General features: G+C 39.6%; 4 protein-coding genes across 7 annotated transcripts; 2 read left to right on the forward strand and 2 right to left on the reverse strand.

The window, feature by feature from the left end:
- Positions 1-3,646: 3,646 nt before the first annotated feature.
- On the forward strand, positions 3,647-8,484 carry agt (angiotensinogen). 4 transcript variants are annotated; one of them, XM_062431097.1, is made up of 8 exons: positions 3,677-3,800; positions 5,001-5,117; positions 5,192-5,643; positions 5,776-6,142; positions 6,507-6,631; positions 6,803-6,951; positions 7,531-7,687; positions 7,769-8,484. In XM_062431097.1, the coding sequence occupies exons 3-8, from the start codon at positions 5,230-5,232 to the stop codon at positions 7,955-7,957; spliced, it is 1,401 nt and encodes a 466-aa protein (XP_062287081.1). In that variant the 5' UTR covers positions 3,677-3,800; positions 5,001-5,117; positions 5,192-5,229; the 3' UTR covers positions 7,958-8,484. The 4 variants fall into 4 exon arrangements, with proteins under 4 accessions (XP_062287083.1, XP_062287081.1, XP_062287084.1 ...); XM_062431098.1 differs by lacking the exon at positions 3,677-3,800 and adding an exon at positions 3,835-4,335; XM_062431099.1 differs by lacking the exon at positions 5,001-5,117 and having other exon boundaries at positions 3,647-3,800.
- Positions 8,485-9,452: 968 nt separating this feature from the next.
- cog2 (component of oligomeric golgi complex 2) lies at positions 9,453-18,557 on the reverse strand. Its single transcript, XM_062431101.1, has 18 exons — positions 18,431-18,557; positions 17,730-17,891; positions 17,121-17,186; positions 16,960-17,040; positions 16,607-16,710; positions 16,159-16,267; positions 15,647-15,826; positions 15,397-15,521; positions 14,829-14,955; positions 14,568-14,707; positions 13,600-13,661; positions 13,361-13,512; positions 13,035-13,220; positions 12,790-12,862; positions 12,204-12,346; positions 10,963-11,102; positions 10,459-10,642; positions 9,453-10,132 (listed from the first exon to the last, which is right to left on the reverse strand). Exons 1-18 carry the CDS (start codon positions 18,485-18,487, stop codon positions 10,034-10,036), a joined length of 2,190 nt encoding a protein of 729 aa, XP_062287085.1. The 5' UTR covers positions 18,488-18,557; the 3' UTR covers positions 9,453-10,033.
- A 1,325-nt stretch (positions 18,558-19,882) lies between these two features.
- On the forward strand, positions 19,883-45,367 carry pgbd5 (piggyBac transposable element derived 5). The gene is made up of 7 exons (XM_062431103.1): positions 19,883-20,532; positions 25,679-26,109; positions 29,849-29,983; positions 33,139-33,319; positions 35,221-35,418; positions 38,517-38,622; positions 39,641-45,367. Exons 1-7 carry the CDS (start codon positions 20,148-20,150, stop codon positions 39,834-39,836), a joined length of 1,632 nt encoding a protein of 543 aa, XP_062287087.1. The 5' UTR covers positions 19,883-20,147; the 3' UTR covers positions 39,837-45,367.
- Positions 45,368-63,304: 17,937 nt separating this feature from the next.
- On the reverse strand, positions 63,305-70,790 carry LOC133991790 (Krueppel-like factor 5). Its single transcript, XM_062430341.1, is given in 7 exon segments — positions 63,305-63,483; positions 66,561-66,620; positions 68,151-69,279; positions 70,278-70,476; positions 70,555-70,682; positions 70,684-70,748; positions 70,751-70,790. Coding segments are annotated over 7 exon segments (1,800 nt in total).
- Between the last annotated feature and the right edge of the window lie 1,299 nt (positions 70,791-72,089).

The following is a 72,089-nucleotide window of genomic DNA, read 5'->3' on the forward strand; positions in this document are numbered from 1 at the left end:
CAGTCCTCTGCAAAAATGTCAGCTATGTTGGATATGGGGTATTATTATTATTGTGTTTTTGTTCTTTTAGAAAATGTGTCAATGAAGCGAAGATAATTCATCTTGGGTACTGGAGCACAACACAGATTATTTATTGCTATTACTGAGCTATACCTGCAAGTTATCCAGACCTGTGCATTTTATACACCCAGAAACACAATCAGACTGATTATGCCTTTTGTTTTTACCTGTGGTGGCCCAGTAATCATTGGTCCAGAAAGTATATCTTGCGTCTTTTTCTAGAAAAGTTAAAAAGAAGAAACTCGGGGAGTACATTTGGCACTTCAATGCAAGAAAAAACACATTCTCACTAAAATTAATACAATCATTTAAAAATAAGTTAAAATACATTTGAGGTGTCCTGATAACCAGAAATCTTTCTACCTTGAATACAATCAGTAAATGACACTTATTTAGCTGCAACTGTTGGTTAAAACTAGCTGAAAGCAACATTACATGAAGCCATTAAGATTTCACATTTAAGATGTATGTTTTTTTATTTTTTTAAGTAACTATGTACCTGGAGATTCTGATGGTGCTGCTTTAATCTCCTTAGCTGCTGGGGGCCGAGCAGCACCTGATAGGTTATGACAGAAGCAAATAAAAAATAGTACGTTTTTAGAAGTACATATTTCATATATATGCAGTACATAGTTCATAGTACATAAGCCACTTAAAGACCAATGACAGCACAAGAAAAAAAAAATCTTAAAAGTACCATCATATTGACTAAATATGCTCAAACTAATATTTGAACTGCCCTAAAAATACAAATGCAAAACAGATGTTTTGAATGAAAAAACAAAGACAATTCAATAAGAAAATAAAAGACAATACCTTGAACTCCATGTGAGGTGATCACACTGCAAAGAATCAAGAGAGTCCACATGGTGAATTCGTTCATCTTCCAACATGCTTCAGATGCTGAACATGACAGCTTATATAGCCAGTAGCCAACTTAGCACCCATAAAGTTTCTGATGTCACTGAATGTGATAGATTACTCAGTAATCATTGTGCATGAGAAACACACAGTTGGTTAACTATCATAAACAGTATGTGGTACGTGTTCACCTCCAGCTTCAGGATGTGTTTTAAGGTATTTGTTATACTGTAAAACTTAATGAGGGGTTTTGGGAGCTTGCAATTGAGCAGCTAATAAAATATGCACTATAATGATCATGCATGTGTAACTGACATCTGCTACACTAATTGTAACCAAATATTGTCATTGCATCCACCCTACTGCAAGTTGCACCATTTTACAGTAAAATGGTGTGCTAAGAAGAGCAACATTTCACTGAAGTGAACTATTTTATGTTAGAATTAATAGAATAACTATAATACAGATGCAGTTTAATGTATGTTAAAGCCTGGGAAACTTCAAATAAAATTTCACCATACAGTAACAGCCGTGCAAACATACACACATACTGTATAAGTACTTGATTATTTACTTCTTTTTTTTTTAAGTATAATTTTTGTTGAAGATTCACATATTCTGAAAAAAATTGTTTCCTGTGTTCATATTTCAGGGCAAATTATGTCATAGTTATCGGTCTAATTTTTTAGCCATGTTAGCATGTGGCTCTAACAATGTCAATAAAGGTCAGTCACTCTGTCACTCACCACTTTGGCCTTGACTGAAATATTTTAGCAGCTATTGGATGGATGGTCAATTTTCGTCCCCAAGGGATGAATCCCTCTTACTTGATGTTGACCTTTGTATTTGGATGAATTCCTGTACATTTTGGTAGAAACATCTTGTCCCCCTCAGGATGTATTAATGCTTGTCAGGTCCAAACTTTATACTTCTGTTTATAACTACACCTGAAAAATTACCAACACTCAGCCTCAGCTGTACTTTGTGTTCCAGTGCTAATAAGCAAACGTTAGCATGGTAACATACTGACCTAATAAGGGTAACCATTGTACCAGTTTATCATCAGCATGTAAGCTTTGTCAGTATGAGCTTAGCATGCATTTAGCACTGCTGTAGCCTACATAAGCCTCACAGAGCCACTAGCATGGCTGTAGACTTTTAGTCTTGCTATTTTAATTCAGTAGTGTTTAGAAGTATTAACTGAAAGTCAGTATTTTTACAGTAGTGTATGTTGGCATAATGGCATATACACTCACTGTGCACTTTATTAGAAACATCTGTGCAATCTAATGCAATCCAATACAACAGCTCTGCGGCAAATTCTAATTTTATGAAGCGTATACATTTTTTATATAGTTTGTCAGTAAAGATACAAAATACTTGAAATAAGTATATGAAATATGATGTATACAAACACACCATATACATAAAAGCATGGTGCGTTTGAAACACTCCAAACACACATCATCATACTAAGTCTCACCGAGACTCTTTACTTTCCTGTTCTGAATTTATTAACGTAACAGTGTTTAGAAAAGATAAAACCAGGGCTGTAAAACAATCGACACAATACATCATTTCTCTGTCTAATCAGAAAATCTTGCCTACCCTGCCTTGTTGAATCAGGTGTGTGTGAAGGATCTTCCCTGTTACATTCACGGATGTCCTTCTTTAATAGCAAGTTTGAACTGCACTGCATAATAACACCTATAAAGAACATTTGAAAGTTGTTTGCTCTTTTCCCAGGATATATTGAATTTCCAAATCCATCCTTTGAACAATTTGAGTTTGATAGTGACACAAGACAAAGTTGAAGCGAGGATACAAGAGACCCTGTTTTTTGGAGGGTTTTTTATACATGCATTTGCATTTATTTGACATTTCATTCTTTCTCAATTTAGAAACATGGTTTAATGATTATTACTGTAACACTATAGTCTTTAGTAAAAGCTGACTTATGACATGGAATGAATAATGTGACTAGTACAAAAAAAACTAAAATCTATGTGAGATAAAGTACCAGTCAAAAGTTTTGACACATTTTATCATTAAGTGAATGGAAAACTGTGTCCAAATATCAGAAAGTGAAACACAAAAGAAAGCTAACAGAGATGAGACAGGATAACTAAGTAACATAGGAACAATATTAAATTAAAAAAAAATCTGATTGATCAATCTGATTATTGATTAAGTTATTCATTTGTTTTAACTACTGCAGTTTTGTTTTTTCCTTACTCAAATTGAGGATCTGAGGATAGACCATGTTGTATTTCTGTACAGATTGTAAAACCTCCAGAGGTAAATTTGTGATTAGTGATATTTGGCTACACAAAATTACTAAACTTGACTTTTTGCCTCCTTTCTCATAAGAATTTATGTCATTCAGGTTGGCTGCAAGTTTGAGAATTGTTTACTTGATACTCGCTTGACCCCTTTGTTTGCGAAAAAATGACAAAGACCATGCATAATTCCCCCCATCACAAAGAAAGATCTCATCAATATGGTGAAATGTCTGTGAGTCACTCTCAAAAGACGGAAAACACAAACAAGCCTGGCTGTCCCACTGCTTCCCAATCCTGATTTGGGGAAGTTGAGCTCTCCTTTCACCCCCTTGTAGATGAGCTTGCATCATCCTCCTAAAGTCAACATGTAGAGGGACATTGGGTGGTCTCTCTCTTCTCCCTATTTATCTATAGTGGGAGCTCGTCAGTACAAAGCAGGTTGTGACTCATGGCAGAAGAACCCCTGAGTCAATGCTGTTTTGGTTAATCAGTAACTAGAGTGGGAGCACTGTGGCTGGCTGTCGGGATTAAAGTAAGGCAGCAGAGTAGCTGCGACCTCACTCAGCACCTCGCTCAGTAGCAGCAGATACACACACGGTAAGAGCAAACCTTATCTCAGTAATTGTCTTATTGTGCAGTACTAATTTGTCAGGGAAAAAAGGAAAAATGTGGTTAGAGTCCTGTAATTGTTAGGACTGATCCATTATATTCTTCATAACTATAAAATATTCCAAATTTCTAAAACTGTTGTGCAGCAAACTTTTGAACTCTTTATCAATTCTCTTGAACGTTCTCTTAGAAAATCTGAAGCTTTTTTGTTTAATTCAAGGGTTCTCTACTTCATAACAATAAATACTGCAACTTATTTCTGTTAATTGAAGAGAAGGTTATTATGAATTGGATCATGTCAAAAGTTCTGAATTCTGGAGCTTGACAGAAAACATCTGTGATCATGACTCAACCATGTCTTCTGACCTCTGTTATCAAGTCATTGGGTACATAACTAACCCACTTGATTGTGGATCCGAGCATTTGAGTGCGCAGGTTTCATTGATCAGGGACCAAGGCCATGTCCTGGGTGCATGTCCAAACAGAGGAAAATCCAGTGTTTGCTCATCTCCTCCAAGAGAAGGTGAGCAAACATGTTTCTGCACGTTCAACTCAAAGGATAAAGTCCCATTTTTGCACAAGAGTAGTTACCCAAATTATCATTCTTCAGGTTATTGTATCAAAAAAGCTCAAAGGGGAGAGGGTTAGGGTAAGTCATTGCAACTTAGAAGGAAAACTGCATTTTTTAAATCAGACTTTACTCTGCATTTGTCAGGAGCTCCTGTAAAAAAAGCTATGAATTTGTCAATATGCAAGTAAATGATTTATTTTCATTTCAATTATATACAATTTGTGTACAGTTTATATTTTGAAATGTATATGTATTTATTCAATATGTGTATTTATTTTGACAAGTCAAAAGTGGCAAAATAAGTATATTTTCTAGCTACAGTGTGCTCCAAGAGCAATTTTCAGCATGTAAATTTGTTTGTTGACTGTCTGAGCATGCTCAGATTGAGTCCAAAATCTGAGGATCCAAATAAACAATCAGCAATATCCAAATACGACGTTCATCTTCTGTTAGCGAGGAAACATGCACAGATGCACAAAGATCCTCTTCATTATTTATGCGACCTCTGTCACAGAGGGTAATGCCTGCTCTCATTCACTGACCAGCAGGAGAGAGGACACACAAAGAGCTATCAATCTGTCACTGACATGTTGCTTTATGTCCAATGTTCCTGCCAGCCAATCCTGTCAGAGACAGAAAAACCAGATTCAGCCAGAGACAGAAAAACCAGATTCAGCCAGATTCCTGGCAAAAGCCGCACTGATAGTGATATAGCATTCACAGACTCCTCAATAGTAAGTACTCTCATGCTCACCAAGACTCAAGAAGTTATTCAACTTAAACTACAAATATATGTCTCCTCCCACAGAAGGAATCGTTTTAAGGTGACTACCAACAAAAGGTAAAATGCAGCGCTTAGGGTTGCCTCTTCTAGTCCTCCTACTCTGCTGCTACCTCTCAGGAAACGAAGCCAACCGAGTCTACGTTCACCCTTTCTATCTCTTTGCCGCTGAGAACGTCAGCTGTGAGACCCTGCAGACTCAGACTGCCAAGCCTCTGCTAACAGGTCCTGTGGCACCCCTTGATATTGAAGTCCTGACACCGGATAGCAGGGATCCATTGAGTCAGGATGGGCAGAGGCAAAACATCACACAGAGAACAGCGGTTCTGGCAGGGCTGCTGAACTCTCTGGGCCTGAGGATGTACCAGGCTTTCAGCAGCAAACAGCACAGAAACATCCTCCTCTCTCCTGTCAACACCTTTGGATCCCTTGTCACCTTCTACCTGGGGGCCTCCAAGAAGACGGCAGGCGAGTTCCAGGTCTTTACTTTTGATTTGTTTTCACTGAATGAAGGGATGATTAATTCAGTCCTAACCCATCTATCTGATTATCAGGTCTTGAACCTTTGTTCAAAGACATAAACTTTTCCCAACCCACTTCTATCTTTCCAGGAGCTTCTTGGCCTGAGCAGTGGCACCGACCAAAAGGACTGTGTGTCCTTAATGGACGGGCACAAGGTTTTGAAGACCCTGCAGAACATAAACTCTCAGGTGGACGATGGACCGAAAGATGAAATCACCACCCAGGTGTGGGCCTTCACTCGCCAGGATGCTCAACTATCCAAAGACTTTATTCAGGGTACGCAGGACTTCTCAGACGCATCATTCATCCGCAGTGTGGACTTCTCCAAACCCCAGGAGGCCGAGCAGCTGGTGAACAGCTTTGTGGAGAAGACGTCAGACGGGAAAGTGAGGAGCATCTTCAGTGACATAAACCCCAGCTCTGACCTTCTGTTCCTTACTTCCTTCCACTTCCAAGGTCTGTCTCTTCTGTCTCTGTCTTTTCTCTAAACCTTTGCTAAGTTGTTTTTTTACAGTATAAACATTATAAAGACTTGCACCATAAGACCTTTACCACACTGCCAGGATGATAATGCTTAGTGAACTACTCACTCTTACTTTAAATACAGCTGATACATATTGTATGTGTGGCACCAAAAAAATCTGATTGCACTTCAGCCAGGGAGGGATGAAAAACGGCACCACTTATTAGATCTGATTACTTTTACTATACAGAATAAAGTACTGTCCAACATACAAGGATTTGGCGTTGTTGTTCTAATAAACTGAAATTGAACAACAATGCCACTACCTAACTTGATGTTCCGGTTGTGTCTGTTCAGGCAATTGGACGAAAGCCTTCCAGCCGGAGAAAACCTCCTTGCAGGAGTTCCATATGGATGAAAGAACCATAACAATGGTTCCAATGATGACCCACACGGGTCAGTACCACTACCTGAATGATAAGGTAAATCTGAGCTCAGGAGATCTGTCTTCATGTTGATTTGTTGGAGCTATTTGGTGTATTTCTACTTTCCACATATGTCCACCTATATGAAGTGAAATATTGTTGGAATTTGCTCGTATCTTAATGACTGCACACATTGTGTATTAATTATTTTTGTTTGGTGCCATGAAGGTGCGGCGATGCACGGTTGTGAAGATGCCTCTGAGCAAGTGGTCCTACATGTTGCTAGTCCTGCCTCATGAAGGGACCAATATCCTCGACTTAGAGCCTAAGCTGCGCACTGACGTCATGTCTGACTGGCACCAGAGCCTCCAAGAAGGGTGAGAATAGGACTTTTTCCAACTTTTAACACTAAATTCGTATTGAGTATCACCTACAAATCATGATGTATTTTTGCAAAAAATAACAAACTGATTAAGTGTTAATCAGAAGCATATCTTGTCTTGCATCCATTTTTATATTTTTATCAAAATAATGTGACATTTACTGGAGTTAAGCAACATTTTAATGGACAATAATTGTATAATTTCTCTTAAATGTCACTTTTTCTTGTTGAAGAGCTGATTCTAAAACACTGGGCCTATTGCAATTTATTGCATTATTTACCTTGTTGATTATTTGTCATAACTAATTAAACTGAAATGACTGAATTTTTTTTTAAATCACTTTTGTTTTTGACTAGAAACACAGCTCCAGGATATATAATATATTATTGGTTTCAGGTGGAAAGACCTTAGCTAGCAACTGTCAGTTTCACTGTCAGTCAGTCAATGATGTGTCATCATATCAAAGTTGAGCAAATGAAGCTAGGGATTGTGAAGAATCAGTTACAATCTCATTTCAGTTCAAATACTTTTTCATATCAAACTTTAAATGTTGTGTCCCTCTCATCCCTCCAGTCTGTTGGAGCTGTCACTGCCAAACTTCTCCATGTCCTCTGACACCAATCTGCGTACCCTATTGGCCAACATGGCTCCAGAAGTAGAGGCTAAACTGTTGGGCTCCCAAGCTGAGTTCAGCCAACTCAGCAACTCTAAACACTTCACTATAGATAAGGTGAGCAAGCTATGTGGTCAAGCTGTCAAATCATAAGAATCATGTGTGCATCATTGAATTAACCTGCCATCTCTGTCTCAGGCGGTCAGCAAGGTGTTGTTTGAGATGTCAGCAGAAGAAGTGGGGCCTCATGAAGGGGCAGAGCTTCAGGACAAGGTCCAGGAGGAAGGTATCCCTCTGAAGCTGTCCATCAACCGGCCGTTCTTATTCTCTGTCATAGAAGGAAATTCTAACGCCATCCTCATACTGGGCAAAATCACCACATTATAATAGTAGCATAGTACTTAAAACCAACAAAAACCTCTGACATGAAAATTTCTTTCCTATGTATTTCATCCCCTGCAGCTTAAGTTCCTGTAGTGGCTGATATCAATCATTCCTTTTGATCCTATCCTTGTTTTTTTAACTGAATTAAAGGTCACATACAGTAGCTATATGAGGAATGAAGCACAACCTCGTTCAAGAAGGATACACTACAGTGTTATTGTCTTTTACCACTTAGCTTATCTCAAAAACTGTTGGTAGTCATCGGGGAATCCTTTTTCAGTATTTATAAACCTGTTACTTTAAGCTGAGTTGTTTTCAAAGAGCCGATTAAAATACTAATTTGTTTCTTTTTTCTGTACAAATATTATAGCAGAGTTCTGTACAGTATTTTTCATTAGGGTAGGTACAGTAACTATGATTCTCTATGCTGAATGATTAATACATTGTATTTTGTAACTAAGAGTTTATTTTTGTTTTGTTACAATTTGTGATTCCTGAAATAATAATAATAAAAAAGATTCCTCAATGTGGTTAAAAAGTCCATTTATTTCATTGTTGTCATTAACCTTTCAAAGCGAGTCTTGCATTAAAATGCATCATCTTACCAGGTCAAAAATGAGCAGCCTACAAAACTGGACTCCAGGGAAATGTTGAACTAGATGTCATTCAACTTTGTAATTACATTTGTAGCTGATAGTATTACTAAAATATGAAGAAATCACTTTAAAACTATCCTTCTGACAATTATTCACTCTGGTAAAGATAATATTTCAATTTCTCAGATGTTAAAATACAAAGACAAAACAGTAAGCTGACTGATTTCCTTAATTCCTGCTTCTTTATCTTGTGCCAATTGGTCAGCATTAAAAGAAAAAAAAAAGAGCATTAAATACTAGAGAAACAATGTCCTGGAGAATGGCCATCCTTCTTTCTCAATCAATGTAACTTAACTTTTTTTAGGGTTTTATGATACTTTTGAATAAAAATGTGATCATTGCTTTAGATCAGTGCTTTCCAAATACTTAGATCTCACCATTACACGCCCCCTTCACACTTTATCTTTGTCATTGTATCCCACCTTAATGCTGAGCACCAGAAAAAACTTACAAACCAACAACAGTTGTAATGGTTGTGTTACTATGACAACCAGAAACCATAAGTTGTCATTAGCTGAGGTGTAATATTTTTATTACAGCGGTTTTAATAAGTGTTTTTTGATTACTTATTCTGTTTTAATATATTTGAAAACATAAGTAATGTATGAATAAATATCAAATAAAATATCAATATGACTGAAAAAAGGCAGAAGCAACCCAGGGCAAAGTTTGGCATTGAGTTCTTGTTTTCTGCTTATCATTTGTTGCTAAAATAGAGTCCTTGAGCTTTCATGGCGGTGGTCTACAGGGAAATGATGCATGTTGTGCAAACAGATGTGTCTAAAGTACTGCTGCTAGTAGCGAATGACCTTTGCTTTACAACACACAAATCAAACATTGTATTCAAAGTTCCTTATTTTATTCCCAAGTTAAGTATGTCAAACATATTATATTATACAAATTTGATTTCAACATAAAATGTACATGTCACACACTGACAGACTTCTTTATATACGATTAATCCTTCACCACGTAGCAGAAAACAAACAAATATTGTTTGACTGACATCGTCTCCTCACAACTTAGACTTGAAACTATTGTAATGCAGCATTCTGGCCCAACATAAGATCAGTACATTAGTTTGCATAGAGCAGTGCATATCACCAGCAGCCAGCATTGATTATTATGTGGACATTTCATGAACATGATACCACGAAGAAATCCCTTTTATTCACATTCCCCACAGTAGATCTAGTAATAATCCAGTCTCACAGACAGACAATACTTTCTCTGCTGTGTTTCCAACAATTTAACATTGATCAGACAGATTTCAGTAGTGTCCAAACTTGAACTTCTTTCATTGTGGTCAAATCATCATAACGCTGACTTCAGCCTGTTTTTTTCTCCTTCACACATCTTGGAGAAATGCAGGGATGAACGCAGCATGTTAATGGGTTTCAGTTACTATGGAGTCAGCCAGAGTCTACTGGTTCTGTTCAGCCAGCTCTCGGGCCTCTTTCACCAGGTCTATTAGAGTGGCGAACATAGAGATGTCAGTTGGCTGAAGACCCATCTTCTGGATCTGAGACACACAACAGTACAGAACAGAGTGAGCAGGAATAACCAAAACCGTGTAACACAGAGAAATATGCATTTGATTGCTACATATTGTGATGGCCCCTGTCAGTTATTGCGTCTGCCTTACCCTACATTATCCACATACATCCACATAAACACTACTGACATCACTGACTAACACACCTCATATCCGAGGTTACTCCACGGTTTATTTTCTTCACTACAATAAATACCTTCTTTTTCCCCCCGGTTTTGTCATGGCCTGGGTGCTGGGTTATGACGATATCTGCACACATGCATGTGTTTGTGTACCTGTCAAGCACCACCTACCTGTTCCCCGAGGTACTCCACATCGAGTGCCAGCTGGAGGCGGATCTTGCTGTCGTCTGTGGGTCCTCCGTTCGCTCCTGCTGTGGTAGTCGTGCTCGCGCCCTTCCTGGCTTGCTTCAGTCGCTTCAAACTCTCCTCCATCTTCCTCACTGAGCTCAGCACCTCAGAGATGGTCTCATAGTACCTGAACACAAAGCATGGACACATTAAGAAAGAGGGACAACTTTGTAGGGAGTTGGAAATAAATCGTGATCAAATGAAAAAAAGATACTACCACTACATCAACTGAAATAAGACCAAAAATATTGAATTGTAACTCAACCTTGGTGCATCTACTGAAATAGTTAATACGACAGGACATCTTTAAATGAAGCTGATATGCTTGCATTTCCATTTTATGGTAAACATCACAGTGAAGGCCTTGGTCAATACTTTTTAATTCTTCTAATGCTAGTATTATATTTAAGTGTATTTGTGTGTGTGTGTGTGTGTGTGTAAGCTCACCTCTGTGTGCAGTCAGAAAGTGCAACTCGCAGCCACTCTTGTGCTGTGGAGGGGGTCACCAGCCCTGTCGAGTCCGTCAACACCTGATGTAACGGACGTAAGGCGTTGTCCATGTACGCTGACGCACGCACTGGCAGATCCTGTCCAGAAAGGAAATAGACTGTTGTATGCAGGACAATCTATACACTAAAGATTAATGGTGAAAATATATACTTGATATTTGATTTGGTTCATTTTGAAAATGAGGAGAGGCTACTGAAATCCTCCAAACCTTCCTTCCTCTTTATTTAACTCTTAAAAAGAAAGAGCTTGCTGTAGGCTAAATGTTCTGCTGTTGTTAGTCATATTGAAATTACTTTACCAGATATAATGTGCATTGTGCAGCTCAATTGTGTAGGAATGTACTGCATATATAAACACAGTCTCAGTATCAGCAGGTACTTAGATGTAAAGGACTTTCACAGGATCACATTCAAGGGCAATAAAGCTACATCAGGATTAGTTTTTTCTTGATATTCTCTCTGCAATAGTGACTCCCAACAATGCTACAGAAAATGTTGATTAATAAGAAAACATAATATCATAGATGCAGCTACACACAGTTCAGCAGAAAAGCAGTGATGCAAGTGGCCATTAGGGGTCAGGCAGGCTAACCGTGAGTGGATGAATGAATGAATTAAAGGATATAATGGATGTATACGCTTGACAAAAAAAACTGTTGGCACAAGTTCAACTTAAGTCCAGTGAACAGACCTTGATTTTTTTTGTCAAACTGCCATTTTCAAGGTCAATAATGAACCTCCAAGTTCAATTAAAGCTTTCTTGAACTGATATGCTTCACACAGAGTAAATCTCTTAATAGTATGCCAATCGTGACCCTGAAACATCACTTAGTTTATTAATAGGCTCAATGTTCGAGCCAATAATAATAAAGTACTCCACTGGCATTTGTTCGAATGCCAGTGGACTACTTTATTATTATTGGCTCATCCCTCCAAGTTTCATTAAAATCTGACCGGTCAAACCATTTCAAAGGTAAAATTCTGACTTTTAAATTATAGCCTTTCCAATAAAAAAAAAGTTACATTACAACAAAGTTTCGAGTGAATCAGCCCTCAAGGTTTTGTCAAAAGCAGATGAGCGTCATGTGCTGCCAATGTTTTCTCCATGAAATGTTATATGATGGGAGAATGTTATATGATGTAACGCAGGAGAAACATACACGTTGCAGCTTCACTGACCTTATTCGTCCTGCGGTAGAGTCGTGGAACCTCAGAGGCGCTCTTCAGGAAGCGACAGCAGCGTTCAGTCAGATGCTGGGTCATCCTACTGTTGAGAGTGGGAATGCTACTTGACAGGCAAGACTTGGAGTCCTCCAGAGCATCTGACAAAGGAGAGAACACTAGTAAATACACAAGTATAGTACACAAACAGTCAGATTTATCACTGTGTTAAAGCCAGAGATGGCGGGGGAAATACAAAGACTCGAGGAATGGCAACATTTTCTGACCGCGATTTTTGTTGATGAAGATGTCATGCTAGCCCACTAGGGTATTGAATGGTTACATTCTTTTAAAGTCAGTGAACACTGGCATTTATGACTGCATCCCCATGTGTCCCCTGTAGCATGCATTATATAAAATTAAGCCTACAGCAGATATAGTGCAGACAAGTAATCCAAACATAGTTAAAGACAAAAAAAAAGATTCTAATCTTTCTTCACGTTTCTTCCTCAGTTGACAAAACATGTAGAGTGAGATCAAGCAAGCACAGCAAGTGAAGTGAAAAGATAAAATTATTTCCACGTGCACTGTAGGGTTCACACACCTTCCACAGCGCCAAAGTTTTTGAATCCGATGGCTTCTAACCGCTGTCTGACCATCTCTGACAACTGTGGTATCTAAGAAACAGACAAACCAACGTCATGGAATCACTTCAGAATTTTCCAAAAGTGACGATTTGTCACCTATACGATATTTAAGCAAAGTTCAATCAGCTTGTCTAAACATGTGAAACAGCTGTGCTCTACATGTTAAGTCAATTGAAAAAAATAATTATTTTGGTGGGTGCACCTGCTCCTGTAATTTTTGGATGTCCGCTGCAATGTAGACCAGCTGTTTGGTGGACAGGAAGGTGGGACTCCCGCTCTCGCTGCCGGCCTCATCCATTGACGTTCGACTGGAGGTGGATGAGGCTGAGCTCGGTAGAGGCCTGCTGGGCTCTTTGGTCACCTCAGGGGCTGGAGTTTTAGTTAACACCTGTCAAGACACCACTCAACATGAGGAACAAGAACAAACAGCACCAACATGTCTATTAAGTTTGATACTGCTTGGACTTCTTTCTCTTAATAATGATTTTTAAATCATTACAATCCTCTGTCTGTTTTATTGATGTTTACCTCATCAAGAAACTTGGCATATCGTGAGTAGAGCTGCAGTGTGAGCTTCCAGAAGCGATGAGCCAGAGGTGATAGGTAGACTTTATCTGACCAACACTTCACTAGGCAGGACCACAACACCACAGACACCTGCAGGTGATACGCACTGCCAGCTGGTTGTGAAAAACAAACAGACAAAGTGTTACTGTGGGTGAAGTAGAGGTGCACATTGGTGTTGATGAGAGAGAAGTAATTACTACCTGGTGCTGCCTCTAATCCGTCACTTATGGCGTTCTCCAGACTTCCGGCTATTTCCTTGTACCTGAAAAACGAAGAGAGACATTCAGAGAAGGGAGGGAAAACAATCAATGTGTAATCAGCTTATTTCTTGCATCAGCTCTGATATCCACATGATCCTGACATGAAACAACACTGTGTCCTGGAAATTATGGACTTTCCAGAAAGGTTGAACTGTGCAGGTTTGTACTGGGAAATGGGGACACAGGCTCTAATCTTTGTCTTGACGTGAAACGGTGAATCTGTCCATTGTGTACTTTACAGTGTGTGTGTGTGTGTTTTTGAGGGCAGCCGGAGGTTGACAAACAGTAGATGACACTGTGTCAGACTTCGCAACGGTTTCACACAGATCAATGGTTATTCCGTCAAGGTCCAATGTCATGTTTATGGGCTATGTTTAGTAATACGCTGAAACATTCTCAATTAACATTTTGCCTCTTTTCATCGTTCAGCATTAAACTCACACCAATAAGCAGTTTTCAAGATTCCTGTAAAAATGGGCTTTGTTCAACTTCTGAACATCTGCCAACTTGTCCTTTTTCGCTAATAAAGGCCAACAGGCTGGGTGCATTTTTAATTAAAACTCATCTCTTGAGTCCTTAAAGGCAGACCTATCAGTTATTCAAAATACCAGCTGCGCAGAAAATTCCACTTTCACCACTGTCGGACCATATTCATTTAAGCTGAGGGATCCAAATTCAAATGAGTAAAATATGTATCCATTGAATGGATAAAAAAATGATGATTGAAATGAGAACTTTTTCTATTTGTTAAAAACTAAGTAAGTACATTATCTAACTTTTAAGGCCATATAACATGATTATTGGTGACCTGTAGTTTATTATATATATCCACTTTGCTCTGGAAAATGATGGTGTGTGTGTATATGATGTGACATAGAGGTTTTAGATTGTATTGAGGAAATATGCACCGTAGTTGAAAGTAGACAGGCAGGTTCCATTTGTTGTGGAAGCTGGTGTATGAAGGATGCACTCTCAGCCTCTTTACGCTGGCCTGCGAGCTGCACTGCCGCTCAAACCTTCTCACAAAATCCATACTCAAGCTGTAACGCTGGAAAAGAAGACGCCCAGGTGAGACCACAAAATCTAACATGAGTTACTTGACAGCACATGACACGCAAAACCTGTAAGAAGTGAATGTTTCAACACTCACTGTGTTACTGTGGACGTACCTCATAGAATATATCGGGGTTTCCAGGGTTGAAGAGGTAAGGCAACCTCTCCTCTATTCCTTTGATTGTCTCCGGCCACACAGAATTCACCAGGAAATCATAGCCCGGCACTATGTCAGCTTTGTCACTGAGGAGAGAGGAACAGCAGCACGTTTTAGACATGTTATAACACTGTCTGCTGTACATTGGGTGCTACTTCAGTCAGCGATTCTTAAAACTGAGAACATGATCAAAGAGGACAAGTTAAGAGGCCAGTAGACAGAAACTGCCTCGAAGTTGGCTCTCTCTATGAAAGGAAAAAAATTCAAATCTGTCTGTAAATGATGCAAGATAATTATAATAATATATAATGCATAAAACTAAATAAATAAATATCAAAGTGTGTTAAAAAGAGATCACACAGCTTGGTCAATGCGCAATGGCTCAAGAGATGAAAGCAGACAATTGCAGCAAAAGGATTTCAAAACACAAAGAACTCATTGATTTATGAATTAGGGATGACTGATATTAACCTGCATCCCTACTGTGAATGCTTTGAATAAATTTGCCTCTGTGATCATATCAATACCTGGATATCGCTCCTCCAGTCACCTCTCTGAGGAGTCTACAGTGATGAGGAACAAACTCCAACAGTCGAGAATACATCAGCTGGAGACCGTTTGGATTGGACTTCACCACCTCTTCCACTATCACCTAAGAGGATCAGAGGAGATTTTCATGATGCATACAGCACATAAAAGCTATCACGTTCCAACATTTAGTTGAGGAAGCTTAGTATTCAGGTAGTAAGTTCTCTTGTTGTAAGCCTAATTTTTTACCTGGTCCATGTATGGCTTGACCAGCACCTGTCCTACCAGGGCCTCAGCATCTCGAGTCTTGTCAATGGTGGCGTACGTCCTCAGGCAGTGACGCACCATGACCACGTTGGATGTCTGCAGCCCCTCGATCAGGAGACCCTCCAGTGACTGCTGCAGCATGGAGGTTATACCTGCGATACGCTGGCAGAGTACAAAACGTCATCACATATACAGTTAAATAAGAGATTACATTCCAGTAAAAAACACAGCGACTGAACAATGAATCAAAATGAAACATGGGATAAATTATTTTAGAGATCATTCCCATTGAAAAAAAAAAAAAAACACTTCTATATTTTCTGCGTATTTAATGACTTTAGCACTTAACAGAAGGACTGTACAGAAGCTGATCATCCTACTCAGATAATTATGGGACTTATGGATTAGCAGAAGAGCAGGCAGATGTACTGACTGACTAACAGAGAGGCTATTGATTTATATGTTGTCTGACTGATCACCCCATTAACACTTACAGGTCTGACTTTGTCCAGAAGGGGCATGCCTTTGCTCTGTACAGCATGGAACTGCAGCTGGTTGAATTCAGTAGCTATCCTCTCCAGGATCTGACCTGCTAACAAGGGGCTGTACACAGACAGGCAAGACGATAGAAAATAACTGTTCTCAAGTACTTTTATCCCTGTACAGCTCTTCATATCATCAGTTTAGACATTTGCCAGAGAATGGTATGAAGTTCACAAAATTACAAAACAGACATATACCTTTGGACACTGCGGCTTGAAAAAAATAGAAATGCATAATTACTTTCTAAGACATGTACCATCTAATTACATTTTCTATCAATGGGCATTGTGCATGTAATGGCTGGCAGAGTAAAATATTAAAATGCATCCATCTGCCTACATTCAGCTGAAACTGTTATCTACCAAGCGATGCCAGCAGGTTTACTGGCCTGTTTCCCACCTGCTGATTTCCAGAGAGTTGGATTCCTTGGAGTTCTGTGAGTGGAGGATTTTCTCAATCTTCTCCACTGAGCGCACCACTTGGATCAGCCTCAATACACATACCTGACAGACGGGATGATGAAAAGATGATGAGAATTTATGAGATCATTCAACAGAGTAGAACACTAGTCCTACATAGCTATTTATATCTACTATTGCAACAATATTGCTGCATATTGTCAGCTACATAAAAAATTGGAAAACCACAGTTGCTATAAAATCATTTAAACAGGTTAATCTTCTGTGTGGAACCAAATATAATTCACTGAAGCAACATTAAGTTTAGTCAGACAGCTAAACAAGGAGCCAAACCTTTTTTTTTTGCAAATCCTCCTGTTTGGACAACTGGTTGTCTATGGACTGAATCACCTCACTCACGCAGGACCGCAGGCTCTGCAACAGATAACATGAACACTCAGTGGCAGGAATTAATACAGTAGCATAAAACCAGTACATTTAATCAGAAAACATACCATAACCTCCTCTCGTAACTGTCCCAGCGGCACAGAGAGCTGATTGAGGGCTTTGTCCATCCCCACCTGAGACAAGAGAAGAGGTCTGAGATGTCTCACACTCACAGTTTCACACTCTATATGATATACTTTTAAAAAGTAACAATGTATATATACATGCAGACACTGATCTGACTGTGATGTTATAGTTCGGGCTCTACAGCATTAACAAAATATTCTCATTATAATTATCATTATAATAAACTGGCTTGAGCTTCATCAAGCCAGTTTATGATAAAGCTTTTCTTTTATGAGATAATACAGTATATCTGCCCTCCCCTGTATCCTGTGCAATACTATCCATATCCATATCCACTCCTGCTACAGGCAACAACGAAGGGTAGGTGCTATAAGCAAATGCCTCAGCCTACACCTTTTTGGTCAAACTGCTTTCTTTGTTTATTTGTTTCTTTCTTTATACTTTTGCTTTCTTCCCTTTTGGCTTGTTAATAGATATGGTGGAGATGAAGGACACAGAACAGGGAATTATGATTGTTTGCTTTGTTTGTACATGTGTGTTTTAAGTTCATGTGACTGAAAAAACAAAACAAAACAATAACAACGACTGACCAGGTTGGTGGAGAGGTTAACGAAGTCTGCATAGTCCTTGTTGATGAGCTCCACCATGGCTGTTTTCAGCAGCTTGTAGTAAAGCTCCAGGTCCTCTCTCATCTCCTCAAGCTGGACCTGTTTCCGACACTCCGCCACAAACTGGTCAACGTCAAAGTCCTCCTACAGACAGACAGATAGACGAGAGAGAGGGAGAAAGAGAGAGAGACAGAAACATTAGACAGACAGAGAGAAACATTCAATGAAATAAGGAACATTTACTGTAACAGGTTCAACTTTCTAATTTCAGATTTCAAAGAGTTGAAATGACCTCTCAAAATTAAAAAAAACAAAACTACTTGAAGAACGAGACAGGGTATGTAAACTGAGGGACAGTGAATGACCTACACACACACACACACACACACACACACACACACACACACACACACACACTGTATATGAGTGTGTACACACACACACACACATAGGATATACTTTATACGAGTGTGTATACACACATGGATACATAGACATACTATCTAAAATTAATATATGTCCATATTAATTTGTGTTGATGCTGTTCTGTTTCATTGACGTTTTACTCTCTGACAAAGAAGAAATGTTTAAGAAACAGGATGAATAATCCCTACACGTCAACTAGCTAATGCTAACTACTTTAACAGCTTTACGTCGACACTTTCCTTTTATCGGACTCTCACCTTCATAAAAACATCTTTGTCGAAGCACAGGGAGTCCGGTCCCTTTGGTAAATTCATGTTTATTTTTTTAGACGTGGCTACAACATCCACAGCGATAAATGGAACAAGCCACCTCCAGCTAGCTGAGTGGTCGTCACTGAGCTTCCGCAAACATGGCAAGAAGCCGGACACCAAGGATTAAAACCACAGCGATTCCTACAGGCCGCCAGAGGTAACTGCACTGTGACTATCTTTACTGCCTTTTACATCGATTTGGTCTTTTATTTTATTTTATTATTATTTTTTATTTGTTTATTTATTTTATTTCATTTTGGACAGAAAATGATTTCGTGAAAGAGCAGCAAAGCTATTTGGAGGGTTGACAGGAGTAATTAATAGCCCCAGCAATACTGTGAGGAACCTACTTCATTTAAAATGCTGATTCAGAGGCTTTTCCATTCTCTGAAAAAACAATGAATACATATTGTGGTCATACTTAAACCATTTATATACTGAACATTGTGCAAAATGTTGTCAATCAGCAGCTTCTGTGCAAAAAAATCTGTAAGAAACCCTAATATTGACCTAATATTGTTGAATTTTCACTCATTTTTCTTTTGAAATCCATTTTGTTAATCTGTTTTGTAAATAGATGGTTTATTATAGTAAAATTATAATATATATTATATAATACACATTATTTATGTTTTATGCAGTGGCTGTACTGGTCCGGCCTATTTGAGATTCAATTTGGCTGTATGGTACCCCTGAACTTAAATGAGTTTTTAAACGCCTGTTGGACATGCTATTTTTGAAATATGAAGAAAGGAAGATAGTGACTAAAAGAAAGACAAATCAGTGCCTTTTGTGGCGTATAGATGACTCATTCCATCTGGACACTGACCATGTGATGGTTTGAACATTCAGATGTCACAAAATTGCCAACATTATGTAATAACATAATAATAATAATAATAACAGGGCCAGGAGACTCCATAATGCCCACCAGTTTATCCTAGATCACCACATTTGTGGTTTTTGTTGATCATCTGCTCTGTTTTATTTTATTTTTGGACAGGAAAGCTATTTGGGGGTTTGGCAGGAGTTACTCATCATACTTACTATTATGAGTCATCAGGATACCCTACATTTCATTTTCATCAGTTCTTTCCATTAATCATAAAAATGTGTGTTTCATCCTAATATTAACCTTCTATTGATATTAACTTTGATTTTTTGTACTCTTATTTCACTGATCAGCCGTTCCTCTCTGATTTTGGATGATTAAAAGCATCTCATTGGATGGCAGGGCAGGGCTGTTGTGTCAGGTGATGCAGCAGCAGCCACTACTCTCTCCGTGCTCCCAGTGTGGTGAAATCTCTGGTCTCAACCCGGATGCTGTGCCATAACTATTGATCATTTTTTCGCCCAGTGCGCAGCGCTGTAGGCAGAGCAGGGGGCGGATATATTTCAGTACCCTTGAAGCGGACAGCTCTCCCCGGATCCACACGCTGCTCACCGCCGGGCTCCGCATCCCGAGCCTGGAGGGCAGGAGGAGATCATAATTAATCTATCCGACATAGGGGGGAAAGTGTAGCCGCTACGTTAAAGGCAAACACTTCCTCCTTCCTCTAAGATCGTGACCACTTGCACGCCGCTGAAGCCGTAGCGGAAGGGTGAGAAAGAGGGAGGAAAAAAGAGGGGAGTAGCAGCATCATCACCACCACTACAGAGAGAGATGGCGGAGTGCGGGCGGAAGGCGCTGTCTCTCCTGGAAGCGGCCCGCTCCCGGTACGAGAGCCTGCAGATATCCGACGACGTGTTCGGCGAGTCCGGGGATGACAGCAGCGACAATCCCTTCTACAGCACCTCCGGAGACTCTGACTCAGACAACTGCATAGCCGAAGTAGGCGAGGAGGAGCACCATCACCACCTCCATCACCACCACCACCAACATCACCAACAAAAACGGGGCGATAAGGAGAGCGGGCACAGCGGGGGAGCTGGAGGTGGCAGCACCGGAGCCGGTCCTCCGGGCTCTCTGTCCCGTAGCCAGGCGGGGGAGGAGGGCTGGACGGAGACCCTGCAGGATGTCACGGTGCCGCCTTACAAAGAGACATACGGTGAGACGTGATGCATGACAGGATGAATAAGGTCATTTTTGTGTGATGAGGTGATTGGATGCAAACTGACAGGAAATAGTGCAGTTCACGTTCATGGTTTTCAGGTCAGGCAGGCCATCTCTGTGGTTCTGCATCCGGAGCCACACCAGAAAAACAAAAGGCTATTGCTGTGGTACAACTGGATGTTTGTTTGACTATACATGCATTTCCCTTGTGTGTGTGTGTGTGTGTGTGTGTGTGTGTGTGTGTGTGTGTGTGTGTGTGTGTGTGTTTGGGGGGGGGCAAGGAGAAGCATGACACTGCATCGTTAATTGCTGTATTAAGTTAATGGAAAACGCTTACCCCTTTGATACTGTGGCACACATGGTGTCTTGTGTGTGTGTGTGTGTGTGTGTGTGTGTGTGTGTGTGTGTGTGTGTGTGTGTGTGTGTGTGTTTGTGTGCGTGCTCATGTTTCAGGGCAATGCAGAGACATGCTGTTTAATTTACAGAAACAGCATGTCTCTTGCATGCCTATACACACACACACACACACACACACACACACACACACACACACACACACACACACACACACACACACACACACACACTACACAATACATATAGTGAATGCATGTAGAATACATGCACTCGTAGCCTTTTGTACTCCTGCACCAAGTTAATTAACTGAACTGTATTGGCATGAGACATAAGGTCAAGATCATGATTTTAGTCTCACATTTTATGTTAAAATATATGTGTGTGTGCCAAGCAGAGACATGTATGTGTGTGAATTGCGACAGTTAAACATCACCCACACTGCTCTTTCTCTTTCAGTCTTTCTTTTTCCCACATGATAAATGCCCAAAGCCACCATCCCACAAATTGTTCTCTCAGTGTTTAAACCACCCTGCTTGCCAACTTGTACCAAGCTGGCACTGTTTTCTAAGCAAATTTTATCCATTTATCTACCAGTAAGTACAGTATGCATCAGGGAACTGGTGAGGAGGAGGAGGAGGAGGAGGGGTTGGTTTGGTAGTGCTGCTCCTCTCTCCTTCTGTCAGGCTTCATTTGGATCTGTTCTCCTCTCTTCAGCTGAAGCCAAAGCATTTTTTGGGAAAGCCATGCTGTATCGCTGCGTCTGCTGTGGCATGTTGCACTGTTGCACCCTTGGAGGTGAACCAGCATATGGCTGTAGCAGATATGGACCGAGCCCCAGTCTGCTCACACACACAGGAGCCTTCTATACATGTGTGAATAAAAGCACAAACCCAAGAAAACTGTGTTGACTATATGCTGTTCTTATAACGCTAGCTAAATGTACTGCTTAAGAATTTAAAAGAAGATCATGAGATGTAAGTTTTTAACGATTTTTAACAACTACTGTAGAGGCTGTATGGTGCCTAAAATAAAATCTGTGGCAGCAGAGTCCTGTCTCACAATGAAGGATTACTGAGTAAACAGGACACCAAACAAAAACTGGAACATCTCTGTTTACTTCTGTTCTTGCTCCAGATTTGAATGTTTTCCAGGTTTTACTCCGCCCACTTATCCAGCTAACTTTGTGTAATCCTGCTTTGTGAGATAGGGACAAAATATTGAGCGGTGCCTCTTTGACTTATTCAAAATAAGCTTAACCAATCTACTCTGATTTAGGGTACCATGAGAGGAGAGAAAAAAAGGTTACAGGATGTTCTGCGCTTCCACATCTCGCTTTGTCCTGCTCTGTTTGACTGTGTTGACTCTGTTTACTTAAACTAAGGAAGCAGCAGGTGTGTCTGTCTGCTTTGTCTAGTCTGGCACAGCATGTTCGTTAAAATATAGCTAGTGTCTGTTTGCACAAGCGCAGCCAGCGTGAGTGTGGCCCAGCCATCCTGCATCAGGGTTAGGATGAGTAGGAGCTGCCTGGTTGGATAGATGCAGGACTGCCAGAGAACATAATCACACTTCAGACCTCAAGTAGCCAAGACCGTACTCTGATTTTATCAGCCTGAACATTAAAGACTGACTGCATCCTGTGTCTTATAAGCATGTTTCTCCAAAGATTCAGTGGTAGCTTAAGCTAGATGAGGTTTCCACTAAGTCTGCCTGTGGTGGACTCAGTGGAAATATAGTCAGTGATATTTTTTATCAGTATTCAGGTGTCTGGATCTGTCTGTCTGTCCATCTGCCTGGTTGTCTCTTTGTCACCTGCCTGACTCCCAGCACATTTGACTGTCTGTGTGTCTGACTGTCTGGCTTTGACAGTGCTGACACAGACACAGCGTTGATATGACAGCTTCATTCCTCAGAGACTCTGCACCCTCTACATAAATAATCAGCCACCGTCAGAAAACATTGAGTCAACATGTCATGCAAACTCTCAAAGATGCCTACCAGTTTGTGTTTGGGGCTTGTTGACAGTTACTGTACTCCCTCTTGGTTTTTGAACCAGAAGTTGTGAAACCACGCTGGGTTTTTGGCTTGCATAAAAAGGTGGTTTATCCAAGGTCGGCTTTATAGGTGATATGTCATCTTCATGTCAGCGTGAGATTGTTTCTCGTGCAAGGTGAGGGGGGTTGGCAAAGGGCCACGCCGATGATTATGAAGCATATAGCCACATCTCAGATTATATAACCACCTTATCGTGACGTTGAAAGGAATTAAAGAGCTATTTATTAATTTATTTTGCGTAGTGCCTCTGACGGATTACTGCTACTCTCCATATGTCAGTTTATCTGCATGTCTGACCCTGTATCTCTGACTGTCAATGTCGTCTTTTTCTCTATACCTCAAATATATCACATCATACCATCACAGAGCTCTGTGGAAAAAACACACAGACACACACAAAGTGAACCATATATGAATCATAACATACTCATCCTTTTTATTTGGTTTGTTTGGCTTACAAGACACCACACAATCATAGAAGGCTTATCCAGAATGCAGCATTTACAATTTCAAACAATATTACAAAAGTAACAAAAAGGCTATTTTTACAACCAAATTTTCAGACCTCCATGTCTACAACAAAGTTCATAAATCACTGCTAATTTAGCTACTGTTAACAATCCATCCTGCTTTCTTTTCCAGGCTTTTGGGACCAAGTTAGCAAAAAAAAAAATTATGATCATCTTTACAACAGAATATTAAATATTAAATCAGCCCAGTACTGTTAAGAAAATGGGACTGATATTGAAAAAATATCCCTTCAAAAGGTCATTAAAAACAAACAATATGAGTCATTTCATGTTTTTGTTCTACATAAGATTTCATATGCATCCTTAATATATACTGACATCAGAAAATCATTCATATTCATATTGTGATTGTAATTTCAGTCATAGATCCTTTCAGTCAAAACAGTCACAAATCAAACTCTGAGTCTGTAATTTCCATTGAAAACCAAGCTGAGAGTTTATCCACTCCAAATACACAGTAATCTCTCATTCTTATAGTAAATCCCCGGCTATAAAAACAGGCAGATGTTTGTCCCTCGACAATAGAAATACAACAACAGCTGATAATCATGGGGGATTATATGTCTGTCTGTATGTGCAACACAGGCGGAGCTTGGTAATGAGTGATGTGGGAAATTCATTTTTTTAAAGCCTACGAACGAATATCAGATTATATTAACAGCCTGCGGTTATGTAAATGTTTGATTTAGTTCTAGCAGAATGATATAGGCTGGACTGAAAATCAGCTGGCAGGGATGTATTTTTTTTTAAATGGACGAGTGGCATATTTGCTCAGCAGTAGATGAAACAGTGTTATTATCTGTAAAAATGTGTGTCCTTTCTCAGGTTGTATTTTTTGTCATACTCCTGAGGTGAGCTGAGGTGGGTCATTTTGGACCTTCCATCTGAACGTCTGATGTTTTTAGGGAGGAGTGGCTCTCTCCAAGGAAGTCACGCTGAATTTTTCATTCAGCTTTCAAGTCTAATGGAATGCAAATGAGTGGATTTTGAGGCAAACGCTGGCCACTTCTTGCTGCCTTGGCCACAAGCATCAGCTGTGTGGGCGCGTTTATGCTGCGCCATCTTTTTTTCCTTCCTGTCATGTCCCTGCCCACATGTTGCTTTGACAGATCACCATCTAAGTTCCAGTGTTGTGCATGTTATCTTTGACTTAACATCAAAAGACTGAGGCTAAAGTTCTTCATTATTTTAGTTGCAGCCGGCAACTCAGGAGCAGAGACGGAATAGAGAGAGAGAGTGAAAACCTTGTTCAGAGATAATGAGATGGTGCTGTTCAATTGAGCCTCAAGTTGTTCCGCTCGACATTCACATTCCTGCTCACGTTTCCCAACAACCGCAGAGAAAATCTCTAATTACAAGAGCGATCACATCAGTCCAGTCACTGCATTATGTACTGACTGTGTGGCATCAATGCTACCTACCTATTTAGAGACAGAGAGCCTTTAAATGGGAGGTAAATGCCAGTTAACTACAGGAAGAAGTAAAGAAAAGTTTTAGTTTTAAGTTTAAGCCTTGTTGGTTGAGAAGACTGACAGATTTCATCTATTATTTGGCAAAAAAATAAAAGTTTCCCATTCAAACATTTTCATATCGGCTGATGCTTTCCTGACAGTATGGCTTTATAGGCCTTTCATTCACGGCTGACGTCTGACTCCACTCCATCAGAACACGATTTTTGGCTAATTGCCTGCCATAACGCTAAAGCAACGAGACACTGAACTTTCCGCAAGCATGGAAACGCCTCGCTGTGACAAGCATCACAGTGTGGTGGCTGTCATGTTGTGTAAACTTTGTAACTGTTGCCCTGGGCTTTTGACATTCACACCAAAAGCTGCTGTGTGTGATGAAGAAGTGCAGAGATTAAATGTGAAAGTAGTATGTTCTTAAAGTTGTGACGTTCTCTCTGTTACTGGTTCCTCTCATCAACAGTGTCTTATGTAAAGCAACAGATGTACGCTTCCTACACAGACAGTGACAGCTCCACTAATTCAGCGTCCATCCTGTCTTACAGTGTCAAAACACAAACCTTTTATTCAGCAGTCACTCAAAATGAAGGCCTGGTGCCAAAGTTAAAAAAAAAAAAACTGGTATTAAGTGACAGTTGTGTCTGTGAGTTAGGCCATATGGGACTCACTTTCTGTCAATCTGTCTATTTTCCTCCATCATAATGTTTAGCTCTTTTTCTCCCCCATCTTCATCCAGGCCCTGCTCAGAAGATGCCGGTCACCGCCACAGCTCTAGACTTCTTCCAGCTCTTCGTCCCAGACAACTGCATCCAAAACATGGTCACCCAGACTAACATGTACGCCAAGAAGTTCCAGGAGCGCTTCGGCTTGGACGAGGGCTGGCGCCCCGTCACGGCCCAGGAGATGAAGGCATTCCTGGGCTTCGTCACCTCCACCAGTGTGCACCGCTGTGAGTCGGTGCTCAGCATTTGGAGCTCAGGCTTCTTCAGCAACCGGAGCATCGCTTTGAAGATGAGCCAGGCACGCTTTGAGAAGATCCTTAAGTACTTCCACATCGTGGCTTTCCGGCCGTCACAAGGAAGCAACCAGGGCCTGTACAAGATCCAGCCCTTCCTGGACTCACTGCAGCAGTCATTTAGCTGCACCTTCAGACCTTCACAGACACAGGTGTGTGCAAGATTTCCCTACAGTCTCTTATAATGCGTGCAGACTGCTATGGGTGCTGTCTTATTCATTTATTCATCGCTATTCACCGGTTTGACAAAACTGATACAACAGCTGCAGCATCAGTTTTAAACAAGCTGACACCACAGCAAACTCTCAGCACAATTGACATTAATGTAATGCATGCATTGTATCAATTTAATATCTATAATTGGACATACAGTTTAGTTTTAACATATCAAGAAAAATGTTAAGCATGAAATAGCTGATGCATATAATTAATAGCACAGTGTAGAACTCAGAGAAATCATAACATGTCATTTGCTTCCAATTACCAGGTCAAGTTGACATAAAATTGAGTCTTAAATGTACCAGGAAAAGTGAAGTATGAAACAACTCATAGGTCTAGGACTCATGGTCTATGAACAAACTGACACAATTATGAAAAGCCTTTAAGTCAACATATTTAACACAATATTGGGTGTGTTTGTGGTAATGTATTCTTAGCTGTCTGGTTAGCAGTGTAGCTGCTGTTTGAGGAAGTTCAAAAGCATTTGACTTCTGTATATTCATTTTATAGACACATAGTTTCAATACAGTAACTAATATATTCAACTTTGTAAAATAAAAATGTAAAGCATTGTTTCTCTTAGGTATAGGGCAAACAACTGATTCCCACACAGAGGAGTCCCAGTCTGAAAAGAGTCTGCACAGCAATCACTCGGGCAAAGCACTCAGTTTTAATAGATTCAACCTCCAGAAGACTTTCTTACCCTCCAGAAGACTTTCTCACTGCAACTCGTTTTCAGTTGCTCTGTATGCATTAGATCTACATTAATGCAACTGGGGCAGTGGAGCGCCAGCTTTGCTACTCTATTTTGGGTGTGCTGGAGTTTATTCAACATTTTTTCTCTGTAGATGAATAGCTGAGCAGCAGATTTGAAAGAAGCAGTGAATAAACAACTGATTGAAGTCTATTTAAATCAAATCAGTGTGATGCTCCTATTCAATTTGATTACTGTATTATCTGTAAGTGATGGCAGGAGCAATCACTGTTTACTGTTTATTCAACCTGATTAAAATCATATATTAAACGCTTCTAATTAATAGAAGATTGTTGCAATATGCAGACCTCAAATAAAGCAATCCATATGCTCTCGACTGTCAGTTCAACTCATTTTCACTCCAGGGTTATAAAAGAGAAATGACACAGGGAAATTGTTTACATAAAAGTCAAACAAAATAATACAATTTCAGATTTGAACTGTTTTATTTAGTTCCACTTCATTAGGGCCTACATGTTCATATTCTGCAGCTGCGATTTAGCTCTCAAAAATTAATGGTTCATTTATGGGAAGTAGTTGATTAAAATGCTTTTGGTGGTTCTACAGTACATGGGCCAAAACTCTGATGTATTTGAGAATACAGGCTTGTAACAGCAACTCCAGATTTATATCACATCACTTCATTTTAGAGTATAATATGTAAATGTCGACAAACTTGTTTCCTCGTGCTTTGGTGAACTACAGTTTCACACTAAAGCTCTTTATCTACTTAAATCTAAAAATGACTAAAGTGAAACAACGAGGGCAGATCGTGTGTGTGTGTGTGTGTGCGTGCGCGCGCGTGCGTGCATGCGTGCGTGTCATTAGCAGTGACGGGGTACATGTGTATCTAGGCCACTTTGTTTTATCTGTTAGATTTCTGTGCCAGGGGCAGAGAGAGGACCCAGATAGTGAGAGTGGCACAGACTGAGACTGTTGCTCCACAGACAGCACAAAAGTAATCTACCCATTTAATAACAACTGACTCAGAGGGAAAGAAGGCAGGAAGGAAGTTGATATACCAGTCTGAGTTAGGCCTGCAACTAATCAATTCATCTTTTGATTAGTTTCTCAATCAGTTATTCAAATATTCTAATTTTGGTGCATAAAATCTTTTAAAATAGTGCAATCACAAAACCAAAAACCTTCAGTGACATATTCATATTGCTTGTTTTGTGCAGCCAGTAGTAGTCTGAAAACAAGGAAAACTAGCAAATTATATTATATATATTATATATATATATATATATATATATATATATATATATATATATATATATATATATATATATATATATATATATCATTTCTGAGAGGCTGTAATGATAAATGACAAGTTCAATTATCAAAATAGTCAACTTGATTTTTTTTTATCAGCAAATTAATTAATTGAAAAATACTTGAATATCTATTTGAATGTTTAAGAGATGAACAAAAGGACAAAAACATTAAAATATGAGATATTTCTTAACAATGAGTTTCTGTGTGTGACCTGGATTTGTCTGCCACCGAGAATCAGTCAACATGATGCTGTGTGAATATCAGCGCTAATGTGAGAATAATATCAGGGCTGAATATAAGCAGGTTAAATTCAGCTTCTACTGACAGTGATGCATCAGATTTTCAGTGTCAGTCTGGCAGTTTTGCAGTCGCTAAGACGATCTGTTGACACTGCTTTGTATTGATTTGCAAGTGTAAAATCTTTTGAGAGCATTTTGTTGCAGTCTTTACAGAGTGTCCACTGCAAGGCAGAAAGTGGATAGATGGATTTTCTCTTTTTTTTTTTTTATTTTATTTGCGTTCACAAACAAATAATGTAACCACGTATTTTTCAGCTATTAAAATGGAAAAAATATTTGGTCAATTATTCTGCACAACATGCAAAGAAGCATGCTGCAGTAGCTTTTGCTCTGTCAATGTGTGGCGACTACAGGATGAGATATTTCTTAAAAGGCCATTATGGTTTTGGGTGATGTCATCCAACCAAAGGCTAGATAGCCTCATTAATTTTTCTGCTTGTATGATCCATAGCTCCATAATTTGACTGGGAAATAGCTTGTTGCTTTTGGTCCTAGAGCAAGAGAGAGCTGTTGGTCAGCGCTCATATCTGCTTCAGTCAAATCATGATGGAGGTGGAGGAGGGGGAGGAGGAGGAGGAGGAGGAGGAGGCAGGGGAGACACCGGAGACACCAGAGGAAAGAAGAACTGAGAGAAATTTGAAATGCAAATATTTGTTATGTGGTTGAAAGCATCTCTCGAAAACCTCAGGTTTGAGGTATATCATGCCAGTGTAATTGTCTAAGAAAGAGTTTGAAAGTATTTGCTTTGTGTGTTTCTCTTAATGGTTCTTTTTAGCATTTATTTTTTTCCAATTTCATGCCATCTATGTTTCTTATATATATTTTTTTTAATTCTGTCTATATTTTGTGTAGGGGTTTGGTCTTCAGTTAGAACAGTCAAGCACAGAACATGAAATGACCGTATGCACTTCGTTCATTTGGTTTTTCTAGCTTAGTTTTTGGAAAAGAGAGAAAGAACAAATACATCTTTAGGAGATATAATAGAAATGTATTCATAAAGGACAAAACATCTACTGAAATAATGGGGAGGGTGTGAAGCTGACAACAGAGAATGCATTTTTCTGAAAGGTACAGAGTGTTTCTGCTTATAAGTGTTTTTCTCTCTCTATGATATCAAACATAAACACATACACAGCTTGTGAAGATGTTCGATTGGCTGCCTTCTCTCTATAACCCGTATCTGTAATGTTACATCATACCTAACCTTCCTCTTATCCCTCGCTTTTTCAGGTCAGCTTTATTTCCAGTAACACGTTTTGTACTTTTCTTGTGATACTATTATATAAAAATCAGCTCTGACAAACTCACATTTACAGTAACCTCGCCTGTATGTTGCAGGTTCTTCATGAACCCTTGATAGACGAAGACCCGGTCTTCATCACTACCTGTACGGAAAGAGAACTGAGGAAGAGGAAGAAACGGAAGTTCAGTCTCTGGGTCCGACAGTGCACCTCCACAGGATTCATCTGTCAGGTAGCAGCAACACTCAGCTTAGTAGGAGCTTGTGAACAGAAAGAAAGATAAAAGAAAGCAGCAATCACAATCACAATCGTCTGGTCTGATTTTTAGTGATGCAAGAAAGAGTGAAGAAAGATGGGAGCTTAAGTTTGCTTGTGAAGTTATGTAAATGTGCTGCTTTCTAATTTTATAGCAATAGTTAAATATTTTGCTTCAGAAATGCAAGAAAATCTGATGAGACTTTGATCTTCACCCTATTTCGAATGTTATTCTCAGGTTGTTAACGTTGCATCATTTTGCATTCAGCCAATTATGTGTCGACACAGCAGAGAAGAAAATCACTTTTCATAAATTAATTGCGAATATTTCATGCAGAAAAGTTTGATTTTAAGAAACAATCAAACTGAAACACCTTCTGGGCAGAAATATTGGTTGTCAGGATCTCCCTTTGATGCTGTTTCAGAGTGGAGCAGCTTCTGAGTCAGGATCGGATCTGTGTTGTCACATCTGAGGCAGACAGAGCTGCTCTGTTCACTAACAACCTTGCCCTTAACATAACCTTCCACTCCTACGCCAGTTACTTATATAACACCACTGTTTGACTCAGGCCCAGCACTGCAGGACTGTCAGACCTGGCTAACACTCACCATTATAGAGGTCATTACAGAGAAAAAAAAACAACTCCAAAACTGTAAGAGGCTGCAGTATTTATTTTGTATTCTTAAATTGGTGACAAGTGCCTGAGAAAACCTCTAAACTTGACAGAATTTTTGCTACAGGATGGCAAAACTGTAAGTGATGGCACGAAATTTGCTCCAGAATGCAGGTTGTTAACATGTTTTTTAATCAGAAAATAGATATTGTGCTGGTCTTCCATCCAGCCACCCACACACATGTGGGCACACACAAAAATGTGCACGATGGTATACTTAAAAAGACATAATACACTTACCTTCAGTGGTATCTGGACTGGCTGTGGCTCAAAGGGAGAGGGGGTCGTCCATTAATTGGTAGATCTGTGGTTCGATCTCCAGCTCCTCTAGTCCACATTGTAAACGGCCAGCATCAGAATTGCATCAGAAGAGTCCTTAGGCAAGATACTGAACCCCAAATTATTCCCATAGGCTGGTCCATCAGTGTGTGAATGTGAATGGGTGAATGTTTGCATGTAGTTTAAAGCACTGTGTGGTTGGAAATCTAGAAAGGCGCTATATGAATGCAGTCAATTTACCATTTCAGTTTAATTTGTCCAGGTTTTCAAATATCTTTCTCTGAGATTTTTATGTGAAGGGAACAGAATTCCATTTGAGTTTCTCACTAAATGTAACTGCATAAACATTTCAACACTAGCATGTCTTCCAAAAACAGTGTCCCTGTTACTCAGGATAACCCTGACACATCACTGTTTTCATATGGACTATTCCTTTGATGGAAAATGGTTAAAGCACAAAGTAAACTTGTGTTTATTACGACCCGTCAGTCATTACAATGACATGTCTAACCCCTTGTCTTCCCCCAAACTTGACCTAAACCCTACTTTAACCATAACCCTAAAATAAATAAAAGTTTTAGCCTTCAAACAGCCCTTTGAAGAAGTGAAGAAAGTCTAAAATGCCTTCATGTGTTAAAAAAATGTCCACTTTCTCTGGCTCTTTTAGTTAAATTGGTCTCCACACAATCAGAGCTACAAGAGCACGAAGACATTTTGTGTATTGTAGTGTTGCCGGGTTTTCTTGACAATGTATTAGTTGCATGGGCTGCTGTGGGCTGTAACCAATGTTAAAACAATATAATCAATTGCTGTTAGCTCTGATCGAGCCTCCCTGCTGAGACTCAGCAACCCATTTCCTCTCTGGTGCTATAAACTACCTGTATCTCACACATGTCATTGTCACAGGTAGCTGATAACTGGTAGCTGGTAACAGTGTATATAACTGGCACGGAACCAGAAACAAACTAAAGAAAGAAGGTCAGTAAAATATTTTAGCAATTTCTCAGCTTTTCTCACTGAGCAGCCCAAGGACAAACAGGCTTGTGGAGAAATGAGGTACAGCAATGCAACAATACAACACTGTAAAGAACATTGTAAAGGGCTTTTCACTGGACAGAGTCCATAAATAGATAGATCTTAAGCACAGGACTGCAGGAGGAGCGTTTCCATCTTTAGCCTGGATGTAGTCCAGAATTACATTAGTGAGAAGAGGAGCCATCAGAATTTTAATCAGAATTTGCCTATTTTCCTTCTAGTAGTTATAAGTGTTTCATATCAAATAGAAAAACAGACTAGTACAATAATTTATCAGTTAGTTAAATAATAAACTATTTATGATGCTTTGCTTTTAATCCAAAACCTCTTTTGTAAAACAAGAAATATCACAGACTCTATCATTGAAAGCCATATTCCATTAACTCATCCAAACAAATAAGCGTTAACATTCACACTGACAGTGGCTATTTCGCAGTCACTCAGTCTTTACCAGTCCGTTGTGCGCTGATGTGTGTCTGCACCGAGATCTTCTCTCTCAATGAGTTGTGTCAAGAGGAAGAAAAAAAAATCAAAGAAATAAAACGAGTTAATGGAGTGAATCAATGCGAATCCATTAGCCAAGGCAACACACACACGGATACACAGATGCATGGACTAACCACTTAGTGTAATAGCCACAGGTCTGACGTAGTTGTGGGTTAATCAAGCTAATGCTGCTCAGTTCGTGAACAACAGCAGAAAGGTTAGTGCGAGAGGGATACTGGACTTTAATAAATTGTGCATGTTTGTGTGTATTTGGTAATGGATTTCTTTGCCAGCCGAGCTCTTTTTTATATTTATATGGAGTTTTTGAGTGAGTTGAGCTGAGAGAAGAACCAGGTCAGCCTGTCTTTATCCAGAGCCGCATATCTCAGCAGCAACTGATACATCAGACCAAAATGTTGTCTTTACACACCAGATGTTTTACCATGTAATTGGCATATTGACATTTATGACATCTCATACAATAGAGTTGCAACAATAAGTGGATTGATCAATTAGTCAAACGATATTGATATATATATATATATATTGATAAATTATTAATTGTTTCAGTCATTCCTTAAGCAAATATACAAGAAAATCTCTGGTTCCAGCTTCTCAAATGTGAGAATTTGCCCCCCCCCCCCTCCCGACTCTGCAGATCTCAGTCCATCTGAAGGAGGGCCAGGGTACCGACGGTCTGGCCACTCTGAAGAACAAGCCTCAGCTTCACAGCCTCGTGGCCAAGCAGCTCTGCCAGAACATCTCTGGCAGGAACACCATCATCTTCACCGGGCCGTCCATCACCAGCCTCAGCCTCTTCACCGAGTTCAGCAAACAAGGTACACAAGCAAGCTGCGGCAGCACATATTGTATCTTTCTATCTAAGAAAAACACCTTTTCTTCCTCTTGTTCGTATTTCATCGTGTCTCTCCTGCTTCTCCGCACTCCTCCTATGTCTCTTCTCTCTGCTTTTGTATTACTGCTTGTAATCTCTCTCCTCATCTCACCACTCCCACCGCTCTCGTCAATTTTTGTTTGTTTATTTATTTCAATTATGGTGTGATGATAACATCCACAGGCTAAATAGCACAGATGAAGATTGTGATCTGTTGCATTTCACTTTTAAATGAGACTCCACAGCACTACATTGTGCGGCTAGAACGCTCCATTTACTTTCTTCATCTGTCCATACAAGTGAAGTGAAATATAACTGCATGTAAATACACTAAAGCACAAGCATGCCTCTGTAATAATCTTTACTTAATGTACATGCAGGTAGACTTTGCTTATATGTGTGTTTATGTAGTAACTTCTACCTTTCTCAGTTGTAAACTTGGATTTTTTTAAATTATATGTAATATCTTAAAGAAATAGAACTTTAAGCAGTCGTTTAGTCTTTTAGTAAAACAAATTTGCTACTAGTGTGGCATCTCATCCCTATGTACATCAATGTGTTTCAAGGAAGCTGAAGGATAACTGAGTTTACACTAAAAGCACAAACCCTGCATCATTCTGTCATGTTTCCAAATATTTCTTAAAAGAAGGAGAAACAGGACTGGAAAGAAGAAGAATAATGACACCCCTTTTTTTTCTTATGTAAGAAAACACATTTTAGAACTGACTCTCAGACTAAATGGATGGTTTTTTTGCTTACCAACCCACATCGACCATAACAGCCCCGGGATGCACTACAATAGACTGTTTATTGTCACAATAAATCATGAGAGATCCTGTAGGGAGTGTTTAGCCAGGTCACGCCTCAAAAAAATCAATGAATTTCAAGTGGGCATTTGCTCAGAAACACCATTTAACATCCAGCCACTAGAAATGAATAACTTACAAATATAACTCTTTCTGCATGTCTGATATTTTGGAGGAAATCATGATATTCTGTGCTGACCATCCACCTTTCAAGCAGCTCTGATTTTCATGCTCGTTATGCCAAAGCAATCTTCTAGTTATGAAAGCATTGTCCTATTGTGATAGGGTGAGTCACATTTGAATTCTCCTCAATGACCTCTTTCCTTTTTTTGTAATAACAGCAGATGTGGGACAATGTCACCATATCAAACAAGCTTAAAGAACGAGTGAATCAGTGAAAGCAGAGAATAAATAGTCAGTTTAACAGATTGGGCTCCTTTGATGATACCATCAGCACAACTTGGAAAAAAAAGTTTCTACATTCCCCTTATCACAAGTGCTCTTTCACTAAACAATAACAGAAGAGCAATTTTAAACTGAGTCGGGCAGAGCTGCAGAACGGCAAGAAAGGAAAAACAAGTCCGGAGATATAATCAATATTTTGTCATCCTAATTGGGTAAAGCTAACATGAGGCATTCAGCCAAGAAAAACTCTGTGCTCGTGAAGGCATTGTCCGGCATTTTTCTTTCAAATCCATCATGCCGGATTAATTAGCTGAATTAATTACCCTGCACACACACAGACACACGCACACACATGCTCTACACAGAGAGAAATCCTTCTCCAAATTGTGAACATTAATAAACCAGCAGCCAGCCAGCCAAAAGTTTCATTTTTGCTCACCCATTTAAGAAATAAAGAAAATGAAAAGGTTGGAAATATATGAATAAGAAGAAAAGACATAAACAGTCTCCATTAGTTTGTTCTGTAAGTTTTAGTTCAAACCAGAATGAACGAAAAGCAAAATGAATGTATCAAGAGTTACATCTGGGTGCAGAACAGAGAGAAAATACGTCTTTGTCCTTTGTCCCTCTGCAGATATCTTCTGCTGTGGTCTGCTGAGCACCAGGAAGAGCGACTGCACAGGTTTACCCCAGAACATGCTGGTCTGCGGCTCCACACCGGCGCAGCGTGGTCTATCACGAGTGATGATGAAGGGCAGCATGTCACTGATCAGCTGGTACAACAAGGGACACTTCAGGTTCCTCACCAATGCTTACCCCCCAACAAAACAAGGTACACGCTGCTCTGATGCGACCTGAACTTACGTAATAGAAACATTTTGACTGAAACCAGAATTGCATAACTGTCTGAAATTTGTCATAAAATTAGAAAAGTAATTCATTTGAAATCTCAGAAATCAGTGATTTTCAGTGAAAAGAAGATTAGCCACAGTCTGCATAGTAGTTACCATCAGGTGGAATTGGCACATTGTTAAGCATTCATGTCAAGGAAAAATCAGTAAGAGCTTCTAATCCATGATAATCCATTTCCTCTTACAGCATAATCAATTCTCAATTTAACAGTTTTGTTTCAGTTTTAAACTCAGTTGAGGGTCTGCAGTGTTTGTTTCTTTCTATTTATTTTATTTAACCTTTATTTATCCACGTAGTCCCTAAAGATTGAAATCTCTTTTCTGAGGGAGACCTGGCCAAGACAGCAGTTTGAGTAGGAATAAAAAAGATACACTGACTTTTAACATGGCTTCACATTTTTTCCAAAGGGACTAGATTATTAAAATGTAGAATACTCTGCAGATTATTATAAGTACAGGGGGCAAAGTAGGAGAAAGCTTTTTCCCTCAGCTCAGTGGAAACCCTTGAAACCTAGTAATGAAGCCACCTGGTGGAACAAAGCTGAAGACTGTGTCAGGAAGTTACATATATATATAAGAGGGGAGTTAACCCAACATGGCCTCATACACAAAAATATACAAATGAAGTTGCGTGCTTAGACTTAGTGATGGCCAGTCTAATAATTCAGCCAGTGAGTTTGTCGTGTAGGTCTGTAAGACTGTAGGTAGACCCTTCTCAAAATATTGGCTGTTGCCCCAGAGGCTAAATCATCATCAGACAATCAATGATAGTTCCTGTATTAATTAGGTATAATTATTAAGATGTAAAGGATCTCCACCCTTTAAAAACAGAAGCACAAAGGCTGCCTTCTATCATTTTGGGATTGAATTTGTCTGTAGACTGCAATTAAGGATGTACACTATAGGAATAGCAGTAATATCAGCTGCATCCTTTAATAGGAAGGGGTTTAGGTTGTATGGCCCATGGATATGTTTGGATCAGTAGCTTTAAGAACAGATTTCCTGTTTTGAAATGGGTCTAAAAGCAAAAGAAGCTTCTCGTGAACCAGCTCGAGGTGTCACATTGCTGAAGTTAAAGCAATGACCGGATTTTCACTCAGTGAAAATACAGCCAGCTGATACAAAATGTGTATTAAAGAGACCAACTATATAATATGTTCAGGGAAACCTGAAGAAGAGCTGGAACAGGACAGTGATTTCATTTGCTTCTAAAATACCGTTAACCTGACGTGCCAGCTGGTTTGTTACCCAGAACCATCTGAGAAGTTGTCCTTGTAAACTGTTTGGAAAAGTGCAGACAAGTGAGCCATCTGTCTTTCACTGCCTGGCCTCGTGAGGTAGCTGGATTTGCGAGTTCACGTGAGAATCCTCACAGGATGCTGACTGGTCTGAACCACAAACTTATAACTTGAATCCTGACAAGATGGATTCTCGCGTGATTTTCTTGCAAATCCAGCTGCCTCATAAACATTTAGAGGGATTATTAAGATTTTCTGACACAGTTTTCAGATAGTAATCTGATTTAGATTTTCTGGTCATGCTTGTGCATTTCTTAAAGTTCTGAAAGCAGCAGAATTTATAATCGAGCTTTGACCCACAAAACATTTCTTTCTCATCATCATTGGATCGTAAGAGCCAACTGTGGATTATTCTTGCCACTAATCCTAAATTACTTTAAAGGAGCATGCTTTTTACAAACTGCTGTGGAGGCATTGTGAAAGTATTCATAAACATCTCTATATCTAAACATTAAACACATCTTTTAAAAACCAAGAAGGTGTGTGTTTGGGTAGTTTTGAGTCTCTTATACAAGCGATAGCAGAGTGATCACTGATCACTGACTTTTATAAAGTGTCTGGCCCTGGATTCGGCTGTACGTTCCCAATAGCAGCAACAGTAGTAAAGCAATAGACTTGAAATTCCCTGTGGGCTTTTCATTACAAACACTGCCTGAAATGTATGAGGAGACTCTATATTGCACCTTAAAGTGGTCATTTAAAGCTTTCAGAGTTTGCAGGTATACAAAAGGCCCTCACTTGTGGATTAGCTGATGACTGCACGCAGCCTTGGTTGGAGAGATGTTAGAAATTCACTCACCTAGTTATGTCCATTATTGTACACTGTATTCTGCACTTCCTCAATGGTAATGTAGAAAAGGTACTATACTATACTATACTGTACTATACTATGCTACTATACTGTAAACAACATGGTATAACAGCAGCTATTGTGTCATGGCAATGTTTTTATTTAATTTGTATCCCTTACATAAACAATTGCATGATTAAAAATATAGCTGTGTTCAGCCTTGATTACATCTCACAAGTTTATATTTAACCATAAGACTCAAGAATCGATTGAGCCTGGTTACACACAAACCAATCAGCAAGCGTGTTTACATCACAGCACAAGTCTTAATCACATCCACAACTATTTAAACAAGGTGTTGCAAATGCAAAATAAAGCCTGATTCTGAAACTGCTCGGGGTATTTCCCATCCAAAATGTATTCAGGAGCTGATTTTAGCAGATAGTTATGGAGACATTTGAAGTACTGTGTTATTCCAGATTAGAAATCTGAGGCAAAGACCATTGACAGTCCAAAAGTGGAGCATTAAACTAATCAGGAAATGTTATTAGTTGTACTGTTGTGTAACTAATAACATTAATAACAGCATTATTCCATTTATGTGTGCCATTTCCAGGGTCCTGGTATAGTGCATGCTGGCATACTGTCATGGCTCACTGGGATTTAAATGGAACAGAGCCATCATTAAAGTTTCACCTGTGTGTTTCCTTACTGTGACAAGTCAAAATGTGTGTCATCGTGAAAAAGGCCCATTAAACATAGCAGCACTCCAGCGACAAAACCACAAAGAGAGCAGCTAAAGACACAAGTAATAATGTGGCACTTCTTCTCCTCTGCCATGGCCAGGTGACCACTGAGAATAGAGAAAATGAGTCTCTTCAGTGGAAAGTATAACTCACTTTCAGTGTGTGGTTTGTGTTTGTTTTGACAGGTATGATCATTAAGAGAAAAAGTGGAGAGATTCCATGTCCTCTGGCTGTCGAGGCGTTTGCGGCTCACCTCAGCTACATCTGCAAATATGACGACAAGTACAGCAAGTATGTACAAAAACACACTTGATTCAAGGCAGCGCAATTAAAACATAATGTTTAATTTGCTTTCTTGATTTGGGTTCATGGTGAATCCTGAATCAGTCACATGTTAGGGAGACATCATAACATGATGTATTCTGCCTTTAAAATGAGTATATGTCAGATTTGAAATATGAAATATGACATTTATTCTCTTACTAATGAACAGTTGAATTTCTTGTTGAATTATTAAAGACTGAAAAAGACAGAAGAGACTTTATATAAATGTTACGTAATAGCAGCAAATTTCGGTATATTTTAGCAAACTTGAGATTTAATTTAAGCAAATGTTAGATAAACATTCCTTTTTAACAGGAAATTTGTCAATTTGTTGACTTAATGACCTCTCTGTTTGAGCTACATTCAGCACGTCACTATCGGATATGGTAACACTTAATTTTAAGTCCCCTTATTTAGCATTCATAAGCAGTATACAAATAGTTAATAACAGCATACTATATTGTAGTTGTACACAGATATAAGTTAATATTTAAATAGATTTTGTTAACAACTATAACACCTCATGTGGGCACCTGTAAGTGGAAGCTGGTGTCTAAGCAGATAATAATATCTATATTATTATTATCAATAATAATTGTCAATTGCTGACAAACACTGTATATTTATAACACTTAAAAATGTCTTTATACCTTCTTACAACTAAATGATTGTGTTATAAACCACATATTAAATATTTGAAGACTGCTTATAAATGTTAAACAGGAGGACTTAAAGTTGCTCATGCTGTACCTGACCAGATGTGTTGTTGTGCTGGTGCTCCAGTTTTATTAACCCTTAGACAGGTCGCCAGAGAGTCTTGGGAAATAAAGGTAAATTCAAAGACTATAAGCCAGTTTTTAACATTTGTTTCCAGCGATGCTGCTCATAAAACTTTTATTTTTCATTTTCAGTTTTATTTATTGACTCACCAAAGTTGAAATAGCCAAAATAGTGAAAATAGTGAAAGTCTATTTTTCTCCTACAGGTACTTTATCTTCCATAAGCCCAATAAGACATGGCAGCAGGTGTTCTGGTTGAGCATCAGCATCGCCATCAACAACGCATACATCCTCTACAAGATGTCTGATGCCTACACAGTCAAACGCTACAGCCGGGCGCAGTTCGGCGAGAGACTGGTTAGAGAGCTGCTGGATCTAGACGACTGTTCCCCCACACAATGAGGAAGAGGAGGGGAAGGATGAGGAGGAGGACAGCAGGAGTGCACAACACATGCACACAAACACACATGCAGACACACACACACACAAACACAATCGTGTCACACACACACACACACACATACACACATACACACACACACACACGTTCTCACTCTTCATTACGGTTGTACAGACTCTGCAGTCTGTGTCTATGTGATAATACTGAAGCAGTGCCAAGCCTATGTCTCTCTCCCTCTAGTTGTTTTTTGTGGTACTGTAAATATTCATTAACACACGACTGCACTACAAAATAGAGAATTATGAGCCATGGGACAGTTCACATGACTCAACTGCAACTTTTAACACAGATTTACTAAGGATTTGTCAGCAGGAGCCATTCCAAATGCAGAGATGAAGGCAGCAACAATGAAAAAATTAATATGCCACTCATAAATGATGTCAGCTTCAATTTTTAACTCTTATCAAAGAGTTAAATCATTGATATGAGCCTGAATGTCATATTTGAGTGTTCAACCATGTACTCGTCAGACAAAAAAGCTACATGTAGCTCGATATTTACACTCTGCAAAAAACACCTGCGACCCTGTAACAAAAGCTTAGTAAACCAGGACTATGGTGTGTTCACACGCTGCATGCATAAAGAATCTGGATTGTGATGTTCTCTTGTGAAGATGATTTCTGCTCCAGGTGGGTTTGAAAATTTCCGTTTGTGTGTATGTATTTAGCAAGTGGAACTGCTTTTCTGCGCAACTTCGAGGCTGAGGATGTAAATGTAAGGCTATTGTGACCCAGATGTGTTGTTGTGTTGCTGCATACTGTACTTGCTAGAGGAAGACTGTCAGGTGACTCAAAGCCACAAGCAGCAGCGTGCCACCAACTCAAAAATCTAAATCAAAAATCAAAAAAAGAACAAAAAAGGACTTGGTGACAGATTTGTTAACAGAAAATAACAAAAAATGCAATTAAATCTGCAGCCAACTTTTGCACCAACAACTCTTTTATAAGCAGATAAACTCCTAATATTAATCTCTTTCATCACTTATGCAGTTAACTATACTTTGGCTTTGCAGGGAAAACGTTCAAAAACTCTTTGACTGAATGTACAGTAAGCCAGTGTTGCTAGGCAACTAGTACAATCTTGGCCAATGGATAGAGGTTTGAATAATATTGCTTAGCAAGATTTGGATCCAGGAAGTAAAAACTAAACCATTGGTGTCTTATAAAATGTCCCAGAAAACCAAATGTTGCAACAAATCTTAATGTGGTTACAAGACTTTGGAGCTGTCAGATGTGCGATGACTTTCCATCTCACACTTTGCTCTAAAACTGGTGCCCAAATCTCATCAGGTACGCCATAAGTCTGACATGACACAACTGTGAAATTAGGGCTGCAACTAATTAATATTTTCATTATTGATTGACCTGTTGATTATTTTCTGAAATTAATCAACTTGGTTGGTCTATAAAATGTCAGAAAATAATGAAAAACCCAAGATGACGTCTTGAAATGTCTTCTTTTGTCCTAATAAACAGTCAGCAATACAAACATATTTACTATCTATTTAAATGTTTACTATCACTGAGGGCTAAATAAACAAGGAAATATTCACATTCGAGAAATTGAAATCAGGAAATTTGGATGTTTTTGTCTTTAAAAAAAACCTAAAAACATTGCAACCTCTTTTACAAAAATTCATGAGAACATTTCCAAGAAATAATACCTGCTCAGAATAAACAATTAGTCAACTAACATCTTCTTCCTCAGAGATGGAAGCACAGATACTGTTAATAGCAGCCTTTTTCTTGCAGAGTAACAGACCTGCTGTCTCTCAGTCAGCCAGTGGAAGTGTGAGTGAAGAGTCGAACGTTTATCTGCAGAAAAAAAAATCACTTACCATTACCATTTGTATACCACACTGCTGTCTGTAGCTTTAATCAGACCAGTTTGCTTTGCTTAAGATGCAGTTAACATGTTACTGTCATGCTGGAATAATGTTATGAAGATATTTCAAGTGAAAGGTGTTGATGTGTGCTTGCTCCATCAGCATGGTTTGATGTGTGAATACACGTTACTGTAAGATACAGATTGAGTTGAGTGGTTCGCTGGCAGGACTCTTGCACTTTGTTTATTAGAATATCCTTTTAGTTTTGGTTTGAACCCAACGGTAGAACCCACTGCTCTCAGAAAAATACTGAAAAATATGAATAGATAAGTTCTGTAAATATAAATAGATAAATGAAATGGATTATATGAAAATATGCCAATCAAATATGATAGAAAATGAATGACTATAACCAAAACAGAAAAAGGTTTCCACAGTAGATTTAGATTATAAGGTACAGTATGTATGTGTATATTTTGTTTACAAATTACTGAGTGTATATCCATGTTCACTCTGTCACTGAGACTCAAGATTGTGATTTTTTTTTAACTTTTTCACTAATCCAAAGCATCGTTGTTGTTGTTGTCGCTGTTCATGTGTGTGTGAGTGCTGTCGTCACGTGTCTAACCCCTGTTCATCTCTAAGTAACACTGTTAACCTTTATGAAGCACTTCTGTCATATCATGTCATGTAGTTTTGCACCTCCTGTTTTTAATACAATATTTCATATCAACTAATGACGCAAATATTTATCGGCTCATCTGATCTGAAGTGAAGTACAGCTGTAGCCGTGTTAGAGACCCATCGTGCACCTCAGTCTGCACACTGTGTGTCCTGTGTTGGTAATTAAAGGAAAAATTTACACTAATTAAACACTCTTGGCACATGTTTAAAACCGCTCTTGATAATGTACCTTGCACTCTGGTAACACTTTATTTTTAAGGCAAAACTAATATGCACTAATATGTCAATATATCATTTTGACACATATAACTGCAAAGATAAGTGCTTTCTGTTTATTTTCTGAGTTCATTTTTGAAAATGAACAACTATGAACCCATATATACTGAGTGGATACTTACCAACTAAATCAATTTAAGGAAAATGTAAAATAAAGATATTTTTCTTATTCCCATAAATAACGGGTTATTCCCAGAGCAGTTTCAGTGGTAATTGATAATGAAACATGTTTAAGTTGTTGAAAGCATCAATGATTAACCAGTAAATTCTTTAAAAAGTTTTTTCCTTTAATACAAAAAGCAAAAGCCTCCATTCCCTTCCATCGACATTCAACAATCATCCAAGGAGAAATCCTCCATATGAAATGCAGAGAGGCCATATTATCTCCTCAGACTGACTTCAGAAGGCCTTAACACACAGCAGCCTCCAGGCATGTTGCAGTCTGCATCACTATGTGAAGCAAAAATAGACGAGGCAGGTTGTGGGAGAGTGACCAGAGCAGAAAAAGCAAAACCCAGCTCTTCAAAGCAAAATAGCCCCCAGACTGCATCACAAATTGATGAAGCAGGTATAACTGTGTTAAGAGCATCCTGGTGTGAATTTTTCCTTCAATTCCTTTAAAGTGTTTAAAGCATGTAGAAAATTGAAGGCTGCATTTGTAAATGGGCGTCTAATCTGCAGCTGAGGCAGGTGTGACACACACACACACCTTGCGATGCCAATGATGTGTGTGATATCCGCAGAGGTTTTCTGTAGTGCTTACATCGCTCGGCTCAGACCAGAAATTAGAAGAAATTATGCACCAGGGAATCTGCAAGGCCACCACGGTTACTTGGCAACAAATTATATACAAGTGTGTGAGAGAGAGAGAGAGAGAAAAGAGGAGCAGATAAAGAGCTACGCAGCTTCACGTCATCTCCTTTTATCATCTGTCAGAAGAGAAAGGCTGAGGATCCTCCCCTTTGATGCTTTTGTTTATTTTGTTCAGAGGAGGGTTGTATCGCTGCCCCTATAGATCAAAAGCATAATTTTAAATTCTCAGGTTGATCTCTGAAATAAAAAATCTGTACAGCCCTCTCTATTGATCAGCCAAGAATCAAATATTTATATAGTGCCTTTTTCCTCTCATTTTCTCCTCTCACTGCAGCAGTTTAGTGTTGTGTTGATGTGAATGACTAGAATAGATTTTAAACCACAGGCCCAAACACTGACTATGGTAAAATCCTGTCTTGCATGGTGTGAGTAATATAGAGTAGAGAAATAAATCTGTCACTTCTGCAGCAGAGTTTTTAGATGCTGAATATATTTTATGCAGCCCGGTGCCCTTGTCCCACTGCTGTAATGACTCGCTTCAAGTGATATTTCACCCGAGTGGTTCCACTGGGAGTCACCTCAACATCTTTTCCACTAATATGGCTTCTTAACACATCTCAAAAACATAAGTAGGTCTGGATAATATGTGTTTTGTGATGGCAGATCCCAGTGTTTTTTTCGTTTACGTGGGTAAACTACTATGTAGGAACCTTGTTTGGATGTTGAAGGAAAAAGAGGTGGGCGGTTGCATCTGAAGTCAGACAGCTTAACATCCCATCACCAACTACAGCCTTAAAACAAAATACAATCACCAATATGAAAACTTTGATGGGTCTCACGACAGCAGCGTGGATATTTTTCTCCATATTTTTCTACCACTTCTCCTCTCACAGATTTCAAAGATGTCTGAATGGCTCCAAGCTTTTACTAATTCTCATTCATTGGGGGGGAAACAGTGGCAGATGAGAGGGAGGAAAAATACTGTGCAACCACTAAGAAAGATCAGAAATAGTTGTCTTTCATCCATCCCCCGCAACATGAACTGCTTGTCAAAATCAACCTTGAATTATTACAAAAATGAATCATCCTCACATTCAGTCATTTTGTGGTACTGAAATGCAGTAGTGTATAAGGTGACGTCCATGTATGTGGTGTGCTGTGTGTTCCAGTGTGTCATCTCTGTACAGTGCGTCACTGATGTCCATGTGTGTGTATATCCAGTGAGTGAGACAGTTATCAGAAGAGCGAGTAAAGATAATTACAAGTGATTAGCTTTAGATGTGATAAAGATGTTAAAATGGCTGACCTCAGGGCTTCATAACTAACTGCTGTACAATATATTAACTTATCAAAGTAATATACCTAAATGGACTTCTATAACCTTTTCAGGTGCTACAAAACACTGTACAAGTAATAGTAGAATTAGACTTATTGTTATTGTTGCGAGCTCAGCAACTAAATAGTGAGCACCAGGGTCATATAATGTAAGAGTTGTACCACTAAACACAGTCTTTCCTGATTAAATGTATAAAATATAAACGTATCAGGCACCAAAAGTAAAATTGAACTGTCTTAGTGGTCAAACTTTTTCACTTCATATGATTCTGGTTTGTAAAGGATGTTGAATATCTGCGGACTGACATGTAGTTTCACAGATGGGCCAGAAGGGTGTGTGTATGTATGTATGTGCATGTAATGTTAACACTGGGCTGAGTAATATGTGTACAATAACTGGTGTATGCTGGACCAAATAACTTTCTTTAAAAAAAAAAAAAAAAGTGTGTAATGATGAGTTGTACAAGGTTGTCGTGTAAATGTGTCTTTCATTAAAACTTGCCACATGTGGTTGCTCCATTGAAGATTTGGAGAAGCTTATTATTCTGTAGCAAATGATTGGACATCATGTGTCAAATGGTACTTTTCATGATTTAAGTGCAGAGCCTGTCTTTACTGAGCCTCTATGATAGAAAGAAGTTTGCTGAATGTTCTTTTACAACAGATTATCTTTCCACAAGATGCTGCTTTTATGAAACATTTAAGTTTATTATTAAACATCTCATGATAGAGTGGTGACCTGGAATCAGACGCACTTCTCCTGTTCAAATTGATTGGTCAAGATTATCCAGTTGACCCCTGATTGGAGACCATAAATTGTGTGTTCGCTTCTTGAAAGCTGGCTTTAAAAGATCTTGTACGCACACAGTATGGAAAACTAATGAGCGGCCATTAAAAACAAAAAATAACACAATTTAAATGTTTCAAATATGGGTTTGTCTGTATTCTTATTGATGTTTTCCAAGCCTCTCACTGTGCTGACATGTTACCTACAGCACTCAATCAAATCTGTAAGTTGTAAGGCTTGAGTGATTGTTTGTGAGGCTATGACGGGGCCGGTCTCCATGCCATTTCTCACTTTGTTCGACCTCTCAACTGAACTGTATTATAAAGGACTGACTCTGCTGTGTAAAACTCCCTCTGTCTCTCGTGCTCCAGCTCCTACTCGTCCTGAATAAGGACTGATGTTGTTGTGACGTGTGTGCTAACCCTCTACTTCCCTGATAGCTGAAAGATAATGCTCAATGGCTCTGTCACGTCTATCACCCACCTCTAGTTAAAGCTCTGTAGATATTCGCCACCATTTTGCACATACAGTATCTAATAAATGTTCCTGGTTTGGTACACCTGCCCTGTCCGGAGACGGATTGTGTTTATGGAAGGTCTTTCATGTGTTTGTGGATTTGCATACATAGGAAAATCTATTTAATGCAAACTGGGTCACATGAGCAAGTTCATACACAAAACTCATACAGACAGGCCCCACAAATAATCCAAATGGTTTTATTTCTGCCTTTATTTTAAATGTATGGTAATAACACAAGTCTCACTGAAAGCATGACAAGTAAAAAGAATAGTGGAGGAAAAGCTGTGCGGATGAGATAACACAAAATAAAGGCAGACTGTGATAATCCAGGCCAGTCTTGGTGCCCATTCATGTAAGAAATTAAAATAATAGTGCAGAACAAAACAATAAGATTTAAACACAGCAAACAGTCAGTTTTCCATTAACAGCACTCCAGCTCCCAGAAATATTATTTTCACCCTTATGCTGTGCAAAGAAGGTTACAAAACCTGACATAGATTTATGCATAACATGCTCAGGGGAGGTTAAAGAGTAGTTTGTGCTCATAACACAACCCCCCCCCCCCCCCCCCCCCCCCTATCACACACACACACACACACACACACACACACACACACACACACACACACACACACACACACACACACACACACACACACACACACACACAGCAACATGTCAGGTTGTAAAGGATTGATTGGACCTGACAGGACAAAGTTAAGAGGCAGGTGGGAGAGGATGACAGACCAGTCCAGGGCCAGCTTTAAACCACAGACCACCCTCTGCTCACTAGCCTCAGGCCATTAGCCAGCCTCTTAAGAATGCTAAGAGGAAGAAAAAGAAACCAGCTATCACATTGCAGTTAATAATAATGATTTAAATCATCATAATAATAACTTAATATAGCATTATTAAAAAAACATGTTGCAAAGTGCTTTAAGAATTAAAAATGAAGGAATGTATAGTGTGATCAAATATAAACAAATAAGATAAGACTAAAGTGTAATTTGATAGATGAAAAAAAGCAATGCAGTGATCCAGTTTTCCTCTAGTTTGTAGTCCTGACACAGAGACCTACAAGGATACCAGACCAGACTGAGGATATGTGTAAGCAGGTCAGAAATATCATCAGCAGCCAACCACGTGCATGCCTTACAGTCACAAAGCTTTTAAAAGCATAGACACAAGCGTTTTGGTTATAAAATTCAATATAATGTTTAAATAACAACAACAACAACAATAACAATAATAATAATAATTAAAACTGCAAGCAGTGTCGAAGGGCCCTCGCACCCCCCAGCGTGCGGCAGTGGCAGGGCTGTCAAAACTGGCATGTAGATGTCTTTGCTCCTGTGCCTTTAATTGAACATTGTGTGATGCGGTTAATGTCTCCACTAGATGGCAAACTAAGACCACAAATGAGTCTGGGTGACTTCTCAGCACAAAGGAATGTGGGTGAAGGGCCAAAAAATCATCAAGATTGAGCATTTTTGTCTGGATGGCCAACTTCCTGTTGGACTTATGGTATGGGTCCAAGAGGCTTTTTAGTGCGTCTGGACATGATACATGTGTTTCATGAATTTGGTTTGTCTACGTCAATCTGAGTCGAGGGGCTTGAATTTTTAAATTTTCTAGGGGGCGCTATTAATCCATTTTTGCGTCGGCCATTTCCGCGATCCTTAGAATATCAAATTCTTCACCGGATCGGACATAATTGCAAGTTTTGGTGAGTTTTGGAGCATGTTTAGGCTGTCAAAAAGGCGTAAAACTATAATAATAATAAAAATCATCCAGATTGAACATTTTAGACTGAATGGCCGACTTCCTGTTGGACTTAGGGTATGGGTCCAAGAGGCTTTTTTGTGCGTCTGGACATGATACATAGGCCTTGTCGATTTCATTTCTGTATGTCAATGTGGAAGGCGGGGCTTAAACTTTGAAATCTTCCAGGGGGCGCTGTGGAGTCATCTTCTCACTTAAAAATACCAAACTTTGTCAGTAGTCAATATGTGTGACTGTTGACGTATGTGTACAATTTGGTGAGTGTAGGAGTTTGTGAAAATGTACAAAATGGATAAAGGCATTAGGGGGCGCTATTGAGCTGTTGTGCCACGCCCAGGGGCAGTTATGGTCTCAAATTAAAGTGCGCCTGAGTGTGAACCTATGTGGGTAATTTGGTGATTCTGTGAAGACGGGAAAGTCCTCTAAACGCAGTGGGAAAAATGGAAAATTGTCGCAGGAAATGCACAATAACCGACTTCCTGTTAGAGCGAAAATTTTGAAAAAAATAATTTGGGGGTTTACCCATGAGTGCTATGAGTCCTGTAAATTTTACTAAGATCAGACACATTTTTTGGTCACATGACCTGCTGTTAGGGGGCGCTATGGAGACCCCTTGCCACACCCACCCCCAATGATGTTGAAATTGAAACGGTGTCACCAGGTGTGACATTTCACGCACTGCATGTATAAACATCCGACAATGTATTGAGGAGTTATAAGGAGTTGTTTGTTTATACAAACAAACGATTGCCACGCCCACCTGGTATAACGTAGGTAAAAATCTGTCGTCAAGTTTACATCATCAAGGTCTGAGGATGATACAGTTGCAATCTGAAGTCTGTGGAGTCAAAACTGCAGGAGGAGTTCGTTAAAGTACGAGGCCTGGAAATGGGGAAAATGGCGGCAAAAATGCACCTGTGATCCAAGATGGCCGACTTCCTGTTGGACTTAGGGTATGGGTCCAAGAGGCTTTATTGCGCGTCTGGTCATGATATATATGAATCCTAAATTTCGTTCATGTACGTGCATGTAGAAGGCGGGGCTTCAACTTTTAATGATATAGGGGGCGCGGTAGAGTCATTTTGGCACTTAAAAGGTTGCGGTTATACCCAAAAAATAATATTCGTGAGTCTTGAGGAGTGTGTCCAATTTGGTGAGTTTTAGAGTTTGTCAGTACATCCTAAGTGGGAAAAGGCATTAGGGGGCGCTACTGAGCTGTTGGGGCAAAATATTGGGCAAATGTGGTATCAGATGAAAGAGCTCATGATTTGAAACCTACGTGGCAGGTTTCATGATTCTGTGAACATCATAAAGTCCTCAAAGTGGTGTTCGAAAAATGAAAATCGGTGCACGCCACGCCGCGTGGGAGACTTCCTGTTTGGTAAAAAAATTCCACAAAATTAATTTCCCCATGATCCGATGAGAGCTATGACATATTAAAATTTCATGCAGATCCGAGAACATTTTTGGTCACATGATCCGACGTGTGGGGGCGCTAGCGAGTCCCCTTACCACGCTTGCGTCCAATCACATTGAATTAAATAAATTTTCACCAGATGTGACGTGTGTGCAGAATTTCATGAGTTTTCATGTATGTTCAGGCCACCAAAAATGCGATTCATTTGGCGTCACTTGAATAATAATAATAAGAATCTTGGCAAAAGCAATAGGTCCCTCACTGACTGGTCAGTGCTCGGGCCCTAAAAATCCTTGCAATAACAATAGGTCCCTCACTGACTGGTCAGTGCTCGGGCCCTAATAATAAGAATCTTGGCACAAGCAATAGGTCCCTCACTGACTGGTCAGTGCTCGGGCCCTAATAAGAATCTTGGCAAAAGCAATAGGTCCCTCACTGACTTGTCAGTGCTCGGGCCCTAATAAGAATCTTGGCAAAAGCAATAGGTCCCTCACTGACTTGTCAGTGCTCGGGCCCTAATAATAATAATATATACAAGAAATGCAGCTCAAAGTGCTTTACATGAAAAGAAGTTACATGCACCCAGGGCTTCATAGGAAAAGGCCAATTAAAATAACATGAAGGGGCAATAATTAATATAAACATGGTTTATTTCTATTAGCCGTAAAGGAGTTGCAGCTGCATGAACAAATGTGTGACTTAAAAACAAATATCAGAATTGCTTTAACAGAACAGAAAGAGTTCATCTCAGTACAGAAATCAACAGAAAACATATAGTGTTATGAAGTGAAACATTACTGCAATATGATAATATAAAAGGCTACATCACTGCTTTCTCTTCTGTTTTTGACTAGAAGGAATTCTTACTTTTGAGATACACTTTTAGTGGGTAAATTCATTGTATTTTTGGTATTTTTTCAAGTACACTCTAGGATTCTTGAAGTATTTTATTTTTAATGCTTTGATTAATTTTTCAAACTTTTCTGAGCAGAAACAAGAATGTCAGTGGAAAGTCACAAAAATCCTTTGGGTAGATTTTACCATCACTCTTTATATTAAAGGGCCAAATAATGACTGTTGGGGTATCGAATATCAACAGTTAGATAAATCATTACAGAGAGAAGTTAAAATCAATAGGAAAGGCAACAATATTGAACCTGAGGGCTATGAGCTGTAAATGTAGTGAGGGGTTTACAGTAAATTTGCTTTGTCATATATTAGCAATAAATTGAAATAGATGTAATACAAGATAAAAACCAATAGAGGGCAGCAAATCACAATTCTCCTAAAGTTCCTCTGGTCATCGGCTCATAGATCATCCTCTGAGGGTAAGTGGATTGAAACTGGCCCGAGCACCAAAGGGAGACTGTGTAATTGAATTATTTTGCACCGTATTGATGACATGCTCAATAACAGACTGACTGGCTAACCTCCTAAAACTGAAGGTAACTCAAACAGCAACCTCCAGGAAGAGGCGATTTGGCAAAAACTAGCGACATGATATCCAATCTGCAGAGTTCAAGAAGCTTTTGGCTTTCAAAATATTAATTTCTGTGTGTGTGTGTGTGTGTGTGTGTGTGTGTGTGTGTGTGTGTGTGTGTGTGTATGTGTGTGTGTGTGTGTGTGTGTGTGTGTGTGTGTGTGTGTGTGTGTGTGTGTGTGTGTGTGTGTGTGTGTGTGTGTGTGTGAGAAAGAGATGTAAAAATGAAGCAGGCTTGACAAACTGAAATCTCTGTTCTCTCCCATGCCTGAAGGTAAAACTCTTAATAATTTCCACAGAAGAAAAAAGACCTGTGGAGAAGTTACACAATAGAAAAGAGATCAGCAGTGAGGCAGCTCATCTTTGGGGCTCACACAACCACCAAAAGCTCCCCATGGATGAGGAGACACAGGAGATCAGTGGAGAGACAGATACAGACACCATTCAAATGAAAGCCACACATTGGAAAAAAATGGGCAACAGTACCAATAAATATTGTAAATAACTGTTATTTTATTATCTGTAGTGAATTTATTCGTGTTTACCACATCCTCCCTGTGTACTCTCTGTATTGCCAATGAAGCAGCTGCTAAACCCCATGAAGACACATATAAACACACATATATGACACAGTATAAAGAGATAAACTGCCCAATGAATACACTTATAATAAAGTAATTCAGGATATAAAAATAGGAGGAGGAGAAGAATGAGACCCATTTTTTATTCTCTACCCAGAACCTGCAAAAATGTTTCAATGTGTGTGTGCCTACTGCTTTCAGGAAAATAAGCACACACACAAAAGCTAATCAGGTGAGATTATGTCACCTGTCTCTGGTAAATCAACAGATTTAAATGGTGAATGTGTCTATAAATATGTTGTAGTTTCATAACAGTGCAGCAATCTGTTCATCCAATCTTGTTTCAAGGTACTGACATCTCATTTCTTAGAAAAACCTTGAAACTTAAACTGAACTTCCACTCAGAAATGTGTTTGTCTTCTTGCTTCTACGGTTGGATGTTTGAGCTTCACTGTGCAGAAAGATGTTTGTGCAGATTTTGACACCTGAAGGCTGTTTTCTCTTTTGTTGGCAGTGTTCATTAAAAACACTCTTGGTCCAATATTCAGCTTAGATCAAGTGTGATGTGGAAACACTGAGGATGGCCTTTACAGTGAAGTAGAAGATGGCTTGTGTCCAGCAGTTAAACTTTTAAAATGAAATAAATTTGCATATTCATAGACTGGATTTTTTTTCAGGGAGGAGTATATGTCATTTTAAGGATGTTAAAGTGCTAATTGTACTTTTTTGTTGGAAGAACCATATCAGACAGAGTATTTTTAGGCTTAATGCATGTGTGTATTTTTATTTCTTTATTTTTGCATTATGGAATTGCTGTGCGCTGCTCTCAGTTTATTAAACCACAGAACTAAAATATAAAAAAAAACAGAAAATCTTATCTCAGGGCTTAAAAGTATTAAAGTCTGTTTAAAAATGTATTTTAAAGTCACTGTTGACCTGCAATGCTCAGTTCCTCGTCAATTCTAGTGTATGCATACTGTATATCACCCATAAATTCACTCCACCATGTTAACAACACTATTAACATTGTTTTATTGTCATTAATGACGTATGGTTTTCAGAATGAGAACATTACTCATCCAAAAAATAAAACATATAAAAGAATCACAATGGTTTGTCGTGAGAAAGGTCTTTCTCAAGTTTATAACCTCTGTCTCCACAGTGTCTGGAGTCTCCACCCATCCTATGTGTGCAAGGTTATGACACCGTCAGCCCACACACTTTCAATCAAGCTCTTAACCCTGCACACTCACGCACCTCCACTGTATGTAATTATGTTGTAATCAGTGGGTCTAAGCAACACCAAAGTCATGATTATATTTAAGGTTTTCTTTTGATATCTTGCCTTGAAAGGTCAGTGTCGTGTCACAGCGTGTCACCTCGATGAGGATGCGCCATTGTTCATGTACGTCCATTTATGGAAAGAGTGAAGTCATCTAATAACTTGACATTGTTTTTGTTTGGGCGGTTAAACTGTGCATTTGTTTGTCAAAGAAATAAGTCCATTGTTGATGTACAATTATTAACCAAACTCTATATGTTTCTTTTTACACTCTGGCTGCAGCCCTGTTGCAACACATCTACACGTGCCCCAAGAGGCATTGTTTGGAAAATGTCAGCCCCTTTTGACATGAAATATGATTTCACACACACAAGCCTTTGTGCTTGAGGAAAACCTTCTAGATAAGACTGCTGGTGGACTTTTGACACACACATGGATACCACTAATTAGTCTTTTATAATAATTGGACTCTTCTTTACACAAAGGTGTCGAAAAACTCTCTGGAGGGTGCATGTAGTCTTTTTCCAGTCAGGTGTCAGAGTGTGTGTGTGTGTGTGTGTGTGTGTGTGTGTGTGTGTGTGTGTGTGTGTGTGTGTGTGTGTGTGTGTGTGTGTGTGTGTGTGTGTAAAGGGATCTAACACCCCTCTGTCATATTTCCTGGCGGCTGCTCACCCGTGACTAACCGTCTTCTCACTGCATGAGTCAGTTTAGCTTAGCTTAGCTTAGCTTAGCATAGATAGCTAGATGGATAGATAGATTATGTAAAAGTAGTGATATAACAATGTCAAAATTCTCCTTTACTATTGAAAATCATGGATTCAATAATTAAAATCTTACAGTATGAGCACATGTACAAATATAATGTGCACTCAAAAGGCTTAATTCAACATTTTAGGAAATACGCCAAAAAGTAACATATTAAAGGCATGTAACTTCTCATCTAAATCTCAGCTAGACAGTATATTTGCATTGAGCAGCCTCTGTTAGTGTTATAAGATATCTTCAACAAGGCATTAGTGAAGAGTTAATCTGTAACAATGCATCATCACTTATGATTTGAATGTCCTTTTACATGGAAACCCTTAATCTGTTATTACATGTAAGTAACCAGTAGCTATGACTGTAAGATAAAAGTAGATAAATAAATATAAATAGATATATGATATGATATGACATCGACAAAAATTCAGATTGACCGTTGCTTTCTCATGGAGACAATGGCTCCCAGCTGTAGTGTGTCTGAGTGTGTGTGTGTTTGTGTGTGTGTGTATGTATGTGTGTGTGTGTGTGTGTGTGTGTGTGTGTGTGTGTGTGTGTGTGTGTGTGTGTGTGTGTGTGTGTGTGTGTTGCATGTGCTTTCTCCCACTCAGGTCAGCTCTAAACAACGGGACAGGGTCAAGACCGTACAGATTAAACTGTTAGCATTATGATGTTAGTAGGACTCGGGGGTGGAATCAGAACCAGCAGTTATGAATACCAGGTTTCATAGAAAATAGTTAAAATGACGCGCAGCTGCCAGAGAAGAAAGGAGAGTGAGGAGAGGAGGGGGAGGCTGAGAGGTAGGGGATGTGTGCTTCTTAGCCTCTTTACATATGTGTGTGTGTGCCTGAGACATGTGTTCAGCGACTGTGTGTAGGTGTGAGGGGATATTTGGGCTTCAGCAGGGGGATTCAGGCATGACAGAGGCCTTCATCATATAATAGGATAATGTTTTATCTCATCGGAAGAAAGGAGGAGGAAGGGGCGGGGGTGGGGGGGGGGGGGGGTAATGAGAAGGGGAAGAGAGAGGCTGATTATTTTCATACAGCAGATCTGGCATGGTTGTCCACCCACAAAACTTTATAGCTGCTTAACATGTGTCATACACACACACAGACACACACATTTTCACGTTTATATTGTATACACAGGCTAGTATCTGGTCAGACAGGTTAGGACAAGCAATAGGAACTTCTTTTCATTATGTAACGTCTATTCATGAGGAGAATTATGTGCTTATCCTGTAGCTACAAGAGACTGCATGTCTCTCTATGTGTGTGTGTGTGTGTGTGTGTGTGTGTGTTTATGAGCACATGCTGCCAGTTTGACATTTCTTTACAAAAACCTCTATGCCATAATTTTCCCACGCTTTCTTAATATGAATAAGTATAGTGTAACAAACAGCACTGAACAGCAGTTTGTCCCACTTGAGTGTCTTACTGGACAACATGGCATGTCTGCATTAGTATACTGGCCAGGTGCTGGCTGCGATCATGTGAATAAGTGCACCTCTCCCTCCCACTGCAAATACTCCTCCAGGCCAGAACTGAAAATAACAGTGTGCTCTTAGTCAACTCACCGGGCCAAGTAATGATTTTAAAAAGTTTAATGTGATGAGAAAGGTATTAATTTAAAACCACCAATGTACCTTACTTCAATCACAGGATAAACACAGGTAAGTGTAAGTGCTTTTTCCATTATATGTCTACCTTCATAGTGTTGCTTTAATTCAATTGAGCCAACCGTTTAGGGCTGTGACCCTTTAAAATGAAGCTACGTCTACTTATGACCCGTCCACACAGGTTGTCTGTGACCAGTTCATCCACGGGGTGATTATTACCAGATTATTCTCAAATTGTTGTATTAAATACTTTTTGGGGCCCTAAAGAGGTAAAATTATCAATTTATTCTGATGGGGGAAAAAAATATTAAAAGACAGTCTGAAAAAATACATTTGATTTTGTGTAACAGAAGGTTTTTTTTCTTTGCCTATTAATTAACTGTCTCATGAGCCCTAAGACTTGTCTTGTGACCCCTTGGGAGGGTGCCAACCTCTAGATAGAGAACCATTGCCTCCATTATGTATATTGCTTCTTCTACTTCCTGAAATTTCACTGTCATAACTTGAGATGTCACAGTAAAGGCAGGTAGAGTTTCAGGGAATTTTTTAGAGTTCTTTTAAATTACATTTTATGCCTTTATTAGCATTTAAAAGTAGAGAGATGACAGAAAACGAGGGGAGAAAAGAGATTCAGAATGGCATGCAATAAAGGTCCCTAGTTGTACTTGACCTGTCGAGTCTGAAGTTCACGGTTGCTGCCATAACCTACGGAGTCCTAGGAGCGGTGATGGCGAAAAAAATACTTAATTTGTGCTCTTGATGAAATTGTTTGTGCTTTCAATTTAACTTCACTATGAATCGCTTGGATTTAATAAGGTTTTATTTTGATCTTGGACTATCATGGTTTTTGCTTGTACGAACGCTGTGTTATCTTTGAGTTCTCTTTAACATATTCTGCAGACTTTTTTTTACCATTTCACCACTAATTAAGTTATCCGTTTGCATGGATGAATTAATCAAGAGCATGAATTATTAAACTGAGCACACAAATGACTTTTTTTTCTCTCTGTGGACCCTCTCAGGCTCTGTAATAACTCCTGTATTTTTGTTACATTTTAATATTTAGATAGTATAGAGTAGTGAGCAGACAGAGAAAGAGTTTAGAGAGAGACGGGAGGAAGAAAAGTCAACGACCGGACTCAAACCAGGTAAGTTGCTGTTACACAGTCAGCATCTTAAATCTAATCTCAAGGCTACCAAGACACTCCAGGCTTCAGATGACTCTTTAAGGACAGCTTTTCTTTCATTCATGCATTTCTATTCTGAGTCACTGCTGTTGGAATATATCCCAGCATGCATTGGGCATTAAGCAAAGCCCACTCTGATTGCTTGGATTGATCACCGATACAAAAAACCCTCTACGAGGCTCATCAAATACAGAAAGGGATCAACTTGTTACATGTCCAAACTGTCACCAAGTGCGAAACCTGAAAAAAAAGTGAATGCTTCAGATGTACAACGCAAACATCATCAGCACATTATTTCACATTTTTCACACTTTGGATATGAAATAAATTGAGCCTTTTTTGCCTCTGAAGAGTCTCTTCAAGTTTTCTTCATCTAAAACCTTTTTTTTTTTTTTTTTTACCTTGGCTGACACTACTTCCTGACAAGCCTGGATTCAAGACAGCCAACATTTTCACACTGTTGATCACTCACTCATTCCTATGGGCAAATAACGATATAATTCCTATAATCTGCATGCTTTGAACTGTGAGCACACTGGAAGGAATCCTCACAGAAACGTGCCAAAAACCTGACATGACTCCTGTGTCCTGACGTAAAGTCAGATTGTCACTGGTTCATCTGTGATCTGTGCATTAAATAACTGGCTGCAAACCAAATTTCTGTCAGAATTATAATTACGATAAAAATGATAAATGTTTCAGAAAATTAGTGTCGAAATCAAAGCCCAACCAGAGCGACCTGTTTTGAGTTAGTTATGACACATTAATGTTTTTATATTGTACTTCATGGAAAAAATGTATCAACACTGCTGAGAATTAAAACCTCCCAGAAACAAAACCATTTATTTATCTATTTATTTTTTTGTCTTAGTGTTGACTTTCCACCTCTCCCATAACATAAACTGCTGCAGTTTTCCCAGTGATATCTCACTGGTGCAGAGTTGTGAATGAAAAATGATTAATGTCCTGCTTGAGAATAATGCTTCAACAGAAATACATCAAATGAATGTCAGATACTCTCAATAGTGCTGTCTCACTGGGATTTTAAATGTTGGAATCCAGTTTGTCTTCCAAAGAATAAATGATCAGTATGAAAAAAAAACTGTATCTGTTCTGTGGGCTTTTATTACAAGCACAAAGGCTCCCCATTGAATCAGAATAAACTGATTCTTCAAATACAATATGGTATTTAAGCTCCAGGTTTAAGTTATCAGTATTCATGTTGAGTGAGTGATCAAATTTAGGAATACGTTTGGATTGGGGTGATCAAGGCCTCACAGACTGCAACTCACCTGAACCTGTGAGCTTCCACTTACAGGACAGTATACAATATGACTAACTGAATAGCGACCACATGTGCTTCATCCTTTCTAATCTACAAAACCATAAAACATGTGAGAAGACGAGAGGAAACCATTAACTGTTTGGTCAGGGAGGCGTCGCTACAGTCCAACAGTCTAGAAGTCAACAGTGAACAAACATCTTTGATTAAGTGTATGGACGGTACATGTACGATACATTGTATAGCCTGCAGACTATTTTCTCTTTTCACAAATTAATAAATGATAAGAACTCCATTTCCACACCTCAAGTGTGAAAGCAAAAGGGTTTTGTTGTATTCTCTGAAGGCTCACTGAGGGAGTCGCCCTGAGTGTTTTGCAGGTGCAAAGATATTTGCCTGATATGGAGAGAAGCCTAATGGCTTTGTCCTTTGAACTCATTTTCCTCGCAGAGGAACCCACCCAGCGGGGAGTATTGTATCTTAAGGTGGTTTGAGGCTATTGACCGGTAATAGATTTCTGCAAGACAAAATAGTTCAATTATTAGCAGAAATGTTCCTTTAAATGGTCCTTTATCTGGAGCTGTGTTGACACAAGACTGTTATGTCAGTTTATGGTTTGTAGGATTTGTCATCATTTTCTTCTTAGTCATTGTAGAGTAATGTTAAACTCCCTGACAACTTATAAGTTATGTTTCTCATAACAAGGACTTTGAACACAAAAAACTGAAGTCGTACCAACGTATCAACTTTTTATAGGGAATGAAACAAGAATTCACAGATCAGAGCTGCAGCTGAGGCTGTTCAGGAATATTTGGCAGTCCACATTATTATTTCATATCAAAATGAGAGATTATAAAGTCCATAGTGCCACAAACTTTGATCATGTGTCACCTCCACATGATGATCTTGATGTCAGGGTCCAACCCCCCTTCTTCTAGCCCCATCATCAGACTTTGTTTTCATATCATTATTCAATTGGACATCACGTTGAAGTTTGCCATTTTCTTTCTGGCAGGGATTGTTATTTTGCTTACGGTTGCTAGGATCACTTCCATTTAAGTTGATCAAAGATGATCTGCATATCTAACTGTTGTTATGTCTGTAAGTGGACTTACAACAACCTGAATCTCAACCATGTTTGTCACCAATCGACTTTCCGTCTTCTTTATTGCGCTCGCAAAACTCTCATTGACTCAGCTGTATTTTCTAACCAGAGAAACAATAAACACAACACTGGACCAGATTGAATGTAGATTATGGCACTATAGAGGTCTGTAACTAGAATACACTGTGTCCGCATCCTGTTGCCTTTAAGCATCCAAAAGGTAGAGAGCACATGGCAGCAAGCATAAGAAGCCAGACTGTACTGCTGTGCTGAGGCACCCAACCTGAGGTCTGCCGTCTGTCATTTAGTTTGTGATCATTTGATTAAGAACAAACATACATGGAAATATGCACAATATCAGCATAATATCAACTGAAATAATAAAGGTAAAACAAAGTAGACCATTTATATTTTCTAATAAAAAATGTCCCATTTTGTTCCCCTTTAAGTAGCTCCAACAGAGAGAAAATCATTCATTCCACACATTGTCAAACATATCAGCTTCTCACTGAAGCTATACAATGTGAAATTTCAAACCCAAGACTTCAGGTTTTTTATTACCGTACCAAATGGAAATATTTTGGATGTTTCATGAATTATTTTAAACACATTTCCCCAAATTTCTCCCTAACATATTATATCATATTTGGTATATTTGAAAAATGAAGGAATGTAAAACAAAATGTTGCTCTCTGGCAGCACAACATCAGTAAGTAATGACTGGCCCATCAGTGTCCATTTGTCATAAGATTTCAGGGCCGCTCAACATGAAAGTGACTCAACATGAAGTAAAATTTGCAATTAATCAAATTCTCAACAAACATCCTGACTGGTAATCCCATCATTTACAATGGCAAGTTTTCATACACATCATGCTCATTGGAGACTTTCTTTACCCTCCAGTCTTTGTGTTTGTCCTGACAGTAACTCCCTCACTGCAGTTCACTATGGGAGAGTTGAAACTACAGAATAGACTCGCTTGTTTTCAAACCTCTAACACTTTCTAACTACTGAGCAGTTCACCTGAGACAACATTTTTTATAACACACATAGCGTCTTGGAAAGCAACCCTCCTCTATTTCTGATATTATCTTCAAATTTCTGATAGCATGTCAGCTGTTCTGGTATCTCTCCAATCTCTGATAACAACATGTTCTATTCTGAGAATATTGGGAAGGGTTGAAACTGGAGGGAGTCGTATATGTGTGCACATGTGTGTGTGTGTGTGTGTGTGTGTGTGTGTGTGTGTGTGTGTGTGTGTGTGTGTGTGTGTGTGTGTGAGAGAGATGTGTCTGTGTCTATCCGGGCTCCCCGTGGTCATTCTATTGGTCTTCTGAGTGGGTGGTCTGTTCCAAGAGAGGAGCACTGGAAACATTACACCTACATACACACACATACGTACACAAACACACACAAAGGGAAACTGGGAATCACACCAACGCAGCACAGCAGAGGGTGGAGCAGGCAGGAGCCTTCTTCCAGATGTGTGACATTAATTTAGTTGATCCAAAACATGAACCGGTAGCTCCCACTCACTCATCACTACTGCGAGTGTGTATGTGTGTGTCTGTGAGTGTCTGTGTAAAACAGACTTTTTTCTCACACTCACTTTACTTTTTAACATTCACACACCTAAAAAATACACCTGCAAGTCTATATTTATATACAAAAGTTCTGTATGTTTTTGGTAGACTAGAGAAAAGAAAGGAGTCAAGAGAAGAAGAAGCGACTGATACGTTTTCTCCTCTTGAAAGGTGGAAGAAAAGATGGAGCAGAGAAGACTGAAGGGAGACGAGGTGTGCGATGAAAAAGGGGAAAAGATGAGGAGCTGAGCAGGTTATGAGAACAGTATCCACTCTGACCCACAGAGCAGCGCCCCTGGACTTTCATACAATACTTTCCACCGGGGAGGAGAAGGGGATACGGTGCATGGAAAGACAAAGAGACAGAGAGAGAGAGAGAAAGAGAGAGAAAAAAATGAAATTAAATCAGAAAAGCGGAGGAGGAGAACGAGAACGAGAAGATATGTAGGAGGACGGAAGTGGTTGATTGGGTCCTCCCTAGAGATTCTTTTGTGTAGATTGTTCTGCATTTCGCTTCTTTCACTCTTTCCCCTCCACCTCCCTCTTTTCTGACATCTGAGGTAGATTACAACAGAGACCTTGGGTCACATTTATGACTTAAACCAAGAACATATGTTGTGTGCGCGTGTGTTTGTGCGTCCATTTCAATGCAGTGGGATTCCCCTCCGGTCCCTGAGAGGTGGTCAAATTTATTTTCTTGTCCATTGTCTCTTGCTGGGATATCAAAGGACTATTGTTTGTTGATCAGCAAGGGTGCTGCAGGTTACTTGCAGGTCTCCTCTCCTCCCTTACACCACTTTTTCCGCCCCTTCTTATCTAATTCCCCCCCCCTAAACGGAACTTTTAAGTATGTCAGATGTACCGCAGAAAATCCCAGAAACAGAGGATCAGCACTTCCACTGAAACCCTGATCAGATTTGAACAGATTAAGTGTGGTTGTGTTTCATTTGTGTGATTCAAGCCTTGTTTTAACATTATATCTGTGCTCCATGGCTTCAAAAAAGTAGCTTTAATATAAATTTCATGGACAAAATAAACACAACTTGCAGCCACACTTGAACCATGAAATTCAGTCATTCATATCAGGTAAAAGAAGAAAGAAATCATCCCATTCATTTCAGTACAAGAGAACATCTGTAAAAGTGTCAGTTGACTTTATTAGGATCGGCTTCACTCAGTTGAAGAAAAAAACAACTTTTGTCTTTGGAACGTTTACCACGGAAGAAAAAAAAGATCTATAAAATAAGCTGTTGGAAGGACAAAATATAAAACATTAAAATATCTTTGACAGGAAAACAAAAAAAAAAGGCTCAAATATTTTTGTTTTTTTTGGGATGCAGGGCATTTTCCTCTTTTTGCCCTTTTGTTTATAAAACAAAGCTAATAACATAAGAGGAAAAAAAATCAAGTTATTTACAGTGCATATATTTACATTAAGGCATTTTTGCTGGGGAGAAAGACGGCTGATCTGATAACCCCCCCCGTCTTCCCCCAATTCTACACAATCAAATAAATAGTCAGATTTACCATGATACATTACAGTGCTATATTATCTTTATGCTACCTGCAGTGAATGAACAAATACAGTTATAGGTGCAGGCTGAATCACACGATCAAAATGGACAGTCGGGTGTGTATCAACATAACATTTTGTCCACGTTTGATTGACTGATAGAGCCCAGTTGAGAGTTAGTTGTGTACAGAGTCAAGAGAGTGAAAACCCTCAGAGATCTGGGAGAAAAAAAACAAACAAACAAATAAAAAACTGGACTGTCAGTTTCATTAAAAAAAAAAAAAAAAATGTCAGGATGTCCGTGAAGTAGCCTGAGCAGAGCTGTTACAATGGATGGGTAACCTTGTTACTTTACAAGAGAGTCAAAGATTAAATAGATTCAAACATAAAAACAGCACCATGTGTGTTTAAAGGACTGTCACATAAACCAGAGAAGGAGGCACTTAATAAGGTGTCCGTGATGAAGATGATGCATGGTTAAAAATTTGAAAGAAAACTGGATGAGACAGATGCACACTAATTGAATTTTGAAGACGCTTTATCTGCATCAAATGCAGTCATTTCTGTTTTAATTCTGAGATATGTCTAAAGCTCCTGCTTACATTTCTCCACTTGGAAATCCACTGAAAGACAAACTGAATAATTAATCGCCTAATTGCTGCTCTTTAGCAACCGTCCACCTCCTTCTGTTTCTCAGTCATCCTCAGATCTCTCTCTCTTAAAATCAAAAATCTTTCTCTCTCTCTCTCTATCTCCTCCCTCCTTCCCTCCCATTTCCCCCCCTGCACTATCTTCCCCTCTCTCCAGAGTATAAATGCCTTCAATTTTTAATATCTCAACAGCAATGATTTATGTGGCGTTCACAGAAATTCAGTCCAGTAGTGATAACAATCGTTCCAGTGGTGAATCAGATGCATTGGGCCAAAGAGGCTCCGACAAGATTACCAATTCTAGTGCAAACCAAAGGATTTGGTAAAAAAAACAAAAATAATTCAAATCTGGATATTCCAGTTATATAACAAACTAACAAACCAAGGAGTAAACAAAGATTTGGCTTGACTAGTTTCGAAAACAAAAGCTTCTCCTTTATAAAAAAAATAATAAGGAAGCCAGTTCTGTTAGAACAGAGACAAAAAGATGTACAAGTTTTGAGTGGTAAGTGCTTTCATTCCAGTCACACAAAAGAGTCCAAATGGACTAGAAACACATTTTTGGAGCTACCATTTTCTTTTTTGTTATTTTTCTTCTTTGTATTTTCTCAAAGAAAGCAAGTCTATATCGAGTATATCTGGAGGTTAAAGGACCAGGAGCTTCATCTGGCTGATATCTTTCTACTTTACAACCTCCGAATTGTTCCACTCTGGGTTAAGAGCAACACGTTTGTTAGGCTGTCATACCGTCTGAGCACATGATAGCAGCACCAGGAGAAGCTGTGGTGTCAGTGAGAGCCGCTCTGCGTCAGACGGCTCGTAACATGGCGGGGAGATGGAGCGAGTGCTTTATGTGAGTCAAGATAGTGCTTGTGTGTTCGTAATGTGTGTGTATGTGTGTGTGTGTGTGCGAGTCTGCGTGGATGCTGCTAGTTCTGGTGTCTCTTCATGTGCAGGGCGAGATGGTCGGATCGGGAAAAGGAGCGTGAGCAGACGGCGCACTGGAAGGGTTTGGCGCCCGTGTGCTTCCGGTAGTGACGGGTCAGCTCGTCGGAGCGAGCGAAACGCCAGTCGCAGCTGTCCCACGTGCACCTGTATGGCTTCTCACCTACAGGGGGGAGAGAGAGAAGAAAGTGTGAATGAGTGCAACAGTGCAAACAGTAGCACTGAGCTGAAATTCTTGCTCGACTACTAAACACCCTTTTCTCTATGACAGAGACGTAGAGATTTAAAGTAATGACTCTTATTATCATTAAAACAAACACTAATCCCCCGTTACCATGATTCATGCAGCTGGGTGGAGGAACTGGGAAAACAGGCTTTACTGACAAGTACAGGTGTCTAACAACACATCCAGTCATACCGCTGTCACAGACATTCATCAAGCACTCAAACACTAACGCTGCACAGTTTCCCATGAACGAGTAAGCACTGACTTTCTGTTAGATGAATGTAGTTTGTCTGTCTGCAACTTTGTCATTCCAGTAATGTTCATCTGGAGCCCTGAGCACTTTGTGAAAACTAGTGTGGCTCCTTCAGCTCTCTTCCTTGTTCTCTTCTATGTGAGAGCCCCATTTTCATTCCCGGTGCATTACATACCAAAGACTTTACAGCAAACTACTTTTACTGCCATTTCATCCACTTCTATATAAATAGCTCTGTTCAGTATAAGGCTGCAACTAAAGATCATTTACATTAACAATTAATCTGTCAATTATTTTGAGTTATTTTAAATGGTTAATGTCAGAAAATTGTGAAAAATGTAGATCAATATATCTCTAAAACTTCTTGTTTTGTCCTGACCAAGAGTTCACAACTCAAAGATGTCCTGTTCCTTATTATAGAAGACTTAAGAAAACTATTAATTTTCAGTTGATTGTGTAAACGATTAATCAACTAATCGGTGCAGCTCTAGTTTGGTAACAAAGGGTGCTTAAGAAATGTGGCCAGTTACTATGGAGCTTGACTCCTGTTTAGCTGGATATTACATTTTTGTCCAGTTTGTTCCTGTTTTTAATTTGTTTGCTTCTCCATATAATTGATTAAAGAATTCCTTAAATGTGAGGCACTGTACTGTCAGAGGATATTATAACAGATCCCATGTGACAACCGGCTGTCTCTGATGGAAACTGTGCTGTCAGGTCAGACAGTTTTTTTCCTTTTTCATTCTTTCAAATAAATCTATTTGTGTACTTATTTATTTTGTTTCCACATGTAATATTCATAATAGGGTAAAATATATGTTGAATATATATAATCTACTTCTTGAAATCTCCCTTTGCATAAAAAAGTTTTTTTCAAAAATTGTGTATCTTTTCGGAAATAAAGCACGCTACTCCTCACACTGTTAAACGTTTCCATTGAAAGTACTTTCTACTTAAGAAATAGACCCTATGAAATGTATTAAGAGTGTCCTCTGTGATTTACTCACACTAATGAAGAGACTGTTTCTGCTGAATTGCTTTAAATGTACATTTTTTATGCTGTGAGCTCCACAAATGTAATTCTATGCACTTCTATTTGCATAAAAGCAAAACTATCTCCATGCTTGATGTAAGTAAGAAAACATGTTTTTTTTGTAATTTGGGAGAGCCTGCCCTTTAAACAAGCAAAGCCAGCTCTGCAGTGTCGCTAAAAACAACAACAGTAAACCTATTACAAAGTTAACCACAGAGTAACCAAACTTACAAAGACACACACACACACACCTGAAACTGAACACAATGAGGAGAGACAACGAAAAGACGCTGAGAAAAGAGTAAAACTGGGAGGAGTGCTCAGTTCTCTCTCACACACACACACACACACACACACACACACACACACACACACACACACACACACACACACACACACACACACACACACACACACACACACACACACACACACACACACACACACACACATACACATACACATACACACACACATACACACACACACACACACACACACAATCAGGGTAATGGATGTTGATGGAGATTAGGGTGGGAACTCCCAAGGGGACCCAAACGCATTAGGAATCATCTCATACAGATTACTGACAGGTATGTGCGGACGTGTGTGTGTGTGTGTGTGTGTGTGTGTGTGTGTGTGTGTGTGTGTGTGTGTGTGAAGAGAAGTAGAATGAGTAACAGACAAAGATAGAAATAGAGGCAGGAGGGAGGAGGGGTGGAGGTGATGGTGGGGGGGGGGTTAGATGCAGGATGGCACAAAAGCAGCGGAGGGGATGATGAGATGAATGAAGAAAAAAAACGTGAGAAAAAAACTAAGTGAGACTGACAAAAAGCAGAGAGGATATGGAAGCTGCTGCTGCATCCCTCTTAATGTGTCACGTTTTCATCTTGTGGTCTTTAATAACTGCAATCGGTCTGCAGCATGAATGACGCCATGTTTAATTTTCGTGTCATGTTCCCGGTACCGTAATGTGAGGCATGCACACCCCACAACGATGTTCTGAACAAGCAGTTCAGATTCATAACTGCAACAGATACTGGATCGCAATCGGTTTTGATTGTGCGTGAGTGTGTGTGTGAGTGTGTGTCCAGATGAGTGAGGAATGTGTAGATATCAACAGAAGCTTTGTTTAGTTAGCTGGAGCGAGGTGGGGCCCAACACCTAAGCGCTTGTTTGTTGACTTTGCTCATCTAATACTAATAGTTGAACTGTAACTGTGAAAGAAAGATAGAGAGAGAAAGATAGACGAAAAGAAAGGGAGAATGGGCCGTGAAGTACACAAACATACGGTGATGACTTAAGTGTAGATATGAGGAACAACATACTTAACAACATACTCCGCACTGACAGGTTTTGTTTATGGTGACAAACTAGTATCATAAAAGAGCATTAAAGCAATTGAATGTTGATATTTGAACAGGCACTGGGATCCCGAGTGAGATGGCACCACACGTCTAGCACTGACCACATAGCCCGAGAGTCATCCCCTGGCAGAAGTGTGTCACTTCCACCTGTTTTGATGGAATAGTATATTGGGCAGAGGATGGGAATGGGGTAGGATACATTTACACACACATGCCAAGAACACAACACCCTGCCTAGCAACACGGTTCCTACCGCAGATACCGAAATACGAGTCGTGTGTGCACAGCAGCGTCATTTTCTTTTTTCTTTTTTTTTGTGATGGTTAAAATAAAAACGGCATTAATTAGAGTAATGTCTTACCCGTGTGAGTCCTGAGGTGGGCTTTCAGATGAGACGACTTGGTGTAGACCTTCTTGCAACCTAACGACAGAGAGGGAGATAAACACAAACAGAGGGCTTCATCCAAATCCAAAGAATTCACATGTGCAAGATATGCATTTACCCAATAAACTGAGCTGTGGTATGCTAGAAATTTTTGAACTAATGAAGAACAGAAGCTGTTTGGAATGGGGTATGGTAAATGTTGGTTTTGTAGAAAACACAATAACTGGTCCAACAAACTCAGATTTATAAAAAAAAAAAGTGTTAAAGTGTTAAAAAATGGTCGTATTTGGTGTTAAATGTGGTGTTTTTACAAAGAAATTCATTCAACCGCATGCCAATAATAGCTCAGAATACTCCTTTATGAGACATATTAAGTCTGTGGTAACAAAAGTGATGATGTATCGATATGTAGATTACAATGTCAAAAGGGTCACTAAGACTTTGAATGATTTACAAAGATATTCTTGGTCTGTATTATCACTTTAAAAGAGGAGCTGAATTTCATGAGTTGCAAAGATTAAACAGGGACAGCTGCAGGAGTGTGACTAATACACACTCAGGTAGAAGTGCGGATCCGTCATTGCGTTGATATGATGGATCGGCTTCATCTGACTTTAAAGAAGTTAGACGTGTGCTAACATGCAGCAGGAGGCTCCGCTTAAGCCTATTTTACACGCTGCCACAGGCTAGCTGACATTACATGCCCTACAAGTAGCTGCACATCGTGTGGTTATACTGTTTGTGTGTGTGTTTGTTTGTGTGTGTGTGTGTTTCTGTGTGTTTGTTTAAAGGGATCTAACACCCTAAAAAACATAAATGCTCTAATGCAATGGTTCTAAAATGAAAGAACCCCCACGTGTCCCCAGCATACAGGGGAATCATTTATTTTCACTATAATTTCAGCCATATGTAACACAATGAATGTATTTTAAATTGTGTTTCATACACTTCCTGTAATAAAACATCTAAAAGCAAAACTCTTATCAGATGCATGTCTGTGGTCTGATTTATGTCAGTTTAGGGACGCTTGACATATTCATGTGTGTGCCTATATGCAAATGTGTGGGAAAAGTGCCAAATGACTTCAGGAGAACAAGCTGTTTTTTCATTTTCCAGTCATACCACAACATTCACAATCATGCGTCTCATAACTATTCACACATGCACACACACACATGCATGTTCATTCCACAATCATACCAGTGATGACTTTAGAGCCACAACAATCTATGAGAGCTCACGGCTGACAGTGTCAGAACCATTTGAGGTGTGATTATAAATGCAGAGTAGCTTTTAAAGCACAGTTAATTGAAAGGCCTGTTCTATGCTCTGCGTTTAGTACACATTGTGACTCATAGTCCTGGGAAAGTCATTCAAAACACAACATATAATTTCAAAAAAATGCACGGCTGTCTTAAAATAAAGCTGGTTTTCTTACAGCTGACCCTTTCTGAGTGACCAGATATTCACCTGACCGCAGCTCAGGATAAAAATAAACACACTCTCACACAACAGTGACAAGAGTCAGCATGCACAGACTTTACAGATGTGTTTTTTTGTCCTAACCTGGATAATCACAGTGGTGGATCCGTCGTTTCTCCAGGTCTGGGTTGTTCCTCCGGTTGTAGCGGATAGGCACTGTGGTCTGAGCTTGGGTTGGGGTTGAGGCTGCTCCCGGGGCTTGGGAAAGGCCTGGGGCTTGGCCTGGTACCGACGTGGAACCCGAAGTGAGGGGAAGGGCTAAGCTGCCTGATCCAGGGCCGGCGCAGAGTCCAGGGCTGCTGCCTGCCAGTTTGGAGGCGATGGTGGCTGCGTACGAGGGAGGAGGAGACATGGTTTGGAGCAGCTCCTTCTGCCTGTCAGGGCTGCCAGGCTCCGAGCTCGGCGGAGAGGGCGGCAGGTAGGGCACCTGCTGCTGTAGGAAGAGGGGGTGTGCCTGAGCGTGAGGATGCGTGTACGCCCCACCACCCAGACCACAGTACACCGGCTTAGCCGTCTGCTCTTGCTGAGACGCAGAGGAGGATACCGGCAAATCGTGGAAGGGTGAGTGGATTGTGGAAGTGGAAGTGTGTTGTAACTGCTGTTGCTGATGATGATGGTGATGATGGTGATGCTGGGCATCCATACCATTGCCATGGTGATGGTCCAAGCCGGAGTTTAGGAGCTGAAACAGCGAGCCGCTGTTGTCGTGGTGGTGGAGAGCATGCTGCTCGAACTGTGATGACATTTCCTGTTTGACAAAGACTTCTGGCAATGAATCACGACCGCCTCCTGACTGGTTGAAAACACTGGTGAAGTCCGGTAACCCTGCTAGTGTCATGTTTATGGCTGAGGTTTCCATGGCAACACCGCCACGGGCATGACCAGAGGTGCCGCAGCTACTTGTGGGTGTAGTGTTAGGGCAGTGCGGCTGGAGGGTAGGAGAGTAACACGGTGCGGCAGGTTCTGTCTTGACTTGGATGAGACCTGTGTGGTTCAGGTGCTGAGGGGGCCGTGCTTGCTGACACAAGCCCATCCTCAGGTAGGCGACGTCAGGGAGGTAAAGATTCATGTTGAGGGTGTATGGAGCCCCGGAGTGATCATCGGTGAAGAACTGATCCACAACAGACTCTCTGTGTGACTTCTGCTGGCTGTCTGCAGCAGGTGGAAGGGGAAGAGGCTGAGGGGAGAGATACCGGTCCATCTCACACTTTGCCTGTTCATAAAAAGACAAACAGAAAAAAGAAAAAAAGTGTGGTTTAGAAACATTTCATTTTATATTTAAAGTTAACTTTGATAAAATGAGACGTACCCAGTCACAACTTCAGCAAGTGCTTCTCATGAAACTATTCTGGGGCGCTATTTTGAGAAGACAAAGGTTTGATAGGACAGTCACCACTAAAACATTTATCAAGTAGTCATCAATAGGCGGCTGCCACATTCCCTCTCTGCCTGCAAAGCTGAACTCAGAAACCTATCAGCTGTAAGGCCAAAACAGTTGAGGAGCAGGACTCAAAAACCTCTCATTTAAGACGTACAATTTTCAGATCTGCAGTTATGATGATCAAACTGGCATCACAGGTGCCAGCAGGGTTAAAACTGGTATATAAAAACCCCCAAAAAAGTTGCTGAAGCCCTGCAGCAGAGGATGAAACAGCAACATGAATGGGAATGGGGAAACACCCATGCCTCCCTGTACGCAGCAGCAGCAGCAGTAGCAGCAGCAGCAGCAGCAGTCTGGGGATGGGCTGCTATTTCTAGGCTCCTGATCCTACCAGCTGTTATAAAGACCTCTCTCCTCTCCTGCACAAGTTTCCTGCTGAACTTACTAGATGGGAGGGGGGGGGGGGGGGCAGAGTTACCGGGACCCTCTTTCTGTCCGAGCCTGGAGTCAGTTGTTGTCAGCGTGGTATGATGGTGAGGAGACCAACAACTGGTGACCAACTGGCTCCTACAGAAAACATGCGGTGAATGCAGGGGGGGAGCTGCTCAGCTTCACGTCCCAGCCTGCTCGCCTAATACCGCAAATAGCGCAAAACAACCCCGGTTTAACATCACGCAGCGACGCCGATTGAAATTAGGAGGCCAAAGCAAGAGGCAACAAAAAAAAAAAAGCCTGACTTTACAACCAGTCTGCCACGCCCATTCAATGAAATACAGGCTGATCTATCACTAATGTGTTAAAAAGTCAAGTTTAAATTCTCATCGTGTTACCTGTGCGTAGTCATGTTGTGCAGCCTTGTCCGCGTCTGTGATCTTGCAGTCCAAGCCGAACAGCGCCGAGTCCTCCAGGGGGAAGCCAGCGGGCAGAGGCGCCTTCTGCAGCGGGTAGAAGGGCTCCTCCTGCCCGCCGCCACTCATCGTGAGAGTCGCGGCCATGAAAGCTCCCGATGCAACGCCGCAAAGATGATCGCTGGCCTCCCTGTTTATGTAAAATTAAAAAATAGAAAGAAAGAAAAAAAAAAAAAACAAGAGGATGCTACAGCCGAACCGTGAAGAGAGCGGAGCCGACGGTTTTGTGGTGCCTGTACACATATATATATATATGTGTGTGTGTATGCTGGAGGACTTGTTAATGCGTGCCTGTCTGCTACATCTCCTTCCACTTGTTTCATCTCCCCCACCAACCCACAAACAGTTTTCTATCTCCTGCTGTAGGGCGGAGCAGGCCCAGTGTAAATACAGCACATGCACCGCCCACCAAACCTTTAAAAAGCCTTTGATCATTCATTCACTGGCCACCGCCCTACGCGCCATCTAAATACATTAACAGCGGTGTAAATGTGTAGCTACACCAACTCCGCACCGCATGGAATCACAGACATCCCATAAAGATAATCGAGGTTAAAAACTCAAGCACCTAACACAACCTTTCATTTGTTCCCCCGCTTCTTTATCAGGTCGATATCTGGAAAATTGATGAAGAGATGATATATATATATATAATTTTACGGACAGCAAACATAATTTTATAATGTTCTGAAAATTGATGTTTTCATTGTACTTCAATGTCAAAACCTTTATTTGTGACACCATTTATCTTAAATTATCAGCGGATCTTTTTTTTACTGTCACAATGGACATAATCACACTTTTAAATAAAAGAAATGAAACTCAGAAGTGAAATGAAGGATGACACACTGCTCTAGCTACTGAGCAATAACGAATAATATATAAAATAAAAGTGAAATATAAATTATAAAAATAAGGAAATCTATACATTTATATAGGCCTACATATTTCCAAATATATACATTTGGAAATATAAGTATTAAAATGTTAGTGTATTGGCACAGTATGATGAAGAATAAAATATAAGACAATACAAGGGCAATACAGTATAACTATATACAGGGTGAAAACGGAAGTGGGATGTGCAGATTTTGCAGTATATAAAAATGTACATGTCACAGTTGTGAAGCAAACTACAGTATAATCATTACACATAAGCAATTATTATATATTTTTAATTTAATTATATATATTAATATATATGAATCAGTATGTATTTACAAGGAATTAAACTCAGAAATACCAAATATTTGGAACATATGATAATAATAACATAAAATAATAATAATATATCATTCAAACAAGTTCTGAAAGGTCTTTGCATCATATGTACTATATCATCACGCCTGTATTTTAGTTATTTCAAATGAGAAGATAAGACCGTGATGTAATGTGAACTATTTTAGACTCACTTACGAGGAGGAGAAAAAATCTGACAATAACAAATGACTTAAAAGCGACATCCCAAACTGCGCGGCAGTGAAAGTCCTTCGGCTGAGTTTAATATGACACCAATAAGAACACGGGTCTGAAATGATAAAAGGTATGCCTACTATGTCTATATTTAAAGCCAAAGGAGACTCAGCTCGAGCAAATCAAAGGATAAGGTTCCTGCAATGCTGTTTGTCTGTAGCGACTAGTATCTGCAAACCTGGAAAAGATGAGGACATAATGATAGACAGACCTAATAAAATAGATGACTGCCAAGAAAGAGGAATTTTTGGGCAGTCAGTT

Source organism: Scomber scombrus, chromosome 12 (genome assembly GCF_963691925.1).
Source record: "Scomber scombrus chromosome 12, fScoSco1.1, whole genome shotgun sequence".
Taxonomy (NCBI): Eukaryota; Metazoa; Chordata; class Actinopteri; order Scombriformes; family Scombridae; genus Scomber; species Scomber scombrus.

Bases quoted from the DNA above. Each gene is read 5' to 3' on its own strand.
- agt (XM_062431099.1), top strand. From the start codon at position 5,230: ATGCAGCGCTTAGGGTTGCCTCTTCTAGTCCTCCTACTCTGCTGCTAC. The intron at 6,143-6,506 runs GTCTGTCTCTTC...GTGTCTGTTCAG, and splicing joins TACTTCCTTCCACTTCCAAG to GCAATTGGACGAAAGCCTTC. The intron at 7,688-7,768 runs GTGAGCAAGCTA...TCTCTGTCTCAG, and splicing joins AACACTTCACTATAGATAAG to GCGGTCAGCAAGGTGTTGTT.
- cog2 (XM_062431101.1), bottom strand. From the start codon at position 18,487: ATGAATTTACCAAAGGGACCGGACTCCCTGTGCTTCGACAAAGATGTT. The intron at 12,863-13,034 runs GTGCACCCACCA...TCTGTTTCTTAG, and splicing joins TCCAAAAATTACAGGAGCAG to ATACCACAGTTGTCAGAGAT. The intron at 12,347-12,789 runs GTGTGTGAACCC...CTCCTTTGTCAG, and splicing joins AAACTTTGGCGCTGTGGAAG to ATGCTCTGGAGGACTCCAAG.
- pgbd5 (XM_062431103.1), top strand. From the start codon at position 20,148: ATGGCGGAGTGCGGGCGGAAGGCGCTGTCTCTCCTGGAAGCGGCCCGC. The intron at 29,984-33,138 runs GTAGCAGCAACA...CCGACTCTGCAG, and splicing joins CCACAGGATTCATCTGTCAG to ATCTCAGTCCATCTGAAGGA. The intron at 33,320-35,220 runs GTACACAAGCAA...GTCCCTCTGCAG, and splicing joins CACCGAGTTCAGCAAACAAG to ATATCTTCTGCTGTGGTCTG.